Here is a 72,089-nt window from a genome sequence, read left to right on the forward strand (position 1 = left end):
TAGCATTTAGTCAGTGTCTAACGTGTGCAAGGAACAAAGGCCATAAAGTTGAGTGATTTGCAATTATCATCTCATTTGATTCTCACAACAACCCTGGGAGGTAGGTGCTATTATCAACCCCATTTCATGTTTGAGAATACTGAAAAGATTAAGTGACTTGCCTAAGATCACACCAAGAGCATCTGAGGCTATATCTGTAATCAGATCTTTCTCAGCCCAGGCTCAAGATTTTATCCATAATTGCTGCCCATCCCCTTCAAGTTGAGAAACATCTCATCATACAAAATTCTCTTTTTGATCACTTTGGCTTAGATTTCCCTTGCTTTACCACTTATGATGGGTACTAATTTGAAAATATGTTTGAGGAATGTCAGAAATATCCACTTCTATACTTTTTGGCAGGCATAATGATGAATAGCACACACAACTAGATATAAATATGGGAAAGCAAATGAAAAAGGAGAAAGGCACTTGACCTAATAATGGAAACCCGTTAGGGGAATTTGATTGTGTTGGTATTCTATGCGTAACCTCCCCTTCATTTTAATAATTTCTAATAATAATAACAACAATATTTTTTTTACTGAATTTATATGCGGCCATTGGAGGCTCTGGGAAACCGAAAATATATAAAAAACCAGAATAGACAAACTCAAGGTGCTTTCGTCCAAATATCACCTTGAGCCAATTTTCATTTTAACTCCATTTTCAACCTAGGCAAAGCCAAGAAATGAATATAGAGTTTTGTCCTTCTTGTTTTTCCACTAGTAATACTACTATTATTACCAGTACCACTACTACTTCTACTAGAAGTACTACTACCAAATCTATTACAACTACTACTACTACTTTTGCTACTACAATAATAACAATTACTCTACTGCCAACATCCTGGGAGAAGGAATTTCTATGGAAAATAAGGAAGCATGAATACTCCCTGTCCTCAAGGAACTCCATTATAATTGGGTAAAAAACAATGAGATAAAGCAATTGATAGTTTGATAAGAAATGCGATCACCATAGGACAATCTATCTGTAATTAAATACCAGATTTTGTGGTATCAGATGAAAAGTGGATTTGAGGAGATTCAGGAATCAACAGGGGTGAAAAGCCCAAAAAGCATTATGAGAAAAGAATCATACTTTTGTAATTCAAAAACATCTTGAATGTGAAGAGTAGAAAGGTTTTGAATAGGTAGCACAGATGAGGAAGTGAAACTAAACAAGAAGAGTAACTAAACAAGATGGAGGTATGGAGGTGGAAATCCACAGGGTGAGATCAGATTGATTAAGTTAGGGAATATTAATGAAAGCATCCATCTAATTACTTCAACTCCAATTTATCCTTTCCATGTACAATTTCTATATGTACAAAATGTGAAGAAATAACATTTTCTTGTTATTCAAGGAGGAGTTTGAACAGAAAGAAACAAAGAATTTGTACTTGACAGTGCTGTTTGGGGGATTAAATGAGAAAATGAAGGTCAAGGTGTTTCTAAAAATCGAGTATGATAGAAATGATTGAGCTATTATTGGTCCTGGGACAAACACCTCACTCTTTGCATAAGGACAGATAAACCAAATGGTCAACCACAGAAAGAGTGAATATAAGTATTAAAATTTACGTGTACAGATTGTGGAAGTTGGAGGAGTAATTCTAAGTCAACGGAAATTACAGACACAGTGTTCAGAAAATTGACAAAACTGGTAAAATGAGAAAGCAGCAATTCCCCAAACCACTTGGTAGTAGCTAAGAAAGAGAAGGGTAGAGAATTGGAATGGGCTAGGTACTCAAGAGATAGCAGGCAATGAATATAGCAGTCTCTGGGTTGATAAACTCAAGGACCCCTACCTTCTGGGATAAGAACTCACTGTTCGAGAAAATTGCGGGGAAAACTGGATAACAATGTGGTGGAAACTAAGCATAGACCAATTCATGACACCATGCACAAGAATGAATGGGTACATGATCTAGGGATATAGATTGATATCATGGACAAAGTGAAGGAGGAAGGAATAGTGTATTTATCAGATTTATGGAGAAGGGAAGAGTTTTTGACTAAAGGAAAGACAGTAAGCATTATGAAGGGAAAGGTGAATAATTGTGATTGCACTAAACTGAAAAGTTTTTGCACAACTAGACCCAATGCAATCAGGATTCAGAGGGATGTAGTACATTGGGAAAGAATTTTGACAGTTAATGTTGGGGACAAAGGCCTCATTTCTAGAGTATATAGAGAACTGAGTCAAATGTACCAGAATACAAGTCATTCCACAATTAATAAATGGTAAAAGGATATGAACAAACAATTTTCAGAGGAAAAAATTAAAGATACCTATAATCATAGAAGAAATGCTCTCAACCACTTTTGATTAGAGATGCAAATCAAAACAACTCTGAGGTACCACAACACACCTATTAGATTGGCAAACATGACAGAACAGGAAAATAATAAATGTTGGAGAGGATGTGGGAGAGTTGGAACACTAATTCATTGTTTGTGGAGCTGTGAGTTCATCCAACCGTTCTGGACAGCGCTTTGGAACTGTGCCGAAAGGGCTACAAAAATGTGCATACCCCTTCACCCAGCAATATACAGCAATATGCCTGTATCCCCAAGAGATAATAAAAATGAGAAAGGACCCTACATGTACAAAAATATTTACAGCATCACTCTTTGTAGTGGCCAAAAACTGGAAATCAAGGGGATGCCCATCAATTGAGGAATGGCTGAAGACATTATGGTATATGAATGTAATGGAATACTATTGCGCTATAAGAAATGATGAGCAAGATGACTTCAGAGAAGCCTGAAAATATTTACATGGTTTGATGCTGAGCAAGAGGAGCAGCACCAGGAGAACTTTGTGCACAGCAACCACCAAAGTGTGCAAGAGCTTTTTCTGGTAGACTTCGATATTCATAGAAAAAAAAAAAAATTCCCAATGGTGCCCTAAGGCAAAATGCTTTCCACATGCAGGGAAAGAACTATGGAATTCAATCGCAGAATTTAACAGATCATTTCTGTGTGTGTGTGAGTGTGTGTGTGTGTGTGTGTGTGTGTGTGTTATATTTTGGTTTGTTATATGATTTCTCCCATTTATTTTAGTTCCTCTACACAGCATGACTACAGTGAAAATGTACTCAGTAGGAATGTATATGTAGATTCTATATAGAATTGTATGGCTCTTGGGGAGGGAAAAAAATCTAAGTTTTGTCGTAGTGATTGGAGAATATTAAAACTAAATATATTGCTTAAAAATGTGAAATGTCACACTGAATATACTTTCCACTCCTTTGTTTCCAGAACAAATTACTGATCTTTTTGCATACGTACTTGACTTTTGGTTTCATCTACTTCCTTCTGTAGTTTTTCCTTATCTTCATAATCAATTTCATTAAATGATGTGACTTGTTGTGAAACTCCTGTCAGGGACTGATAATTGCAGGAAACAGGTGGCTCTCGCTGAAGATTTCTTACTCTAGCCTGATAGAAATATGTCCAAATTACTAATATTACAGATTTCATAAAGCAACATTAGCTCGTATAAAATAAATATAATTTTAAAATTCAAATCAAAAGTCTATATAATTTTGCATACAACTTAATTTCTTCAGTATGTTCATAATTATCAAAGATTGAAAGACAGAAATCTATTAGGGATTAAGAAAACAACCTCATTTTGCAGGTGAGAAAAACTAAACTCCAAAGAGGTTAAATGAGTAACCAAGGTCCTAAAGGTAGACGTTTAGAAAGAAAAAGATTGAAACTTGGCTCCTGAGACAGCAAAGTTGTTTAGATTATACCACTCAACTTCCATTTAGCATGGAGCAAATGAGATCTTTCTACTCCCTCAGAATACTCCTCAGAAATCAGTACAGTCAGCCTGCTTTCCCCATTACATCTTAATTGACAAGAATGAGACCACCTCCAAAGCTATCTAGGCACTAAAACATTTTACGTGAAATTCCCACGCAAAGTAAAGGAAAGAGGAGGGAAGAACGTACACTTTCTTATGCTTGGTAGAAAATGTAAAGGTTTCCCATTCCATTTTTCGGAAAAGTTGACTACCTTATTTCTGTGTGCCAGTCCGTAGAAGAAAGACATCTACAAGAAAAGGTTGTGCTTTCTTTCCTCTCATGGTTTACGCTGGAGAATGAACATCGGCACTGATATGCTTGTCAGGCTTGGTAAAAGCACTTAACATGCCCAAAGTCAAAATGTCAACAACAAATATGGGCGCTAGGTATTATTCACATCTTCAACAGTCTTTGCTAAGCCTTCAAGGAAGTTGCTTTCTCTGTTCAGATAAGAGTTACACTCCTGGTTTCAGTCAATGGAGAAGAAACAGGAAACTATGGAAAATATGCTAGTTCTACACGCTATGTGTACATAGCATGTTAGAAGTACAGAGTTTTGGACATACAGACGTATTCATCCGTTCACATATATGTATATGGAGATATCCACACAGAAAAACATAACTGTATGTGTATAGAATGATATACTGCAACAATTCTTCTCCTCTTTCACTACAGAGCAAGGGGAATTATTGCATAAATTATGAAAACCAAATGAAGCCAAAAATCAAAAGAAGCCAAATGTTTTTTCTAATTAGACAAGATGAAGTACTTTGTAAAAGTCAATTTTAGTAGAGTCACGCCAAATTTTTTGAAGAAAACATAAGGCTAAGAGAAGACAATGTAAAGTTCAGAAAGTAAAATTGGCTCAATTCACTGAATTTCTACAAGTAAACTGTACTCTATTATGGAATGACTAGATAAAATTTTAAATTTTTTAGATGAAATCATTACCCAGGACAATACGTGGTAGAATCGACCCTCACTGCATATATGAAAAATCACAGATAATGAGATCTGCTATTAGACTGTATAAATTATTCATATTAAGGAACTAAAAGGAGTGATTCCAGAACCGGCAACTTTGGAAACTGAGCAAGACTTGTTAGTCCAACCACAAAAAAAAAATAAAAAAAGAGATGAAAAAATAGTGGAGTACAATTAAAAAATAAGATTAGTAACTGAAAAATTAACGCTTAATGAAGAATCATAATGTTTCTGAATAGAAGCACTGTCCTAAATTTCAAAGAAAAGTAGTGGCTAGACTATGGAATTTCATTACAAATAGAATCCAATCGTTAATGTTTCAAAAATGAGTTCAAAAGTGTCTAAATTGAAACTAGTTAGACAGATGAGTATGTTTAAATTTTAATGAAACTCGTAAAGGGCATATTGCACAGTTATCTCAAAAGAGATTTTATACTTCAACTGTAATATTGTTCCTAGCATTATGTTGGAAGACTTTTCTTAAATTGCAGCATTTGAAAAAATTTGTGATATTTCAGTATTCAAATGGAATAATAGAAAAATTAATGAAATAAAAATTTATCTTTATTTGGATACTAGAGATTTCCTATACAAATATTTATTAAGCCAAATGTCATGGACTGCATGATTTCTTGAAGCAAAATGTGTCGTTACCTAAAAGAAGAATTTGTAAATTATTTTTATACTTTTATCTTTTATATTATTATTTTTATGTTTAAAATTGCTTTCGATTGTTTGCTTTATTACTTATATTGTATTACAGTACATTTTATTTTCATTTTTATATTCATTTGATCTTAAAAATTATTATATTACTTGTTCTATTTATCATATCATGGATTCTCACTCTCAATTCTTATATATCAGAATTTATACAATGAAAGATAATAGCATCACCAGCCTGTCGAATATTCAAATTCCTAAGATATCTTGATAAAAATTAAATTGAATTTCATTTCAAAACGACTAAAACTTATCCAAGCAAAATACTTCAAGAGCGAACCCTCTTGCGGCCTTCTCATTTTCATATTTCCACGTTTGCTCTCTGAAGTGGTTCCATTCACGCATTAACTAATACTTTATTGCTCTCTTCTACTATAAGAGCTTGTTTATCAATATCAGCATAAACTTTATTGAAGAGATCAATAAATTGCACCTGGGCATCACTCATTTGCTTTTCTTGAATTATGATTTTCTTCTGTGTGTCTTCAAGCTCTTGCTGCAGCACCATATTTTCACTCTGGATTTGGCCTAATCTTTCTTGGAGAGATTCATTTTCCAAACTATATCTCTTGATTTTTTCCTTTAACACTTGATTTGGTTCTTCAAGTTTCTCTGCCTTCTATTCAGCATGCTTCAGTTCTCTCTGTGTGTTTTCTAAAATGTATGTCTTCTCTCTGAGGGATTCATGGACATGGTCTAACTCATTTTCTAAACTCTTGGCTCTACTTGCAGTCTTAGAGAGTTTTTCAGAAAGGACACCGTTATCCTCTCTTAGACTACACAAGTCATGGTTTAGTTTGTCCTTTAAATGAAGCCACTCATCTCTTTTACCCTCAAAGGAATCCTCAATGGCTAATTTTGATAACTCATATTTGCCAACGATTTTAATCAACCTGGACGCGTATGATGCCCCATCGTCCTCTAGTTTCTCAATGTTTTGTTCTGCATTCTGCAGTTTAGAGTTCAGCATGGCATTCTGAGCTTTCAGAACGATTATTCGTCGACGGCACTGAAATCCGATTTTTCTTAACGCTTCTTTATTTAATTGTAATTTCTGTTGAAGCTCCTCAATCTTTTCTTTCAACGCTTCAGTTTCTTCTGTGTGGTGCTTTCTGGTGCGCTTATCCTTAATTTTTACTGCGTGTAATTCCATTTGGTGCATGGCAACTTCATACTGTATGATTTCCTTTTTTTTCTGCAGGTATTTTTCCTTTTCGTTCCTAAGAGGAACCTAAAGATAAGAAAAAGAAAAAAAATGTTATTCAAAATAAAATTATAAATTCTGATATTTCCATAAAAATTCAAAATAAACGCCAAAGGTCCAAGAAGCATAGTGTCTTCAGAGGAAAAGTTAACTGAGGGAGTTTCACCTATTTCCCATTCTGTTAATTTGCGCAAAGAACAGGACTTAAAACTGCATCATAAATCAAAGATTTGGAACGCGTTTTTGGATCGACAAAGCTGTCTGTCTTTCAGTATATTTGATTTCCTTTTCTCCATACATTTTATCTCACACTGCTGATTCTATTTCAGACATTTCAAGGTCTCTGGAAAGTACTTTCAATACATGATCTCACCTACAATTTGCACAACCTTTATGAGGGAAATACTTATATTTATTTATATTGCTAAGTGTGGAACAGAAGTGCAGTTCACGCATTTGAAACTATAGATTATTAGAGCAAAAGGGGACACTACTGATGAGTTAGTACATCATTTTATAATTCAAGAACCAGAAGCCTAACGACAGAAAACCATTTGCTGAAAGTCGTGTGGATGGCAATGGACTGAAGCAGAACACAAAATCTTGGAAAAGTCCCCCTTAGATTGACAGTTTTACCAGATTTCAGACATATAATTATATGAACACACACATGTGTGTGTAATTCCATATGTGCACATGTATAATTTTGTGTGTACATATACACATCCACACAGGAACAGATATATCAATATAAATAAATATATAAATGTACATATATATGTATAAATATATATACATATATATATATATATACATATATATGTATAATACGTAGGTATTCAGCAATTGTTCTTCCACTAGGGCTGCTAACTCATCCAATTTGCATCGAGTAATGTTCTCATTAATAAAAACATGAATGGATTAATACCATCTGCTCTAATTTCCACCTGTACTGATATCTTCTTTCATAAATACTTACAGGAATATCGTTCACTTAGTAGTTGTTTAAATTCTACTTTTTGCTACAAATGAACTTTCTCTCTTTTGTATTGACTTCCCAGAGAGAGTGAAAATTCTTCAAGAAGACAGTGCGTGTCTCACACACAGTCTTCGTATACTTCTCAGGGTCTATCACAGTGTTGTTCACATAATTATTATTCACTAATTGATGAAATAACATTTGAACAAGGGAGAAACTGTAATTTCACTGAAATCTTCCATAGTGAAAACTTGCGCGATCAGGGAAATTACACAAGACATAGTGCCAGTTTGGCCAGAATGCCAATTAATTGACCTACCTCTTCCTACCAAAGATGGATTCTAAATTACTGCTTCCTTGCTGTAACTTCCAGGAGTCAGTTCACACCTAGTTTCTTGACTGCATCCTGATGCAAAAAGCTTTTGACGGTTAATATTTTAATCCAGGTCTTCCAGAAAGAAGGTGAGGGAAAGGAAGACAAGGAGTGATAGGGGAGCTACTTGGGAAACAAAACTTATTTCATTCCAGTGCTGATTTCTGACACCTTGAAAAATTTCTCAAGAATACAAATTCAAAAGAAAAGTAATTTTCAGAAGAATGAGACTGGAACTCATAATAGTTTCTTAACTAAGCCAAGTCTACTGAAATTAGCCAGGTTAAGAAAAGTCTTTTGCAATATTTGGAGATGCTTATCAAAATTTGGGATGTAGTATTATTTGTATAAAATGGACAATGATCTTTATGTCCTTGGAGCAGGGAAACTAATATTTCTTAAGTATCTAATACGTGCCAAGAACAAAGGCCATAACCTTAAGAGATTTACAATCATTATCTCATTTGATTCTTCCAACAACACTGAGAAGTATGTGCTATTATAATCCCCATTTTGTGGCTAAGGAAAGGGAGAAGAATTAAGTGACTTGCCTAGGATCACACAGATAGAATCTGTGGACACATTTGAAGTCAAATCTTTCTAACCCCAGACGCAAATTTCTATCCCTAATTCCCCCAACATACGTCTAAGTGGAGAAATATCCCATCATCAAAAGTTCTTTTTTTGCCTGCTTTGGAAGAGATACGTACTTACTAAGCAATTTATGATGACGACTAGGGTGAAATTTGTTTTGAAGAGTATCCGAAATACCTCTTACTATAGATTGTGCCTTCTACAATGATGAATCCATACCTAAATACTTGGAAATGTGGGAAAGCAACTGACAATGGAGAAAGGTATTTGCTAGCATTAAAGGGAACAGGTTAGAAGAATTTGACTGTCGTGCTATTGTACGCTTAACTGTACCTTCATTTTAAAAATTTCTAAGAATAATACGAGCAAGTGAAAAATAATTTTGTTTTCAATTTCTACTTTGCTCTTTGTGGTCTGGAGAATTCAAAATTTATAAAAATCAGACTAGAACATCTTCAAGTATTTTAGTCCAACCACTTTCAACTGCTGGCAAAATCAACAAATAAACATTTAGTTTCCTTGTTCCTGTTTTCCTACTACTAGGACTACTACTACAAGTACTCCTATCACTAGAACTAATAGTACTGGAACTACAACTAGTACTACTTGTACTACAACAATCATAACAATTGCCTCTACTGACAGTGTGCTTTGAAAGCAAAGTTCTACCGAGAAAGAATGAAGTATCCATTGTTCTGTCCTCAAGAAACTTTATTACAGTTGGGCAAAAAACAGTTAGAAAAGGGAAGTGATAGTTTGTCAACAGATGTGAAAACCATAAAGCAATAAATGCTCACTTACATACCCAATTCGGTATTAGGTAATTAGGTGGTATCAGATGAAAAGCGGATTTCAGGAGATTCAGAAATCCTTAGGGGTGAAAAGTCCCAATGGCATTATGGCAAAAATATCGTGGGTTTGGAATGCACAAGCCTGTTGGAGATGAAGAGTAGATAGGTTTTTGATGGGGAGTGCAGATGAGAACGTGTAACTGAGCAAGAAGTGAAGAAGGTATGGAGCTAGAAATGCACATGGTGAGATCTGATTGCTGAAGTTAGAAGATATTAATGAAATCATCCATCTCATTACTTTAATTCTCAATTGTATTTTGCAGGTACAATTTACATATTTAGGAATTGTGAAGAAACAACCTTTTCCTGTTATTCAAGGAGAAGTTTCAATGGAAGTATACAAATAATTTTTACTTCACAGCATTGTTTGGGGATTAAATGAGAAAATGATGGTAAAGGTCTTTCTAAACATAAAGAATCATAGAAATGATTTAGGCATTATGGGTCCTTGGAAAAACACTCATTCTTTGTGTAAGGACAGATAAACCAAATTGTCAACGACATCATGAGTGAATATTAGTATTGAAATTCATGTGCACAAATTGTGGCGGTTGTAGGTCTAACTTTAATTCAACTTAAATGACAGACAGAGCGTTCAGAAAATTTATACTGTTGACGAGCAAAAGGGAAATGTCACACTGCACACAATTTCCATTCATCAGGAACAAATTATTGATCTTTTTGCATACATACTTTACTTTTGGTTTCGTCTACTTGCTTCAGTAGTTTTTCCTTCTCTTCATAATTCCTTCGATAAAATGATGTAACTTGTTGTGAAACTATTCTCATGGATTGATAGTTGCCGGAAACAGGAACTTCTCGCTGAAGATGTCTTTCTCTGGCCTGATAGATATGTGTTCAAATTATTTCTATTGCTGATTTCAGAAAGCAATATTAGCTCATATAAAATAAATATAGTTTCAAAATTCAAATCAAAAGTCATTATAGTTCTGCATGCAATTTAATTTCATCAACATATTCATAATTTTCATAGATTTGAGATATAAATATCTTAGATGGTATTTAACAAAATTCCCGCATGTGGCACATGAGAAAAACGAAACTCCAAAGAGGTTAGTTGAGTTACCCAAGGTCCTAACGTTAGTCGTTTCTAGGGAAAAAGATTGACACTTGGCTCCTGACACAAGAAAGCTCTTTTGATTATTCTACTCAACCTTCATTTAGCATGGATCAAATGCGCACTTTCCACTTGCTCAGTATAATCCTGAGATATCAGAACATTCAGCCTGGTGTCCCCATTGACTCCTTTTTGAGAATAATTACAGCCCCTCAAAAGCTATCTAGGGACTGAAATATTATAGGTGAAATTCACATGGAAAATACTGGAATGAGGGGGGAGGAATGTATACTTTTTTGTACTTGATAGACACATTAATCGTTTCCCATTCCTTTTTTCAGAGAAATTAACTGCCTCATTTCTATGCACCAACATTTAGAAAGAGGAGGACATCTACAAGAAACGTTTGAATTTTCCTTCCTCTCATTGTTTAACTGGGGAGAAGGAACGTAGGTACCGGTACGCATGTCAGGCTTGGTAAAAGCGTTTGACATGAATGATTTGTTTTGCTCAAAGCCAAAATGAAAACAACAAATATGGTCACTAGGCACTGTTCACATCTTCAAGAGTCTTTGCTAAGCCTTCAAAGAATTCCTGTTCCTGTTCAGATAGGAATTACACTCCTGGTTTCAGTCAATCGACAAAAAAAAGGAAACTATGAAAGAATATGCTAGTTCTCCCACTAATCTATACACAGCACGTTGCAAGTTCAGCGTTTTGTACATACAGACGTATTCATCCATTCTCATATGTGTATGTGTACATATACACGCAAGATGCAAAGTCATGTGTGTATAGACTGATACACTGCAAAAATTCATCTCTAATTTCATCATAGTGCAACGCAAATTATTGCATAAGTTATGAATACCAAATGAAGCCAAAAATCAAAAGAGATCAAAATTTTTTCTCTAATTAGGCACGATGAAGGAATTTGTGAAACTAACTGTAACTAAAGTCTGGGAAGCTATTTTGAAGAAAACATAAGGCTAAAAGGAGACAATGTAAAGTTGAGACAGTAAAATGGGCACAATGTACTGAATTCCCATAAGGTTACTAAATTCTGCTTTGGAAGGATAAGATAAAATTTTCAACTTTTTTAGATGAATTATTGCCCAGTACAATATATGGTATAATGGACACTCATTGTATATATGAAAAATCACAGAAAATGAGAGCTGGTATTAGACTGTGTAAAGTTATTCTTATTCAACAACTAAACGGCCGTGATTCCAGAACTTGCAATTTTGCACATCGAGCAAGAATTATTCGTAAAACAATAAAAAAATACTGACATTAAAATATTACTAGTGAAGCACAATTAAAAAATAAGATTAATAACCCAAAAAGTTAACGTTTAATGCAGAAAAATGATCTTTCGGAATAGAATTGCTGTCCTCACTTGGAAAGAAAAATAGTGTCTAGACTACGGAATTTCACTACAAATATAATCCAGTTGTTAATGCATCAAAAGGTAGTTGAGAGGAGTCTGAATTGAAACTAGTCATATTGTGGAATATGTTTAAATGCTAATGAGATGTCTAATGGGAATATTCCACAGAATCAAACAAGAAATTTTATCTTTCAACTGTTATATAATTCCTAGCATTTTTGTGTAAGATCTCTCTTCAACTTCAGCATTTGAAATAATTTATTCCATTTCAGAGTTCAAATGGGATATTAGGAAAATTATTAAAATGGAAAAAATTATCTGCATTTATGAGGCAGCGATTTCCCCTACAAATATTTATGAAACCAAAATGTCATGGACTCTGAGTCTTCTTAAGGTAAAAAGCATTTTTTTATTTTTATTTTTATTTCATTTTTATGTTATTATTTTTATGTATCACATTATTTTCATTTCTTAATTTCATTGCTTACTTTTTATTACAGTATGTTTAATTATTATTGCATTCATATTATCTTAAAAATCATGACATTACTTGTTCTATTTATCATATTATGGATTCTCATTCTCAATTCTTACATATCAGCATTTCCCCAATGAAAGTTGATAACCTCACCAGCCTGTTGAGAATTCAAATTCCTAAATTATCTTGATTAAAATTACTTTGACTTTCATTTCAAAAAGCTATATCGTTATCCAAGTATGACATTTAATGACCGAACCCTCTTTCAGCCTTCTCAATTTCATATTTACACATTTGTTCTCCTAAGTGGTTACATTCACTGACTAACACTTTCTTGCTGTCTTCTACTAGAAGAACTTGTTTTTCACTATCAGTATAAAGTTTGTTGAAGAGATCAATAAACTGTACCTGAGCATAACTCAGTTGCTTTTCTTTCATCGTGACTTTCTTCTGTGTGTCTTCAAGCGCTTGCTGAAGCACCATATTTTCACTCTGGATTTGCCCTAACCTTTCTTGGAGAGATTCATTTTCCAAACTACATCTGTTGAGTTTTTCCTTTAACACTCGATTTGTTTCTTCAAGTTCCTTTGCCTTCTCTTCAGCATGGTTCAGTTCTCTCTGTGTGTTTTCTACAATATATGTCTTTTCTCTGAGGGATTCATGAACATGGTCTAGCTCATTTTCTAAACTCTTGGCTCCACTTTCAGCCTGAGAGAGTTCTTCAGAAAGGAAAGCATGGTTCTCTCTTAAACTAGACAAGTCACTGTTTAACTTGTCCTGTACATGAAGCCACTCATCTCTTGCTTCCTGAAAGGAATGTTCAAGGGCTAGTTTGGACGCCTCACTTTGCTCATAATCGTCAATAACAGACATCAGACGAGACCTGTATGATTCAATTTCGCTCTCTAGTCTCTCTGTGTTTTCTTTTGCATTCTCCAATTGAGAGTTCAGCGCTGCATTCTCAGCTTTCAGAACCTTTACTTGGCCACTGTATTGAAATCGGATTTTTCTTAATGCTTCTCTATTCCACTGTAATTCCTGTTGAAGCTCCTCATTCTTCTCTTTCAAAGCTTCAGTTTCTTCTCTGTGGTGCTTTCTGGTTTGCTGATTCTTAATTTTTACTTTTTTTAATTCCACTTTGTGCATGGCAACTTCATACTGTATGATGTCCTTTTTCTCCTGCAAATATTTTTCCTTTACATTCCTAACAGGAACCAAAACATAAGGAAAAGAAAAGATAATGTTATTCAAAATAAAATGACTTATTCGGATATTTCCTTAAAAATTCAAAGGAAACGCCAAGGGGCCAAGAAGCATAGTGTATTTAAAGAAAAAGTTAACTGAGGGACTTTCACCTCTTTCCCATTTCTATCAATTTGCTGAAAGAATACGGCTGAAAACTGCTTCATCAACCAGAAGATTTGGGCACCATTTTTGAACTCACAAAGCTGTCTGTCTTTCAGTAGATTTGGTTTCCTTTTCTCCATACATTCTGTCTCACACTGATGATTCTATCTGAGACATGTCAAGGTTTTTGGAAAGGACTTTCAGTACATCATCTCACCTAAAATTTGCACCACCCTTGTGAGGGAAATATTTATATTCCTTCATATTGCTAACTGGGTAACAGAAGTGCACTTCACGCACGTAAAACTATAGATTGTTCGAGCAATAATAGACACTACTGATGAGTTAGTACATCATTTTACAAATCAAGAACCAGAAGCCTAAAGACAGAAAATCATTTGTCGAAAGCCAACTGGATGGCAATGACTGAAGCAGAACACAAAATCTTGGAAAAGTCACCCTTAGATGCAGAGTTTTAACAAACTTCAGACACATATTTGTAAAAACACACACATATATGTGCATGTATCAACGTATGTGTACATGTATATTTTTGTGTGTGCATATACACATGCACACAGGAACAAATATATCAATATAAATAAATATATAAATATAAATGTACATGTTAATATAGATAGATAGATATAAAGATAGATAGATAGATAGATACATGATAGATAGATAGATAGATAGATGATAGATAGATAGATAGATGATAGATAGATAGATAGATAGATAGATAGATAGACAGACAGACAAATAGACAGATAGATAGATAGATATAGATATACAATAGGTAGGTATTCAGCAATTGTTCTTCCAGTAGGGCTGCTAACTCAACCAAATTGCATCAAGTAATGTTTGCATTAGGAAAAACATGAATGGATTACTACCATCTGCTCTAACGTGCAACTTTAGTGATATCTCCCTTTTGTAAATGCTTACTGGAAAATCGCTCACTTCGTAGTTGTTTAAATTCTACCGTTTGTTATAAATGAAGTTTCTCTATTTTGTGTTAACTTCCACAGAGAGTGAAAATTCTTCAAGGAGACAGTGCACGTCTGACACACAGTCTTTTATCCTGCTCAGGATCTATCACAGTGTTGTTCACATAGACAGTATTCACTAGTTGATGAAATAACGTTTGAACAAGGAAGAAACTGTAATTTCACTAAATTCTTACATACTGAAAACTTACACGATCAGGGAAATTACACAAGAAATGGTGCCAGTTTGGCCAGAATGCCCATAAAATGACCTACTTCTTGCTGCCAACGATGGACTCTAAGTTACTGCTTGCTTGGTATACCTTCCAGGAGTCAGTTCACACCTCGTTTCTTGACTGCAACCTGAAGCCAAAAGCTTATGAAGGTTCATATTTTAATCCAAGTCTTTCAGAAAGAAGGTGAGAGAAATGAAGACAAGAAGTGATAGGGGCGTTACTTGGGAAACAGAACTTATTTCATTCCAGTGCTCATTTCTGACACCTTGAAAAATTTCTCAAGCATGGACATTGAAAAGAAAAGTCATTTTCAGAAGAATGAGATTGGAATTCATAATAGTTTCTTAACTAAGCTGAGTACACTGAAATTGGCCAGGTTAAGAAAACTCTTTTGCAATATTAGGAGATGATTATCCAAATGTGGGAAGCAGTATTATTTATATATAGTGGACGTTGGTCTTTATGCTTTTGGAGCAGGGAAACTAGCATTTCCTAAGTGTCCAATATGTGCCAACAATAAAGGCCATAAACATAAGAGATTTACAATAATGATCTCATTTGATTCTCACAACAACCCTGAGAAGTATGTACTAGTATTATCCCCATTTTGTGGCTGAGGAAACTGAGAAAAACTAAGTGACTTGCCTAGGATCACACAGACAGAATCTCCGGACACATTTGAAGTCAGATTTTTCTAACCCCAGACCCAAATTTCTATCGCTAATTCCCCCAACATACGTCTAAGTGGAGAAATATCTCATCATCCAAAGTTCTTTTTTAACCTGCTTTGGCAGAGTTACTTACTTACTTTTCAAGTTATGGTGACTACCAGGGTGAAATTGCGGTTGGAAGAATCTCAGAAATCTCCCTTACTATACGTTGTGCCTTCCACCATGATGAATAGCATGCAGAAATACATGGAAATGTGGGAAAGCAACTGACAATGGAGAAAGCTATTTGATAGTATTAAAGGGAAGGGGCTAGAAGAATTTAACTGTCATGCTATTGTACGCTTAACTGCACTTTCATTTTAATAATTTCGAAGAATGATCACAGAAACTACAATACTTTCGTATTGAATTTCTACTTTTGGAGTCTGGAAAATTGAAACTTTATATAAAATCATACTAGAGAAAATCAAAGTACTCTAGCCCAACCATTACCTTAGAACAAATTTAATTTTAGGTAAACTTGCAACTCCTGGCAAAATCAACAGAAAACATTGAGTTTCCTTGTTCCTGTTTTTCTACTGCTAGTGCTACCACTACAAGTACTACTATCACTAGAACTACTAGTACTAGAACTACTACTAGTACTACTTGTACTGAAAAAATAATAACAATTACTTCTCTTGACAGCATGCTTTGAAAACAACGTTCTATCAAAAATAACGAAGTCTAAATGATCACTGTCCTCAAGGAAATCTATGATAGTTGGGCAAACAAGAGGTAGAACACGGAAGTAATAGTTTGTTAACAGATGTGAACAGCATAAAGCAATAAATACCCAATGAGGTCATATCAAATGAAAAGTGGATTTCAGGAGATTCAGAAATCCATATGGGTGAAAAGTCCCAATGGCATTATGGCAAACGAATCATGCTTTTGGAAGGCACAAGCATGCTGGAGGTAAAGAGTCGATAGGTTTTTGACGGGTAGTGCAGATGAGGACGTGTAACTGTGTGTAAGCCAGAAGAAGAGTGTGAAGAAGGTATGGAGCCAGAAATCTACATGGTGAGATCAGATCGATGAAGTTAGAGGATATTAATGAAATCATCCATCTCATTACTTGAATTCTCAATTGCATTTTGCAGGTACAATTTACATATTTACAAATTGTGAAGAAACAACCTTTTCCTGTTGTTCAAGGAGAAGTTTCAACGTAAGTAAACAAGTAATTTCTACTTCACAGTATTGCTTCGGAATTAAAAGAGAAAATAATGGTAAAGGTCTTTCTAAACATAAGGAATCATAGAAATGATTTAGGCATTATGGGTCCTTGGGAAAACACCTCACTCTTTCTGTAAAGACAGATAAACCAAATTGTCAAGGACATCATGAGTGAATATTTGTATTGAAATTCGTGTGCACACATTGTGGAGTTTGTAGGTCTAATTTAATTCGACTTAATTGACAGACAGAGCGTTCAGAAAATTTATACTGTTGACGAGAAAAAGGGAAATGTCACACTGCACACAATTTCCATTCATCAGGAACAAATTATTGATCTTTTTGCATACATACTTTATTTTTGGTTTCATCTACTTGCTTCGGTAGTTTTTCCTTCTCTTCATAATTCCTTCGATAAAATGATGTAACTTGTTGCGAAACTATTCTCATGGCTTGGTAGTTGCCAGAAACAGGAACTTCTCGCTGAAGATTTCTTTCTCTGGCCTGAGAGATATATGTCCAAATTATTTCTATAGCTGATTTCAGAAAGCAGAATTAGCTCATGTGAAATAAATATCATGTCAAAATTCACATCAAAAGTCATTATAGTTCTGCATGCAATTTAATTTCATCAACATATTCATAATTTTCATAGATTTGCGGTATTAATATCTTAGATGTTATTTAACAAAATTCCCTCATGTTGCACATGAGAAAAACGAAACTCCAAAGAGGTTAATTGAGTTACCCAAGGTCCTAACGTTAGTCGTTTCTAGCGACAAAGATTGACACTTGGCTCCTGACACGAGAAAGCTCTTTTGATTATTCTACTCAACCTTCATTTAGCATGGGTCAAATGAAATCTTTCTACTTGCTCAAACATTCAGCCTGATTTCCCATTGCCTGTTTTTTGAGCATAATTGTATCACCTCAAAAGTTATCTAGGGACTAAAATATTATAGGTGAGACTCACATGGAAGGGAATGGAATGAGCGGGGAGGAATGTATACTTTTTTGTACTTGATAGCCACATTAATGGTTTCCCATTCCGTTTTTCAGAAAAGTTAACTGCCTCATTTCTATGCACCAACCTTTAGAATGAAGAGGACATCTACAAGAAACGTTTGAATTTTCCTTCCTCTCATTGTTTAACTCGGGGGAAGGAACGTAGGTACTGGTACGCATGTCAGGCTTGGTAAAAGCGCTTCACATGAATGATGTGCTTTGCTCAAAGCCACAATGAGAAGAACACATATGGTCACTAGCTGCTGTTCCCATCTTCAAGAGTCTTTGCTAAGCCTTCAAAGAATTCCTTTTCCTGTTCTGATAGGAATTACACGCCTGGTTTCAGTCCATCGGCAAAAAAAAAGGAAACTGCGGAAAACATGCTAGCTCTCCCGCTTATGCATATATAGCACATTACAAAATCAGAGTTTTGTACCTGCAGACGTATTCATTCATTCACATATGTGTATAAGCAAATATACACACAGAGATACAAAGTCGTGTGTTTATGGACTGTTATACTGCAGAAATTCATCTCTGCTTTCATCATAGTGCCAGGCAAGTTATTGCATAAATTATGAATACCAAATGAAGCCCCAAATCAAAAGAAATCAAAATGTTTTCTCCTATTAGACAAGTTGAAATACTTTGTGAAACTAAATTTAACTAAAGTCTGGTAAGTTGTTTTGAAGAAAACGTAAGGCTAAAAGAAGACAATGTAAAGTTGAGAAAGTAAAATGGGCGCAATTCACTGAATTCTTACATGTTAACTAAATTCTACCATTGAATGACAAGATAAAATTTTCATATTTTTTAGATGAAATTATTACCCAGTACAATATATGGTACAATGGACGCTCATTGTATATATGACAAATCACAGAAAATGAGAGCTGCTATTAGACTGTGTAAAGCTGTTCTTATTCAACAACTAAAAGGCAGTGATGCCAGAACTTGCAATTTTGCACACCGAGCAAGAATTATTAGTAAAACAATAAAAAGTACTGAGATTAAAAAAAAATTGGTAGTGAAGCACAATAAAAAATAATATTAGTAACCCCAAAATTAACCTCTTTTTGAATAGAATTACCGTCCTAAATTGAAAAGAAAAGGAGTGTCTAGACTCTGGATTTTCACTACAACTATCATCCTGTCGTTAGCGTTGCAAAGAGTAGTTCAGAGGAATCTGAATTGAAACTCGTCAGAATGTTGAGCATGTTTAAATGTTAATGAGATGTCTAATGGGAATATTCCAGAGTATCTCAAAAGAAATGTTATCTTTCAACTGTTACATTATTCCTAGCATTTTTTGGTAAGACTTCTCTTAAACTTCAGCGTTGGAATTAATTTATTCCATTTCAATATTCAAATAGAATATTAGGAAAATTAATAATATAAAAAATTATTTGTGTTTATACACTAGCGATTTCCCTTACAAATATTTATGAAACCAAAATGTCATGGCCTCTAGAATTTCTTCAATCAAAATGAGTCATCTTATCTACAAAAGCATTTTTTAATTTTAGTTTTATTTGGTTTTTAAATTATTATTTTATATGTCACATTATTTTCATTTAAGTTAATTACTTATATTTTATTACAGGATATTTACTTATTATTGCAATCATATTATCTTCAAAATCATGATATTACTTGTTCTATTTATCATATTATGGATTCTCATTCTCAATTCTTACATATCAGCATTTCCACAATGAAAGTTGATAACCTCACCAGCCTGTTGAAAATTCAAATTCCTAAATTATTTTGATTACAATTACTTTGACTTTCATTTCAAAAAGCTTTATCTTTGTCCACGTATGACATTTAATGACCCAATCCTCTTTCAGCCTTCTCAATTTCATATTTACACATTTCTTCTCCAAAGTGGTTACATTCACTGACTAACACTTTCTTGCTCTCCTCTACTAGAAGAACTTGTTTTTCACTATCAGCATAAAGTTTTTTGAAGAGATCAATAAACTGTACCTGGGCATCACGCAGTTGCTTTTCTTTCATCGTGACTTTCTTCTGTGTGTCTTCAAGCGCTTGCTGAAGCACCATATTTTCACTCTGGATTTGCCCTAATCTTTCTTGGAGAGATTCATTTTCCAAACTACATCTGTTGAGTTTTTCCTTCAACACTCGATTTGTTTCTTCAAGTTCCTTTGCCTTCTCTTCAGCATGGTTCAGTTCTCTCTGTGTGTTTTCTACAATATATGTCTTTTCTCTGAGGGATTCATGGACATGGCCTAGCTCATTTTCTAAACTCTTGGCTCCACTTTCAGCCTGAGAGAGTTCTTCAGAAAGGAAAGCATGGTTCTCTCTTAAACTAGACAAGTCACTGTTTAACTTGTCCTGTACATGAAGCCACTCATCTCTTGCTTCCTGAAAGGAATGTTCAAGGGCTAGTTTGGACGCCTCACTTTGCTCATAATCGTCAATAACAGACATCAGACGAGACCTGTATGATTCAATTTCGCTCTCTAGTCTCTCTGTGTTTTCTTTTGCATTCTCCAATTGAGAGTTCAGCGCTGCATTCTCAGCTTTCAGAACCTTTACTTGGCCACTGTATTGAAATCGGATTTTTCTTAATGCTTCTCTATTCCATTTTAATTCCTGTTGAAGCTCCTCATTCTTCTCTTTCAAAGCTTCAGTTTCTTCTCTGTGGTGCTTTCTGGTTCGCTGATCCTTAATTTTTACTGTTTTTAATTCCACTTTGTGCATGGCAACTTCATACTGGATGATTTCCTTTTTCTCCTGCAAGTATTTTTCCTTTACATTCCCAATAGGAACCTAAACATAAGAAAAAGAAAAGAAAGTGTTATTCAAAATAAAATGACTTATTCTGATATTTCCTTCAAAATTCAAAGGAAACGCCAAGGGGCCAAGAAGCATAGTGTATTTAGAGAAAAAGTTCACTGAGGGACTTTCACCTCTTTCCCATTTCTATCAATTTGCTGAAAGAATACGACTGAAAACTGCTTCATCAACCAGAAGATTTGGGCACCATTTTTGAACTCACAAAGCTGTCTGTCTTTCAGTAGATTTGGTTTCCTTTTCTCCATACATTCTGTCTCACACTGATGATTCTATCTGAGACATGTCAAGGTTTTTGGAAAGGACTTTCAGTACATTATCTCACCTAAAATTTGCACCACCCTTGTGAGGGAAATATTTATATTCCTTCATATTGCTAATTGTGTAACAGAAGTGCACTTCACGCACGTAAAACTATAGACTGTTCGAGCAATAATGGACACTACTGATGAGTTAGTACTTCATTTTACAAATCAAGAACCAGAAGCCTAAAGACAGAAAATCATTTGTCGAAAGCCATCTGGATGGCAATGGACTGAAGCAGAACACAAAATCTTGGAAAAGTCATCCTTAGATGCAGAGTTTTAACAAACTTCAGACACATATTTGTAAAAACACACACATATATGTGCATGTATCAACGTATGTGTACATGTATATTTTTGTGTGTGCATATACACATGCACACAGGAACAAATATATCAATATAAATAAATATATAAATATAAATGTACATGTTAATATAGATAAATAGATAGATAGACAGACAGACAGATAGACAGATAGATAGATAGATATAGATATACAATAGGTAGGTATTCAGCAATTGTTCTTCCAGTAGGGCTGCTAACTCAACCAAATTGCATCAAGTAATGTTTGCATTAGGAAAAACATGAATGGATTACTACCATCTGCTCTAACGTGCAACTTTAGTGATATCTCCTTTATAAATGCTTACTGGAAAATCCTTCACTTCGTAGTTGTTTAAATTCTACCGTTTGTTATAAATGAAGTTTCTCTATTTTGTGTTAACTTCCACAGAGAGTGAAAATTCTTCAAGGAGACAGTGCACGTCTGACACACAGTCTTTTATCCTGCTCAGGATCTATCACAGTGTTGTTCACATAGACAATATTCACTAGTTGATGAAATAACGTTTGAACAAGGAAGAAACTGTAATTTCACTAAATTCTTACATACTGAAAACTTACACGATCAGGGAAATTACACAAGAAATGGTGCCAGTTTGGCCAGAATGCCCATAAAATGACCTACTTCTTGCTGCCAACGATGGACTCTAAGTTACTGCTTGCTTGGTATACCTTCCAGGAGTCAGTTCACACCTCGTTTCTTGACTGCAACCTGAAGCCAAAAGCTTATGAAGGTTCATATTTTAATCCAAGTCTTTCAGAAAGAAGGTGAGAGAAATGAAGACAAGAAGTGATAGGGGCGTTACTTAGGAAACAGAACTTATTTCATTCCAGTGCTCATTTCTGACACCTTGAAAAATTTCTCAAGCATGGACATTGAAAAGAAAAGTCATTTTCAGAAGAATGAGATTGGAATTCATAATAGTTTCTTAACTAAGCTGAGTACACTGAAATTGGCCAGGTTAAGAAAACTCTTTTGCAATATTAGGAGATGATTATCCAAATGTGGGAAGCAGTATTATTTATATATAGTGGACGTTGGTCTTTATGCTTTTGGAGCAGGGAAACTAGCATTTCCTAAGTGTCCAATATGTGCCAACAATAAAGGCCATAAACATAAGAGATTTACAATAATGATCTCATTTGATTCTCACAACAACCCTGAGAAGTATGTACTAGTATTATCCCCATTTTGTGGCTGAGGAAACTGAGAAAAACTAAGTGACTTGCCTAGGATCACACAGACAGAATCTCCGGACACATTTGAAGTCAGATTTTTCTAACCCCAGACCCAAATTTCTATCGCTAATTCCCCCAACATACGTCTAAGTGGAGAAATATCTCATCATCCAAAGTTCTTTTTTAACCTGCTTTGGCAGAGTTACTTACTTACTTTTCAAGTTATGGTGACTACCAGGGTGAAATTGCGGTTGGAAGAATCTCAGAAATCTCCCTTACTATACGTTGTGCCTTCCACCATGATGAATAGCATGCAGAAATACATGGAAATGTGGGAAAGCAACTGACAATGGAGAAAGCTATTTGATAGTATTAAAGGGAAGGGGCTAGAAGAATTTAACTGTCATGCTATTGTACGCTTAACTGCACTTTCATTTTAATAATTTCGAAGAATGATCACAGAAACTACAATACTTTCGTATTGAATTTCTACTTTTGGAGTCTGGAAAATTGAAACTTTATATAAAATCATACTAGAGAAAATCAAAGTACTCTAGCCCAACCATTACCTTAGAACAAATTTAATTTTAGGTAAACTTGCAACTCCTGGCAAAATCAACAGAAAACATTGAGTTTCCTTGTTCCTGTTTTTCTACTGCTAGTGCTACCACTACAAGTACTACTATCACTAGAACTACTAGTACTAGAACTACTACTAGTACTACTTGTACTGAAAAAATAATAACAATTACTTCTCTTGACAGCATGCTTTGAAAACAACGTTCTATCAAAAATAACGAAGTCTAAATGATCACTGTCCTCAAGGAAATCTATGATAGTTGGGCAAACAAGAGGTAGAACACGGAAGTAATAGTTTGTTAACAGATGTGAACAGCATAAAGCAATAAATACCCAATGAGGTCATATCAAATGAAAAGTGGATTTCAGGAGATTCAGAAATCCATATGGGTGATAAGTCCCAATGGCCTTATGGCAAACGAATCATGCTTTTGGAAGGCACAAGCATGCTGGAGGTAAAGAGTCGATAGGTTTTTGACGGGTAGTGCAGATGAGGACGTGTAACTGTGTGTAAGCCAGAAGAAGAGTGTGAAGAAGGTATGGAGCCAGAAATCTACATGGTGAGATCAGATCGATGAAGTTAGAGGATATTAATGAAATCATCCATCTCATTACTTGAATTCTCAATTGCATTTTGCAGGTACAATTTACATATTTACAAATTGTGAAGAAACAACCTTTTCCTGTTGTTCAAGGAGAAGTTTCAACGTAAGTAAACAAGTAATTTCTACTTCACAGTATTGCTTCGGGATTAAAAGAGAAAATAATGGTAAAGGTCTTTCTAAACATAAGGAATCATAGAAATGATTTAGGCATTATGGGTCCTTGGGAAAACACCTCACTCTTTCTGTAAAGACAGATAAACCAAATTGTCAAGGACATCATGAGTGAATATTTGTATTGAAATTCGTGTGCACACATTGTGGAGTTTGTAGGTCTAATTTAATTCGACTTAATTGACAGAGCGTTCAGAAAATTTATACTGTTGACGAGAAAAAGGGAAATGTCACACTGCACACAATTTCCATTCATCAGGAACAAATTATTGATCTTTTTGCATACATACTTTACTTTTGGTTTCATCTACTTGCTTCGGTAGTTTTTCCTTCTCTTCATAATTCCTTCGATAAAATGATGTAACTTGTTGCGAAACTATTCTCATGGCTTGGTAGTTGCCAGAAACAGGAACTTCTCGCTGAAGATTTCTTTCTCTGGCCTGAGAGATATATGTCCAAATTATTTCTATTGCTGATTTCAGAAAGCAGAATTAACTCATGTGAAATAAATATCATGTCAAAATTCACATCAAAAGTCATTATAGTTCTGCATGCAATTTAATTTCATCAACATATTCATAATTTTCATAGATTTGCGGTATTATTATCTTAGATGTTATTTAACAAAATTCCCACATGTTGCACATGAGAAAAACCAAACTCCAAAGAGGTTAGTTGAGTTACCCAAGCTCCTAACGTTAGTCGTTTCTAGGGACAAAGATTGACACTTGGCTCCTGACACGAGAAAGCTCTTTTGATTATTCTACTCAACCTTCATTTAGCATGGGTCAAATGAGATCTTTCTACTTGCTCAAACATTCAGCCTGATTTCCCATTGCCTGTTTTTTGAGCATAATTGTATCACCTCAAAAGTTATCTAGGGACTAAAATATTATAGGTGAGACTCACATGGAAGGGAATGGAATGAGCGGGGAGGAATGTATACTTTTTTGTACTTGATAGCCACATTAATGGTTTCCCATTCCGTTTTTCAGAAAAGTTAACTGCCTCATTTCTATGCACCAACCTTTAGAATGAAGAGGACATCTACAAGAAACGTTTGAATTTTCCTTCCTCTCATTGTTTAACTCGGGGGAAGGAACGTAGGTACTGGTACGCATGTCAGGCTTGGTAAAAGCGCTTCACATGAATGATGTGCTTTGCTCAAAGCCACAATGAGAAGAACACATATGGTCACTAGCTGCTGTTCCCATCTTCAAGAGTCTTTGCTAAGCCTTCAAAGAATTCCTTTTCCTGTTCTGATAGGAATTACACGCCTGGTTTCAGTCCATCGGCAAAAAAAAATCAAACTGCGGAAAATATGCTAGCTCTCCCGCTTATGCATATATAGCACATTACAAAATCAGAGTTTTGTACCTGCAGACGTATTCATTCATTCACATATGTGTATAAGCAAATATACACACAGAGATACAAAGTCGTGTGTTTATGGACTGTTATACTGCAGAAATTCATCTCTGCTTTCATCATAGTGCCAGGCAAGTTATTGCATAAATTATGAATACCAAATGAAGCCCCAAATCAAAAGAAATCAAAATGTTTTCTCCTATTAGACAAGTTGAAATACTTTGTGAAACTAAATTTAACTAAAGTCTGGTAAGTTGTTTTGAAGAAAACGTAAGGCTAAAAGAAGACAATGTAAAGTTGAGAAAGTAAAATGGGCGCAATTCACTGAATTCTTACATGTTAACTAAATTCTACCATTGAATGACAAGATAAAATTTTCATATTTTTTAGATGAAATTATTACCCAGTACAATATATGGTACAATGGACGCTCATTGTATATATGACAAATCACAGAAAATGAGAGCTGCTATTAGACTGTGTAAAGCTCTTCTTACTCAACAACTAAAAGGCAGTGATACCAGAACTTGCAATTTTGCACACCGAGCAAGAATTATTAGTAAAACAATAAAAAGTACTGAGATTAAAAAAAAATTGGTAGTGAAGCACAATAAAAAATAATATTAGTAACCCCAAAATTAACCTCTTTTTGAATAGAATTACCGTCCTAAATTGAAAAGAAAAGGAGTGTCTAGACTCTGGATTTTCACTACAACTATCATCCTGTCGTTAGCGTTGCAAAGAGTAGTTCAGAGGAATCTGAATTGAAACTCGTCAGAATGTTGAGCATGTTTAAATGTTAATGAGATGTCTAATGGGAATATTCCAGAGTATCTCAAAAGAAATGTTATCTTTCAACTGTTACATTATTCCTAGCATTTTTTGGTAAGACTTCTCTTAAACTTCAGCGTTGGAATTAATTTATTCCATTTCAATATTCAAATAGAATATTAGGAAAATTAATAATATAAAAAATTATTTGTGTTTATACACTAGCGATTTCCCTTACAAATATTTATGAAACCAAAATGTCATGGCCTCTAGAATTTCGTCAATCAAAATGAGTCATCTTATCTACAAAAGCGTTTTCTAATTTTAGTTTTATATTGTTTTTAAATTATTATTTTATATGTCACATTACTTTCATTTAAGTTAATTACTTATATTTTATTACAGGATATTTACTTATTATTGCAATCATATTATCTTCAAAATCACGATATTACTTGTTCTATTTATCATATTATGGATTCTCATTCTCAATTCTTACATATCAGCATTTTCCCAGTGAAAGTTGATAACCTCACCAGCCTGTTGAGAATTCAAATTCCTAAATTATCTTGATTAAAATTACTTTGACTTTCATTTCAAAAAGCTTTATCTTTATCCAAGACATTTAATGACCGAACCCTCTTTCAGCCTTCTCAATTTCATATTTACACATTTGTTCTCCTAAGTGGTTACATTCACTGACTAACACTTTCTTGCTGTCTTCTACTAGAAGAAGTTGTTTTTCACTATCAGCATAAATTTTGTTGAAGAGATCAATAAACTGTACCTGGGCATCACGCAGTTGCTTTTCTTTCATCGTGACTTTCTTCTGTGTGTCTTCAAGCGCTTGCTGAAGCACCATATTTTCACTCTGGATTTGCCCTAATCTTTCTTGGAGAGATTCATTTTCCAAACTACATCTGCTGAGTTTTTCCTTTAACACTCGATTTGTTTCTTCAAGTTCCTTTGCCTTCTCTTCAGCATGGTTCAGTTCTCTCTGTGTGTTTTCTACAATATATGTCTTTTGTCTGAGGGATTCATAGACATGGCCTAGCTCATTTTCTAAACTCTTGGCTCCACTTTCAGCCTGAGAGAGTTCTTCAGAAAGCAAAGCATGGTTCTCTCTTAAACTAGACAAGTCACTGTATAACTTGTCCTGTACATGAAGCCACTCATCTCTTGCTTCCTGAAAGGAATGTTCAAGGGCTAGCTTGGACGCCTCACTTTGCTCATAATCGTCAATAACAGACATCAGACGAGACCTGTATGATTCAATTTCGCCCTCTAGTCTCTCTGTGTTTTGTTTTGCAGTGTCCAATTTAGAATTCAGCACTGCATTCTCAGCTGTCACAACATTTACTTCTTCACTGTACTGTACTCTGATTGCTGTTAGTATTTCTGCATTCAACTGTAATTTCTGATGAAGATAATCATTCTTTTCCTTTAAAATTTCTATATGGTTTTCTTTGTCTCGATTCTTAATTTTTAGTGTATCTACTTCGAGTTTGAGCATGGCATTTTCATCCTCTAAGATTTGATTTTTGTCGAACAGATATTTTTCTTTCTCATGGCTGTCAGGAATCTAAACATAATAAACAGAAAAAAAGTGCTACTCAAAATAAAGTTATGGATGCTGATTATTCCCTAGCAATTCCAAATAAACGCCAAGGTACCAAGAAGCATACTTTAGTAAAACAAAATTAAAATGAGGGAGTTTGCCCTATTTCACATTTCTCTCAGAGTCAGTTTTCACAAAGAACACATTTTAAAAGTGCTTCATTAATCAAAAGACATGGAGTGTACTTTTAGGCCTAGAAAGCTTATATTTTATTTCCTTTGCTCTGTCCATTCTATTCCACGCTGATAAGTCATATTGTTAATAGAATTAAAATACTTAATATTTTCAAACTGCCTCTTCTATGTTGAGTCATTTTACTCATTTTCAGTGTTGTGCAATCTCTTCTGTATATCTTAGATTCTTTTCCCTTTCCCCCACCTCCTTTCTTCTTCTCTCTCCACTTACTGCCTTACACGGTGTACGATCTTATAGAGCATCAATATCTTGTCTTATATCTTATCTAGTATCTTGTATCTATACATACATTCCTATTAAGTGCATTTTTACCTTAGTTATACTCCCTAGAAGAATTAAAATGAACGGGGGAAACCATAAAACAAAATGTAACAGAAAAGACAATGCTGTGCTACATTCTGCGATCAAATTTCATAGTTGTTTCTCAGCATGTGGAAGGCATTTTGCTTCAAGAAGCCAAAGGGAATTTTTTAAGTCCTTGCAATGCAACGAGGTACTACATCTACAAGAATATTTCCTCACACACTCTGGTTGTTCCTGCATACAATATTTTCCTGGTGCTGCTCCTGTCACTCATCATCAGTTCACATAAGTCCTTCCAGCCCTCTCTAAAGTCTTCGTGATACATTGCCTTTGGTGGTATTCAGCAAAGTACTTCCCATACATTGTCTCACCTAAGCCTTGCCACACCCTGATGCGGGAAATATTGATATTCTTCTCCCCGTTTTACAGATTAGAACTTAGGTTAGGATACATTATTGAACAACCTGTCCATTATCACACTCAGTAAGTATCAGCAGCAATATCTCAATCCAGGTCTCTTCAGACTCCAAATCTAGCACACTTTTTTCAATAGCTTATTTCCTTTCAGCAGTTGATATTAAGAATTTGTCCTAAATGGAGACTCCTTGCCCTGGTACAATGAACTTCACTCCAGAACAATGAACTCATAAGTCTTATGTTTCTTAGTAGAAGTCTTACGAATAATCGATTTTCTCATGGATGTGTCGCATTTTCATAGCATCATTGATTTAAAACTTTTAGAAGTTATCAAGTTGAAATCTCTCATTTTAGGGAAGGGAAAAGTCAGGCCTAGAATGTGGTCCCCTACTGATGGTAACCTAGTCTTAACCATGACATGTTAAAGAAATGATGAAAGAATTATTGGGGCCAAATAATAAAATATGAGTATTGCACTCCCATCACAACCAAACTCCTCCAGGAGCGTTGGATCCCGTTCAGGACCAGAGAACAGAGTTTTGTCCAATAGCTTAGAAGCTGCATTCTATGATATCTTTTCTAAAAAGCCAGAAGGAGAGCATGAATTGGTCACAGGTGAGTTCAATGAAGCACTCCAGTGTGCAAGCACCAAAGGACTACTAAGGGCCAACAACCCAAATGGTTTACTTCAAACAACTGTTGAAAAACAGAAGAAAATGAAAATTTCTAATTTTGGCATTTGAGAAACTTGTGTTTCTATCATGCTGAGCAATGATGAATGTGAGCGAATGGAGGAATTCATGGCCCGGATAGAGCCTTATGTCAGAAACCTAAGTGAAATTTATTTCTGTGGCAAATACTTTTATTCCTTTTCTTTAATGAAAGATGAGGGAGACAAGAAGGTGAAATAGAGCAATCTATTAACATATATTTCAGAACCCTCACTCTCTTCCCTGAAAAGTACAAGCAGATGATATCCCTTAATCAAGGAAGAAAAATGGTTTGTGTTTGAGGTGTCACCTTCTACCTAGTTGCATTCCTTTCTCTCTCTAAGCTAGGAGTTAGTGACACTGATGTGCTGCCCCTTTCCTATGTCCAGAAAGGAAGAGGCACTGTTGTGCACCAGGAACTTTTTTCAGTAGTCGTAAAGTTTGGTCTCGGGAGAGATCATTCAATTAAAAGAAAAAGAAACGGTCAAGCAAGACAAACAGTATTGTGCTGATTTTAGTCACTAGCTGTGTCCTGAACTATCTGTTGCAGACAGATGGACGGGACTGAGGATAACAAAGATGTCCCAAAATGAAGAACCGAAATCTGAACTTTCAAAATATGTAGTTAGATTTGAAAATGACCAAAGTAAATACCTCAGAAGTCTGAGTGATTTTGGAAGCAGTTGTTTTGTTTTCTTTCTGCTTCGAAAGAGGATTGTTCAGAATCCCACTTTGCAAAGCTATAACATTTAGCTCCGGAAAAAGTGGTCCTTGAGTTTCCTTTAGCTCTTCTTCGTCCTGCGGACAAGAAGTTCATAAAATTTTCATCACCATTTTCCTTCAACAGTCAGCAACAACATTTTACCTTTAAATGGAATACAGAATCGGACAAAGCACGGAAACTAACTTTAAAAACTCAAAGAAAAACAGGCTACTGAAAAGGAAAAGCAACAAGAAGGAAAGCATTTCAAAGTTGGAAAGGAACCTCAATCACTCCTCAGGGCGATCCACACCCAGGGTTAAGTCCTTAACTCTTACAAGCCTCAGCTTGAAGTCTTCACAGGTGAGGATAGATACCATATCTCAAGTGAACTCATTCGATTTGTGGATGGTTCTCTTTGTTGGCAAGTTTTTTCTCATTAATCTTAAAAATGTACATTTGTGCAACTCTTATCCATGGCTCTTAGCTCTTATCCTTACACTGAAGCAGAGCAAGCTTCGTCCTTCTTCCACATGACTCTCCTTCAAAAACTTGAGCATAAAAGGATCAATAGCTCTATTTTCTTGAACAGATCCTCAAAAGTCATGGTCCCCAAGGGCCTTCCTCATCCTGTTTGCCATTCTGCTTATTAGCGAGCATAATTCTGAGGAAGCCACAAATGAGTTAAACAACATAAGCCTATCTACTTATTCACTTCAGAGTAGAGAGTGCTTTTCACCTTCTCTATTTTGGTAGCTATACTTTTCTGAATAAGATGCAAAATTACGCTAGCTTTTGGGTTCTCAAATAACATCAATAAATCAACTTTAGTTTAGAACTGGCCACGATTCTTATATCTTTTCAGGCAAAATGCTATCTAAACCTATTTCCCCCAATTCATACGTATGAACCTAATTTTGTAACTAATTGTATAATTTGACAGTATCCTCACTAAATATCATGTTATGAATAGGCTCAGTCCAGTACTCTGACTTCTTGAGAGTTTGCATTTCCTCCATGTAGAAAGTCTGCAATAATTTTAAGTAAATCAACACGTAAATAAGTAAAACATAAAGACCCTAGAGACCAATAAACTCTTCTGAAAGCCTGAAGGATGTGTGCTAAAGTGCAGTGAAAGGAAGAGAAAAAGAGAACGAACTTGCACTTGCATTGCCCAAAGTATTTTCAGATAAGGAGACTCTCTCTAAAAATGGAGAGGAATCCTCTGGAACTTATGTTGCTATCAAAGTTGAGGATAGAGCAGTGGTGTCAAACAGATCCTCCAGTACTGAGTTCTATGGACAGGTCTGGGGGACTTTGAAACCTTTGGCTCAGGGGTAGGTGAGATGAACTCCGTGGCAACATTTGAACCCAGGTTTCTCTGGATATCAGGTTAGTTCTATTCACTACGCCATAGTGATCCTCTACTGTGAGACATACTTTAAAAAGTACTAATTTCACTTTACTCTTTCATGGCTCTTTAGACTGCAATTTTACATTCTAATGCTACTGCATGGGATATATATTTTTTTATATTCATGAGTACATATCTACAAATGATTAGACCCAACTTACTTACACTAGACATAAAAATCCTAGTCCTTTCTCAAGATTAAAAAGAGTATGATGTTCACTTCCCCACTCCCAGGGAACCCACAAGTTTTCTTACCAAGAACAGATGGAAATAGTGACTTTAAAATTCCAATTTACCTGTTTCGAATGATTTGTTTCTGTTCTCAATTCCAGGTCCAGAGTTCTGAGAGGGTATTGAAATTCCTGTCTTAGCTCCACTTTTTCACCACATCGTTCTTTTTTTCTGAACTGGTGACTCATTTTTAGAACTAGCTTTTCTTCAGCGTCTTGCTCAATTTCTTCTTGCTTCCCGGGAACCCTAGAAGAAAATTGTCCTTTTTCAATGACAATGCAGTAGAAATAAGGAAGAAATACCATTGAATATACTCATCTGGATTTCTAAAGGAAAAGAAGATTAATTTATTGGGAACTCGATCTATGTAGAGAACTCCCTGTCAAGGAACTCCCTCTGTTCATGCAGAGTGGTCCGTGCTCTACACTTTTGAGTTGACCTGTTTCTGTTCTCTATTACACTGAGAATAAACGTAACTTGCACAGGCTCACAAAGTCAGGATGTGTCAGAAACTGATGGAGTTCTTGGGTGCCTGTGCTTGGACACAATTCTAAAATCACGTTTCTCTTTCAAAATCGCATTTCTCCCTAGCCTCAAAACATTATCTCAGGCAGTTTCTCCCCAGTGCAAGAAAACAGCCTGTCACAGCAACAACTATTATCTCCTTACCTGATACAATAGCCAGTTACAACCATAGAATTCAGAAGTTTGAACAGCTGTGTGCTGGCTGAACAGTCTGTGAACATGGCCAGAACGACATTGACTACTCATTGACCCATCATATGTTTCCTCGATTTAGATATAGGAACACTCCCTTACATTTTTCTTGTCCAACAAGATATTCGTGAGACCAATCTGGCATCCGTTAGTCTGTCCTGACCACTAGTGGACTTAGGGATGTTTCAGTCCTAAAACCGCATCTCTATGCAGTTGCCACTCCTCCTTATGCTATTTCCCTGTGAACTCTGCGTATAATACCTGCCAGGTAGATACCAAAATTGCATGTTCCTTTAACAAATAACCTCTGCTTAACCATTGCCTAGTCTCACCTTGAGTCATCTGCTTAGCATATTTGGCACATGTTTTCCTATAGACTATCGTATATAAACTTTACCTGTACCCAGCTAGGGTTGCAGTTTCCCTAAGAACCCTTGCTGCTGAAAAGTGTCAGAAAGCTTTACCTTGATGTCAAAAATGTTTGAGTTTGTGAATTCATTCCAGGTGACCTGCCCGTGGTACTCTGGTCTTTGCGTGGCACTTATTGCCCCTCTGCCAGTTGTCATCAAAATCAGAGGGGAACCCATTTTTTTTATCCAGGCTGCTCCAGGGCATTTTAATTCTATCAAAACTGTATCATATATTCACTTGGATGCTTTTGTTTCTTGTATTCAATGAAGAGAAATTCCATAAATTGTATGGAGCTGGAACAAAAGATTATTTCCAAATTCCCGAGTTCTGATACATTTCAAATTCGCCGGTGAAAAGTGTAGAGGGGGATGCATATGAAATTACATCCATTTTTCCATTACTATTGATTAGTGAAGTGATTTTTTACTTCATGTTGAAAAAAATGAAACACAGCTACTTGTGTTACAGTTTTCAAAATTCACTACAAATGCATCTCTACCTGATATCCACAGAGTAAAAATGAGTAAGTAGGGCTCATTCATAATACTGTTTGAATGAGGTGGTATTTTGACCTTCCTAACCTCAAATCCTCTATCACATTTCTTCAACGGTAAGAGAAAAGCTTCCAAGGATTTGTTTAAAATCATGAGTTCCATACCTGGTGCTAAGGAGTTCTCTTTTCCATTCTGCTTTTTGTTGCTCTAAGTCAGACACCATTTGCCTTGTTTCTGATAATTCTTCCCGCAGTCCACAAATCTTGTTTTCTAAACTCTTCACTTTCCTGGTGAGTAATGGACAATGTCCTTTTTTACGTACCACTGATCGATCATATCTAAGTATTGCATCTTCATTTTTCACAAGTTTAATAAAATCTGTACAGAGAAAAACGCAAGTCAATAAAAACATGAGTATTTTAAAATCCGCTGAACCGTAGCAGTATACTTAGAATTCAAATACTCTGGCAATGACAAAATCATATCCACGTATAAATCCTCACATATTGCAAAATAATGCGTTGTCAAAAATTTACATTGAAGATGACAATAACCTATTTCTATGTGTGCACTGTAGGCAATGAAACACAATCTCTAAGTGACAAATTAATTGATATAAAAAAATCTGAAAGCTCAGAATTCTTCACAATGAAAGAAAAATATTTGTGAAAAGGAAGTATTTTGAGGTGTATTCTGGGTGGGACAAATAAGATTCATCCAAGGGATTATATACTTAATATCTACATAATGAAAATATAGTGAATTATTTTAGAAATATAAACATGTTTTGCTTTACATAATTGTATGGAAACACTGTTTCCTCTTTAGAGATTTATAATATCAACAAGTATGTAATATTCACACATTGAAATATCCATCCTCATTTATTCATTGGCGAAACCTCTGGTAACTTGAAACACCAGAGGAAGGTCAAAAATGGTTCTGAGCACTAAAGAAAATAGCTGCCCCTTTATTCTTGAGAGACATATGGAGTCAAATTGAGACCTAATCCAGAGTTAGAAATGTTCGTTATGTCGTTACAGTTTCAACGAACTTGATTATTGGGTTTTCCTTGGGAACTTCCAATTCTTCATATATTCATTCACTGTTGAACTGAAGTGAGGCAACAAGAGAGAACCCAATTGCTGGATGTAGACATACTGGAGTAGAAGCGAAGCTGACACTGAGGGAACTGGTTAGCTCACCGATTCAAAGAAAAGAAGGTACTGAGGCACCGAGAAGTTAAAAGACTTGTTAAGATTCGCACAACTGGAACGTGTTAAAGGCAGAATCTGAACCTAGCTATTCACGGCATCGTGTCCAGTGCACTATCCTATATGCCATGCTGAGAGAAGAATTATAAAAACTAGGCAGAATATTTACAAGATGTTTGATATTTGGGGCCATTTTATGAAAGATTATCATATTTTGACTATTCTTTTCATGAAAGAGTTCACTCCTTGAGATCTTTATACTCGTAGTCAGTTCAGTCTCTTCAATGGTTCTCCTATTACCAACCAATATTACTAACACAGATTATATAATATAGCACTTAGAGGCTTACAAAATACACCTCCTCCAACAACAATCCTGTGAAGTATGACATTTTATACGTTATGAAACTGAAGTTCCACGTTTAAGTGTGTGCACTACAGACAAAATCAAGGCCCTGTGCAAATGTGTAATATCCTAACTTTCCATATTTAATTCTTACAGGTATATATTGTCCAGAAAAACTGGATTTTTCAGTGTCACTTTTTTACCTTTCTACTCAGAGTTTCCATGGTTGAAAATGTTCATTTCATCTCATTATTTTCCCATGATCTCTACCTACTGAATTCATACTCATTCTTTAAAAGTCAACTCAAATGCTACCTTCACACACAGGTTATTTATTTTGTAATGTTGATAGTCTTTCCCCCACTGAACCTCAAACAGCAATATGACTGTGCTTCTCAAACATACATATATATATATATATGCATATATATGCACACATATATAGTACATATATACGTATATGTACATATACATATATATATGAATATACATATTAATTTTTGAGTTATCTATGTAGGCTATATTCCGTACTAGATTGCACATTGAATGAGGAAACTTATCTAAACTTTGAATATTTAGCACACAATAGGTACTTAGTGATTCTTTGGTGAAGGCCTGCCAGAGATTAAGCTGACCTCTACTTTGCTATGAGAAAATGGGTTAGGACTTCAGTGGTATCTTCTTGCATACACACACATCTTTGGTTTCTGTTGAACATTGTTATTTTCTTAGGAAATTGTAAAACGTTCGTACCATCACAACCAACACTAAGTTGTTCCATCACTAACAAAACATTCTTATAGTTTAAGGCAGGTAAATCATCACCCTCTGTAGCTGTGTCAGAAGACTGAGTGAGGTCATCACAATTGTTTGCATCCATCTGTACTGTGTCCTGTAAAATACATGACAGCAGGGGAAAATTAAAAAAACAAATATTTAAAGAACAACAATGGCTAACATTTCTGTCGCACTTTCAGATTTTCACAAAACTTCGTGGCATTCTCACAACCATTTTGTGAGACAAGCAATATTCATAATCATTTTACAAATGTAAGGTGGCTTGTCCAGTATCATAGACTTAGCTAGGAATCCAAGGATGGATTCAAAATTAGGTCTTATTGACCCTACCTAGTATGCCACCTAACCCAATTAGAAGCTACATTATTTAGGAATCTTGTGAAAATTATCATATATATATATGATATCATGTATGATATCATATAACGTATATAAAATAACGATATATAATCATATATTATTATATCATATGTATAATATATATAATCACGTCTTCCTGATTATAAACATTCTTCTTTAATATATAGGGAGAAATGAAGTAAATTCCAGCTTTATCATCAAATTTCTAGCATTCACAATGGACATATTTGACTAGGAGACAATTTCTAAAATTATTCATTTTCAGATTAACTATTCCTATTCGTTGTCACTGAAACATGCATTATTTTCTAAAGTTATTGCAAAAAGCATTGAAAAGTAAACCAAGTTATGAAAGTCTTGCAAGCAAACTAGCATGAAAGGCACTTTGCATAATACAAAATATCAGAAATTGGAATATTATTATTACATACCTGTTCCAGGTCACTTTTATCAAAACTTTCTTGACTTTCCTCTGATGATCCTTTAAATTCCAATTATTGGGTTAAATGGGCATTAATGTTTAAGTAACAGGTGATTTTATTCAGAAGCATTTTTCTCATAGAAATGAAACCTCCCCCTCTTATCAGCAGTGGCAATCAGGACAGCTCTAAGTTATCCATTGTATTCTCTTTTCAAGAAAGGAATGAATATAAGAAAATTCGATTTCACTAATCATGCATTCATCAAATTATTCTGTAATCTCAATCAACTGCTGCATTTTAAGTAGCTTGTGAGATGTTCATTTTATACCAAATCACAGGAAGCTGTGAGGATTGATTTATGTATTCATTCCAGATGAAATTGTAAAATTTGAAAATTAAAGGTAAACTAATGAACAATGGTCATGTGTGATCATTTTGGTAGTTAGGCCAGGAGTAATCAATCCATTGGGTTACTTGTTTTTCTCAATGATGAAAGAGCAGGAGAGAGGCTTGCTAGCCTTCACGGAATGTTGGGAATATATTATCTGATATCTGCCCTCCTTTTCACTGTCCAAGTAGTAGAGTTATTTATATTCATTTGTCAAACCTTTTTGTCTGCCCTGGATCTAACCTTCTACAGAAACTGCTGATTCCAAGATTAGCAATGGTCTCTAAAGGCTAAATCTGATAGCCTTTATCCTCGTTCTTACTCTTTCTTGACCTTACATGGTCTTGATCACATACTGTTCAAGTTTTATGCTTCATGGATAACCTCTTCTGATGCTATTTGTTAGCAACTCTCATGATTTCTTGAGATAGGGTCAGAACACGTCATAGCAGACTATATTCACATTTTGACAATCTTACTAGACTGACGGAACAGGGTATTATTGTCATTATACTTTGCCTCCCTTTCAGAAAAGCATTTGACAAATTCCTACAAGTCATCTTTCTGGACAGAATAACAAACGCAAGTACAAGAACAGGATAGAGAATTACATAGAAATGGTTGTCAGAATTTCTTGGGAGTTTTTTGGATGATGTGCTTTCTCTGAATCAATATAATAGCCGTGAGAGACAAAGCAATTTTAGATTTCATCAAAATAGAAATCACGTTCAGAGGAAGGGAGATATAAATCCAGCTGACCCCTGCCTTCGTCAGACCACACCTAAATACTGTTCTGTGTTTTGGGCACCATCTTTTGGGACTGGCTCCTGGATCTCTCAGCCTGTATGTCCTCCTGGAGCTTCAAATTCAACATGAACAAGTCTGAACTCATCATTTTCTTTTCTCTCCATTCCAGCTCTTAAATCTACAGTCTTTAATACTTTTTATCTTTGGTAAACGCATGCCATCTTCTCAGGAATATGGGCCCGTATCTTTGATACTCCTCTCATCCATATATGTATGTGTGTGTATGAAGAAACATACACATGCAAAAGCTGCTAAGTCCCTGTTGGTTCTACCTCCATCACATCTGTCATCCTCTCCCTTTTCATCAGTATCAAAGAACCCCCATTTCACGAACTCCTCAACTTTTACCTGGATTTTTGCCATAGCTTACTAAGCAGTCTTCATATTTCTGAATTCTACCTTCTCTGCTTCCTTCTACACAAAGTCATCAAGTAATCTCTTTAAGACCCTGAACTGGCCATTCTCTTGCTCTCTATCCTTCTGTGGTACCTTATTGCTGCAGTTCTCGGGGCTATGAAACCTTTCTTCCACAACCAATACCCTTTCTCCTGATCTCTCACCCCTCAATTTTCCTGGAGCAGTGTAATTCTTCTCCCTTACCTTCCATACTGCTGACATTTTAACACAGTTTGTACGTTGTACCCCTTCAGAGAAAGTAAATTTCTTGAGGCAAAAAAACTGTTTGTTTTTATCTTTCCATCGTCCAATAAAGCAGCAAGAATGTGATATTCACATGATAAATAATCGTTCCTTAATAAATACTAACTTGAATTGCGATAATACATACATAACTGAATTTATGTGGCTTTGGGAAATGTAGAAAGGAGGCAGCAAGTACAAAAATGCCACTTGAAATACGGTACTCATAACACAATAGCAAAAACCTGAAAACTGCAGGGCACATCTCCTATTAGGTGTGATTTTTTGAAAATAAAAATCATTTAATCTCCTACTTGTAAAAAAGGGGAAAATGAGACAATACCGTCAATATCATCTGAGTCATCTAAGTTCCTTTCTTCCACTAAATCTGTAAGATAAGTAGGGAGAAAGGGAAGGAAAAAAGGATATGAATATTTACGTTTTTAAAAATATACTTTCTTTCTTCCTAAATTATAGAATTAGGACACTTACATGACTTTCGTTTTTCCTGAACTCCATTTCCCAGGTTATCATTCGTGTAATAAACATGCGTTTCTGTAGTGGGTTGAATGGACTATGAAACCAATAAGAAGAAGATAGTTATATTGAAAGCTTTGAATAAATATCAGATGTAAATTAACAGTATCATTTTTATTACCTTCACATTTTGATGTCTCTCAAGAGAATCTGAAAGAAAAAGAATGAAAGGTTTATCAACAAGTGTATTTCAGCAATATAATACCATCACAACTTCCCACAAAACGAATAGGCTTGTTGGATCCCAGTATGTGAATTAAAGAATGAAAGCCATAATTTGGTGTACTTCCGGTTATGGCGTTTGCATCACAGCAATTAGAATCAATTATCAGTTCTTGAAATAAAACAAGAATATAGTGTTAACACAACATGCAACGCACATTTCAAATAGACCCTACTTCAAGGGTTTTACATATTTGTATATGGAGCAGTACATAACATGCTCCACAGTGACACATGTAAAGGTGATTCTTTTGAAGGGATGGATACTCAAGATTCCCAGGGGGCTCTTATGAAGTTGATGCTGCAACACAGCATCATATCTTCCAAACAATGGCAGTGATTGATGCAATTATATCACAAGGGACCCCAGTGTGGATGATTCCTTAATTAGTTGTATAATTTGGAAATTCGCGTAATATGTAAGCAGTCACAATAAGGTACTTTCAAACAACGTATAAATGATATTCTTATCTCAGAAATAAAGAGCTAGAATTATGTTTTGAATACATCCACTTCGATGCACACTTGTAGAATAACAGTTAATAATACAGTTTCATTTCTTTCCTTACCAGTGCTGCCTACTGGCATCTCTACACCTCTGGTATCCATTAATTTATCAGTCTTAAAAGGTTTTTCTTTACTCATGACGGAAAGTGCCGTCCACAGCCAGAGAAAGTACTAAGGAGTGTGAATTCAGAGTCAAGCAGACAATTTTCCTTTCGTTTTATTTTCTTTGTCATGGCTCTTCCCATTCACTCCAGTTCTTCTATATAACATGACTAATGTGAAAAAACGTTTGATAGGAAAATACATGTACAGCCTATATCTGATTGCAGAATGTCTTGAGGAGGGGGAAAGGGAAGGAGGGGGAGAAAATGTAAAATTAATGGAAGTGTATGTTCAAAACTATAAAAATATAAAAGCTACTTTTTAAGTTTAGTTTATCCATATAGGAAAGAACGTATATAAAATATTTTTAAGACATGATGGAAAAACTTTTGCCATTTGGAGAGTTATTTCAAGAAAGAAAAATGGTTTTAGTCATCTCCTTTAGTAATTCAAAGTTATTAATATATAAACACCCTTTCCACATATGTATTTTACCATTAATGAAAAAGAAAGCTATGTACATGTTGGAGATATATCTCAGAAATCAAAATTTGAAGCTTTGAAACTATTGTATACTTTTAAAATATCATTTGTTTTCAGTATTCAACAGTCATTTCCATATATCTTAGATTCCCCCCTCCCTGTAACCCCGTATCTCCCCATGTCCATGCTGAGACAGCATACCGTTTGTTATAGATTCTACACTTACATTCCAATTCAATATATTTTCACCTTGGTCATGTTACATAGAAGAGTTAAAACGAATGAGAGAAATCCTAAAACAAATCAAAACAGAATATAAAAGAAAATGATCTGCTTCATTATGTGATGAAATTTCGTAGTTCTTTCCCTGCATGTGGAAGGCATTTTGCCTTAAGAGACCACTGGAAATTATGTAAATCCCTGCATTGCAATGAAGTGCTACGCCTAGCAGAAAAATTCCTCCCATATAGTGGTTGTTGCTGTGTACAAAGGTCTCCTGGTTCTGTTCCTTTCACTCACAATCTTTTCACATTACTATTTCCAGGCCTCTCATTAATCTTCCTGTTCATCATTTCTTATAGCAAAACAGTATTCCATTACATTCCTGTGCCACACTTTATTCAGCTATTCCTTAAATGATATGCATCCCGTAGAGTTTCAGGTTTTGGCCACCCAAAGGAGAGCTGCTATAAATATTTTTGTACATTTGGGACTCTTTCTCATTTTTGTGATCTCTTGGGGATACAGTGTTAGAAGCGGTAGTTCTAGGTCAAGGGCTGTGCACATTTTTTAGCTCTCTGGACATAGTTCCAAAATGTTCTCCAGAATGGTTGGATCAGGTCCCAGCTCCACCCACAAGAGATTAGTGTTCCAACTCTCCCACATCTTCTCCAACATGCATCATCTTCCTATTTTGTCATGTTACCCAACCTGATGGCTGTGATGTGGTATCTCAGAGTTGGTTTGAATTGCATCTCTCTAATCAAAAGTTCTTGAGAGCTTTTTTTATATCACTCTAGACAGCTTTTATTTCTTCCTCTGAAAACTGCCTATTCATAACCTTTGACCGGTAATGGGCTGGGGATTGACTTCTATTCTTGTACATTTGACTCACTTCTCCATCTATTTTAGAAATGAGGCCTTTATCACAGACGCTAATTGCAAAAATTGTTTCCCAGGTTTCTGCTTTCCTCCTAATCTTCGTTGCATTGGGTTTGGTTGTAGAAAGCTTTTCAGTTTAACGGAATCAACATTTTCCATTTTGAATTTCATAATGCTTTCCACCTCCTGTTTAGTCAAAAATTCTTCCCTTCTTCATAAATCTGAAAAATAGACTATTCCTTGCTCCATTAATTTATTTATAGTATCAATCTTTATTCCTATAGCATGTATCCATTTGGAATTTATTCCTGTGTACGGTTTTGGGCAATGCTCTAACCCTAGTTTCCACCACAATGTTATCCAGTTGTCACAGCAATTATTGTCCAGTAGTGAGTCCTTATCCCAGAAACTGGGTTCCTTGGCTTTCTCGAAGTGTAGATTGCTATATTCTTTGACCACTGCGTCGGAAGGACGTAAGCTATACGACCGGTCTGCCCTTCTGTTTCTTGGCCCGTATCAAGAGGTTTTAATGATTGTTGCTTTATAATGAAATTTGGGATCTGGTAGATCAAGGTCACCTTCCCTGGTATTTCTCTTCATTAGTTCGCTTGATATTCTGGGCCTTTTTCTCTTCCCGACGAATTTTGATCTTATTTTGTCTAGCTATAGAAAATAATTATCTGATAATCTGATTGTTATGGCACTGAATAAGTAAATTAACTTAGGTAGAATTGTCATGTTTTTTTAACATTGGCTTGGCCTAGCCATGAGCAACTAGTGTTTTTCCGCTTACTTAGACCTGTCTTTATTTGTGCAAAAACGGTTTTGTAATTGTATTCAGATAATCCCTGGATTTCTCTTGGCAGGTAGACTCCTAAATATTTTATAGTGTCTAACCTAGCTTTACAAGGAATTGTTCTTTCTATCTCTTGCTCTTGAGCTTTGTTAATAATATATAGAAATGCAGAAGATCTGTTCATTTTGCAACCTGAAACTTTGCCAAGTTGTTTATGATTTATCATTTCAAGTAGTTTTTTACTAGAGCCTCTGGCATTCTCTAAGTATATCATCATATCATTTGCAAAGTGAGATAGCTTAGTTTCTTCTTTGCCTATTCTAATTCCATCCTTTTCTTTTTCTTCTCCTATTGCTACCACTAATATTTCTAGTACCATATTGTATAACATGGGTGATAATGGACATCCTTGTTTCACCCCTGGTCTTCTTGCAAGTACATCTAGCTTATCTCCCTTGCATATGATGCTTGCTGAAGGTTTTCGGTAGATACTACTTATTGTTTTATTATTTTATGGGAAGTTCCATCTACTCCTATGCTCTCCAGTCTTTTCAATAGGAATGGGTGTTGTATATTGTCCAAGGATTTTCTGCATCTTTTGAGATAATCATTAGTTTTTGACATGATCAATAATGTTAATAGTTTTCCTAATAATGAACCATTCTTTTCAAGGTAAGTTGCTGTATTTTTTTTTTTGCTAAAATCTTTTTTAAAATTTTTGCACCAATATTCATTAGAGAAATTGGTCCAGGATTTCCTTTTTCTGTTTTGGCCCTTCCTGGTTTAGGTATCACAACGATATTTGCATCATAAAACGACTTTGAGAGGACTCCTTTGCCAATTTTCCCAAATACTCGATATAATATTGGAAGTAACTGTTCCTTAAATGTGTGATAGAATTCACTTGTTAATCCATCCAACCTTGGAGATTTTTTCCTAGGGAGTTCATGGATGGCTTGTTCAATTTCTTTTTTCCGAGACAGGGTTATGTAACTACTCAACTTCCTCTTTTGTTAATCTGGGCAATTCACATTTTTTAAAATAGTCATCCATCTCCTTTAGATTGTCGAATTTATGGGCATACAGTTGGGCAAAGTAATTTCTAGTTAATGTTTTAATTTCCGGCTCATTGTAGGTGACTTCAACCCTTTTCATCTTTGATAGTGTAATTTGCTTTTCTTCTTTGGTTTTTTTTTTTTTTTATCAAATGGCTCAAAGGTTTCTCAATTTTGTGGTTTTTCATAAAACCAACTTTGAGTTTCATTTATGACTTCAATAGTTTTCTTAATTTCCATTTTATTAATCTCTCTTCTGGTTTTCAGTCTTTCTGATTGGGGATTTACTTGGGGATTTTCAATTTTTTCTTGTTCTGGCTTTTTCACCTGCATGCCCAATTCGTTCATGTCCTTAGAGGAAGAAATTTTACATCTTTAAATTCCTACATCAGCCATTGTCTATTTTGAAATATTAAATGACTTTACTATATATCAGTCCAAAAACGTCTTAAGATGTTGTTTAATATACAAAACTATATAATTACCTTTACTATTCATCAGTCCACAATATATTACTAAATTCAAAGCTTTTTTTTAGCAGGGGTTTCTTGTTTATTAAGTATTTACAATTAGTTTGACAAGAGGAATTGGTTGCATCAATGAACATATGCAAAACTTTTTATTAACTTTGGGAATTTTCAATTATTGATATATATGTATATGTACACGTATACATAGATACACACACATACATAAATATGTATGTATGTATAGTCAAAGTCAGGTCCTCTGGTACGCTGAAATATGGGGCCGTGCTCTAGAGCCCTTCTGGAGGGGAGCACAAAGGTAAATGCATCAAGAAACAGGTACTACTGTGCAAGTTTTTGTATATAGGATTATTGTTGCACCTTTGATTGTGATATTGCCTACGTGAAAATTAATATATCCCTTCACCTTTCAGTGCTCAAGTCAATTCTCTGCCACCCGAAGTTTCACAGAAGGTGCTAACCTGCACTTGCAGAAGGAGATAATTCATGCCAACGGAAATACAAGTCTTGTCTTTATCACCAAAAAGAATTGTGTGATATGGGCTTGTATCCTGAGGCAGACATTTATATAACCCACTCATTAAACTGAAATTCATCTCATTGTTTCCTAAAGCTAAGGACAAGAAGAGAAAAGTAATTAACAAGAGCACTGGATTTCTTAATTCAACACAATACCTGGCAGAGCCAGGACTAGATCACTTAGTCCTAAATCCTGCCTGTCTTATCTAGCTACACTACAGCACTGTCTGACTTGGGAAGGACAACTTTTACTTGTCAGCATTTCCAATTTGTATTACCCATGAAGAGTTGTGCAACAAGATGACATTACTCAATTAAAGTAATGGCTTCATGAAAACAAAACTGAATATCAATCATCAGGGAGAGAGAGAAAAAAGACTTTTGGATTGCAATGTTTTGGGATAATTTGTGACTTTGCTACCATAACCCTGAATTAAAATATCAAAGAAATGAGAATTATTGATTAGGGAATGCTCCACCCCAGAATACAATAATTTGTCAAAATGCCAGAAAACCAGAAAATTTCGAATTTCTCTGACAAATAATTTGGGCTTATTCTCAATTAATGTGAACAAAAGAAAACAAGAAATAATTACAAGGAAGGAAGATGTTGCTTCAGGGAACGAAAAATGACTACCAGGCCCCAGGATCGGAACTCTATCACACTCATACTTCATGATAAGAGCCTGGTTTCCTTTGCCAATATGATTTATAAGAAAATGTGTACGCAAAGGGTTCACTACTAATAAAACTCAAGAAAATATGTCCTCACTTTATTACTACTCTCATCTTCCCCTCAAAACAATGAAGATTTGAGGTTCATGGTCACAGCTCAGTGACTCCTCAAGTTCAAAAAAGTCATCACCAATTTTGTCTAATGCTGCATGAAGCTATGCTGTACTGCCACACTCGTGTATCAGATAACAAATTTTACTAATTCTTTGATGAACATAAATGAGATAGAACAAATAAATGTCTTATGGTACAGAATTTCAAGGAAAGCATACATATTTAATAAAAATATATTTAAAAAAAGAAATTTTTTTCTTCCTATTCCTATCCCTAGTTGTTTGAAGCTTTTAAAATTCTAACCTTACTATGGTTGCGCTTACACTCTGATTTGGGTTTCTATAGAAAATGATTCTGGTTATTATATATTTCATAAAGTCAGTGTCTGCATTCAGATATCTGTCACAAACCTACTTATGAATAGTTCTATCAGTAACAATCCTTTCAGTTTTCCCTATATTTATTTCCGTCTTGTAGACTATAAATTTTCTTGTTTGATGAAATTCATAGACATTCCACCTTCATTGAGTTTCCTAAGTACAATTATTTTTATTACAATTTGATTTGGAATTTCAAAAAATTTGATTAAATTTCTTTCTCTAGATAACATAATAGAAATTGAGGAATACAACTTGACATTTTTAATCTTAAAAGTTCATTCTATTTGCATGTATGTAGCTAGAGATATACTATTTTACAAACGAAGAAAACGAAGAAAAATGAAGTTCATTCATCACCTGACAAGCTATAAGCAAGGAATGTTTTCTGAAAAGGATGTGATTTTAGACTGTACTAGATATACTTAAAATTAAATACTGTTTCTTGTGCCATTGTGATTTCTTATTTCTTTTAAGGAACGATTTACATAGCTCATCTCTTTCAGATCTGTAGTGTAATATGCGCATGATCACACTTTCTTTTGAGCTCTGTTGGCATGAGCAAGGCATCTAAGCTAACTGCTCCTTAGTTTCATCACCATTCAAATGGAAGTAAACAGAATACCCACACTGCTTTTCTCACAAGGTAAAGGGTAAATTGATTTGAAACAGAAAACTCATAAATACGGGATGAAGTTATTATTGCAAGCCCAGGTCATTGAGATTCCCAATGGCCCAGCTGGCAGGATTCAATATTAGGCAACCACTCAGAAAAATCTCTTCTCTTTGAAAGTTTAACGGCCTGAATCAGGAGATTGGAAGTGTTCCTAGGATGATGTTGGAAGTGGGCACATGTGCAAATATCTACCAAAAATCTAGGAACATATATGTATTACCTTTCAAACCTTTGTCCCCTGTTCCCCCTAACTTCTGTGTCTTTTGCATCCTCTTTGGTATCTCTGAACTGAAAGCTTTATGAACATTTAGAAATGTTGGAAACGTTTAAAATGTATCCATTTCCAAAGCTTGGATAAGTGATTTTCATAGACTTCCAAAAAGGAAGAAGGCTTTGCTCTCCAGCTGTTTTACCGTTCTGCCTTTATATGTCCAAATATTAGATGAGCCCATCTGTGTCGGTGTGCCTCTGTGTGTGAACATGCTACAGTTACAGGAGACGTTTACGTACTTATTTTTCCCATGTTTTAGCATCAAAAATAACTAATATCACTACATATAATACATGTGAAATATGTTCAAAATTTTTCACATGATTTCATTAATTACATTTAGAACAATGGAGAAATCTGATAATTGTTATTGTAACTTGCTTAAAGAAATTTTTGGAGAAAGCAGACATTAATAACACAAAATACCTTGAGGCTGTTTTGTTCAGGATAATCAACCTACAAGGATAATTAAGTAAATAACCAAAAATAGACCAATTCCTACCCTTTAAAAGTATAAAATGGAAATAGAACATATATACATATATTTATATACATAAATATTTAATATATATGAAATTAAAGATTGCTCTTTCATTATTTTTTAAAATTAGCTATTTTTTTTAATTTGTCACTCTTACCTTCCTGATCGTTGGCAGGTCCAGTCACGGTAAATCTGGAATCAGCAGCCCTTTCCAAACTGCTGATTTGGAGTGAAAGGGGCTGATTAAGTGCCTTCTGTTGTCCATATTGATAAATTAGTTCGTAATGACTATGTACAAAGTAAAAGATAAAACAAAATATTTCTACATCAACCAAGATAAAATTATACGTACCGGGTCTCTGCATACCTTAGACTTTAATAATCAGATTATCAGCAAAATTGTTGTTATTCTTTTGATAAAGTCTGTAGGGTATAGCTAATTATTCAGCCTAAACCTAGTATACATGTACTCAGAGTCACAGTAATAGAGAAGTATAGATTCAGAGCTTTAGATCATCTACTCCAAACACTTTATTTTCTAGATTAAGTAACTGAGTTCCAGAAAAGGTTAACAGTTCTCCAGGGTGATCCATAAAGTGAGAGGCATCATTTTTCCTCAGGTCCTCTGATTCCAATTAGAGCACTCTTTCCCCTGACCAAACTGCCTCATTGTAAATTTTGATGTTGATTATTATATTTATTACTTATTCTCTTTAGCTGTCACTCACTTTCAGGTGTCCAACATATCATGTGGCTTTTCCTAAAACTAACTTTAAATCTACTATAACTGGAGGTATCAGCAAAGATTAAGAAACAAACAGGAAAAAAAAACCGTGTCTTTAAAGCAGACTTTATAAATAAATTTTTGTGAAGTGAACTTTTGGGATGATCAAATACTAAAATGTATGGAAAACATTGGAAAACCTTATAGAACTATAAAAATGGCACCTATCATCCTCGTTATCCTTACTTCTGAAAAATCTGATCTCACATACCCTGACTCTACTTTGTAACTCGTCTCATGCTTATGTCCTCCTGAACTTGGATAACCGAAATTGGCCTTTGGACCAACTTCTTCACAGTGCCTTGAAGTATGCTTGCCAGATGCTTGCCATATTATGCAACTATGAAAGTCCCAGACAGTCTCCTTTGTATAGAGGAGAAATGATTTTAAATGCAATTCCATACAAATTATTAGAATTAAAACGTTGATACTTACATGGAATGACCACTGAAAGCAGCATGTTCCTCAGCTGTCTGTCCAAATGCATCTCGGCAAGAGAGATCAATATCATATTGAAGAAGAAGACTGACTACACCTGTTGGTTTACAACGGGCAGCAATCATCAGGGCTGTTCTAGAATAACAAAGAAACCATCGACATTTCAGAATTTAAAGGAGTCACACGTAATTAGATTTCTCTCGATATGTTGCAACAAGAGGATATCTCATATATGAGGTTATACGCATGTGCAACATGAATACTTCGTGAGGGATGAGTACTTTTTGTGCTTATATGCAGCATGAAAAATGGCAGTTAGGAAAAGAAGGAAAGACAGGATTGAGAGGGGTATTTTTTGTCCTCTTAGAGTTCTAGCAGGAACTGTCCAATTCAAGATTTTCATGACAACAAGAAGGTAGTGCATCAGAGTAACTTGTGTACAAAAGTGAAGAACTTTCAAGGGAGCCTACACCAAGTTTCCACTTGTTTACTAGCCTTGAAAGGAAAGTGGAGGCTCTTTGAAAGTAATGTTTATGGACAAGCTCATGTAACTGAAGAAAGGTTCATCACCAGATAGCTAGGACCATTGGATTTCAGGAAGGCCCATTAACCCATGAAGGCAGTTGATAAAGAGTTAGTGTGATTACAAGCTGCACTAGTAGAGAAAATATCCAAAATCGTGAAAACAGAGATCTTTTGAAGTTCCGAGTTTGTGTTATGTTGAATAATTCACTGTCTTTCTGCCTAAGGCAGTATTGTAGGTATATCAGTAATGTCACGTAGAGGTGTGCTGTTCCTTGATTACTTCGTGATAACTCATGGGGCAGCGAGGTGGTGCAGTGCATAGAGCACGAGTGCAGGAGTCAGGAGGACCTGAGCTCAAATCTCACCTCAGATACTTGACACTCACTAGGTGTGTGACCTTGGCCTAGTCACTTAACCCTAATTGTCTCATCCTGGGTCATCTCCAGTCATCCTGATGAATATCTGGTCACTGGATTCAGATGGTTCTGGAGGAGATGTGAGGCTGGCAACCTGCACAGCCCTCCCTCGCTCAAAATAAAGTCAATTGCAAGTCATGGCAGTATTGCCCTGATGGCATGGTCTTCCTCTGCAAGGAAGGGTGAACACTCACGCAGTGATAACCGATATAATAGGCTAACTCTGTGGAAGGTGGAAGTAGTGTCAAAAATATCCATGTAATGTAAATATATTATATGGGGAAATTATGGATATTTTAAGGTATATTCAAGTGTTAATAAACTCTTTATGGCAGGTAGAAATGTTGATTCTGTTTAAATGTTTTTCTCTGATCCAAAATCTCAATACCAAACATAGCAAAAGGAACGAGTACAATATATTTGGGGGTGGCGCGGAATAAAGGATTATGGGAAAGATTGAAACTGATGGAGTTATGAAATATAGTATTAGCTCTTAATATTATCCTATCTTTTAAAATATTAGGTTTGTTTTTTAAAAGATTATTTTTAGTTTTGCGATCCAAGATGATGGAGTAAGCAGTAAATCGCCATAACTCTCCAATATTCACCTCGAAACAACCATAAAATACTGCCCTCAAACAAATCCTGCCACAGCAGAACCATCAAAGGTATAGGGTGAAACAATCTTAGAGCCCCCAAACCTTGGAAGATTGACAGGGAAGTTCTTTCTCACTTAGGTAAAAGGGAGCATACTCCAGGACAGGAAGTATCCCAACAGGGCAGCAGCAAGCCTCATCTCAACAAAGCAATGGTAGATTCGGAGTCCCAGTATAGGGAGTGGGCAGACTCCAGTTCTAAGAACTGACATGCCTCAGAATAGACTCAGCCAAACAGGTAGGGTCTATCCCTACAGGTGATTAAGGAAACAGGCAGCCACCAATGGTTACAATGCCAAGAACTTCAGGGTACATCTAGGGAAACTCAAGAACACTCCACCAGTCGTAGCACATGACAAACATCAGCAGTAGAACTCCGGGACAGCATCAGGTAAGCTGCCAGAACCCTACTATCTGCAGCAGTGCCTTTCATTCCCACTCCCATCCCCCGAGCAAACCACCGTAAAAGAGGGCTCCCACACGAGTCAGCAAAACATTGCAGCACCAGGTAAACAGCCAGGACCTGGAGACCCTGCTACAAAATTCTGAAACAGTGCCCTTTCCACATTGTGAGCAGAGCTCAAATTGAAAAGAAAGGGGAAAAAAAGACGAGCAAAAAGTCATTGGAAAAAATGACCATAGGAAGTTATTGTGGCCACAAAGAATGTGGAGGAAAAAAATTCAGAGAAGGAGAATGACGCCAAAACACGTATAGGCAAAATCGCAAAGCAAAAAGAGAAGTGAGCTCAATCCCAGAGAGAGCTCATGGAAGAGCTCAGAAAGGAAATTAAAATCATATAAGAGAGGTAGAAGGAAAAGTGTGCAAAGAATTGAGCGATGAAAGAGAATTGTGACAATATAAAATACTTGGGAATCTCTCTTCCAATACAAACCAACCAACAATGAACACAATTACAAAACGTTTTTCACTCAAATCAAGTCAGATCTGAATAATCTAAAAAATATCAGTTATTCATTGGTAGGCCAAGTTAATATGATACAAATGACAATTCTACCAAAAGTAATATCTTACTCAGTGCCATACCAATCAAACTACCAAAATTATTGTATAGAAATTAAAAAATAAAATTCATCGGGATGAACAAAAGGTCCAGAATACCAAGGGAATTAATCAAAAATAATACAAGTGAAGGTGATCTATCTCTACCATATATAAAATTCTATTGTATAAATCGACAATCATCAAAGCCACTTGGGACAGGCTGAGAAACAGAGTGTAGGATTAGTGGAATATGTTTGGTATCAAAGAACCAGGGTCAATGACTACAGTAATCTTCTATATGAGAAATCCAAAGATTCCAGCTTCTGAATTCACTAGTTGACAAAAAATGCTGAGAAAACCGGGGGAAAAAGTCTCATGACAGAAAATGTTATTCACATCCAGAGAAACAATTATGGAGTCTGAATGGAGGTGGAAGCATACTATTTTCTCTCCCTTTTGGTTTTTTGTTTTTTCTGTCTTCAGATTTTCCTCTTTTATTCTGCTACTTCTGTCAAACATGAGCAGTGTAGAAATAGGTTGAATATGATTGTACATGTACAGCCTATATCAGTTTGCATAACATCCTGGGAAAGGGGGAGGCCCAGGAAGAAGAGCAATTTGAACTCAAAATTTGAAAACTGCAAAAAATTGAAAAGTAAAAATAAATAAATTTTAAAAGAATAAAAGAGAGAAAATGTGACAATGTAAGTGCTTCCATCGTCCTCAAATATTAAAAGAACCAGGAGAAGGCTTCAATGCCTTTCTTGGATCCTCTATGTGGAATTTCTGGTATTAGGACAAAAATCCTGTAGCATAAGAAAGTATGGAAGGACTAAAATCTCAGCCAGTGGCATAAATATTCACAGTGATAAGGTCACAGGATCATGAAAGTCAGTCATCTTATTATTGTATTGATTTGTATTTGTCAGTGCACATATCCTTAAGAACAATGAAAGGAAGAAGAAGGAAAAATTACACACATCAATTCTCATGATTGACATGAAGATTATTTCATGTAGAGAATCAATTGCATCACGAGTACACAAAACAGCTATGTGATGATCTTAAGTCATTGAAAATCAAACAATGAAACCTGAGAAAATAAATCACTAATTGATGGTGGATGGCATGCCCACATGAATGGCTTTCTCTGCTGCAGAAGCATAAATAGTAGCCCTTTTCATAATTGATGTTTGTGCACATTGTCACCCTTTCTCAGTGATGAACAATTTCAATTATTGTTGCTCACTAAGAGTTCCCTGATTGAAGTTGTTCTTATTCCTCTAATAACAGTTACCTCTTTTTTTCTTGGAAGCTTTAATTACCGTACCTGTCAAGCCTATCCGATGTATTCACATTTGCTCCATTCTTTAAGAAAAGATCTACCATATCTCGGTTATTTTCTTTAACTGCAAGCAAAAGTGGTGTGCAGCCTTCCTGCAAAATCATATTAAAGATCAAGTTAAGGTATGCAAGAATTGTTTATATGATAGAATTCAGTTGAAGGCATGTTGTGAACATCCTGTGAACTTGCTAATGACATGCTAAGGAAGTAGGCTACAATGGAACTCTGGAATGAGAAGAGCAGGGCATAAATCCAGCTTCTGTTAGTTAATTTCCATGTGACCGTAAGTAAATTATTTCACTTCTTTGGGCCTTAATTTCCTCACATGTAAAATGAGGGAATGAAGTTAGATAGCCTCTGGGATTGCTTCCAGTTATTAATTTGTGATCAGGACGTAGAAAACCAGGATGTGTAAGAGATTTTCCTAATCTTTTAGGGGTACCTTCCTTTCCTCTGTCTTCATGTCATGATCAATGATCGTCTGCGTGCAGTCACCCTTATTTCCCCAGTACTTGGCCAAGCTACAACTAAGTTCTGGTCAGTTTTCAAGTTGCCTAGTTCTCTTCATCCTTTCCCCTGAAGTGTGTTACAACCAGCCTCAAAACTCAAGAAAATCTTGCCTTAAGGTGGCTGAACCTTGAAGAAAGTCATTCTCTTGATATTTTCCCTCCCTTCACAACCCTCCTAATGTATATTTTGATTTTTATTTTCTTTCTTGAGCAGCAGTGACGAAGAGTCAAACCTTTTCTTAAAAATCAGGAGATACTCAATAAGTCTAGAAAGGAAACGGCATAGCGTGTAGGAAATAGAAAAAAAAAAACACACCTACATACACTTAAGAATTTGTTCTTGTAAAATGTCTGTCTGCAGTTTTATGCTGAACAAATTTTTAACAGAATATTTTTTAAAACATTATGACATTTCTTCTTGACCAATTAACATTGTACTATCATAGGTAAAGGTTTATATGTAAAGTATTGCAGACAGATATTTGATGGAACCTTTGAATTCTGGGTACCAGACCTAATATAGCATGCAAAGAAAATTCTAGAGAGATAGATGTGGTGGACTGAATGGAGAGCCAAACTCAAAATCAGTGAAACAGAGATTCAAGGCCTGCTGCTGAGACACTTAGAGTGGCTAGGTGAGCCTGGGAAGTCACTTCACATTTCACCATTACAAACCATTCCCTAAGTCACGTTTTCATAACTTTTTGTGTGTGTGTGTCATGCACCCCTTTCCAGAATAATGCTTTTAAATACCTAAAATACAGAGAATGCAAAGGAAGCCAATAACATTGAAAGAACTATAAAATAAATGGTGATTTTTTTTTGAAATTAATGGATCCCAGGTTAACAACCCTACTCGAAGATTAAATCTTAGAACAGGCCCTGGTCCAAAGCAGTCGAGGGAAGTTCCTCATTAAGAGTTCCGTTGTGAATGGAGTCTCCTCCCCGTTTTGCCTGGCCATCAGAAAATTCCCAAGGCCAATGAACTTTGACTAGAGATGGATTTTAAGATACTTGCATTAAAGAAATGCTTCCAAGAATATAATGTGCATTGGAAAATACCTGATTTACACATTTGATCTCAGAAAATATTTTCTCACACAAGAGGTAGACTTCTACCTTGTTTTTTGCTTCCATGTCTATTGTATGTCTAAGCAGCTTTGCTGCTATGGCTGTGTTAAGTCCAGAGGCAGCATAGTGAAGTGCAGTGTTGTCATGGGTATCCATCAGAGCAGGGTCTGCACCATAATCCAGCAGGATCCTTGCACACTCCTCCTGCTGACACTGTACTGCCTGTGAATGGAATGTAGAGAAAGAGACAATCAATACTCTAAAAAGTATTTAGTATACTAAAACATCATTAGTGATATTTAAATAATTTAGTAAAGCACATTTTCTTACTCCAAACGCATTCTATAGACCAGCAAGGTTAACTAGGGCATACCTTCATTAAAGATGTCTGATAGTTCTTGTCACGCAGGTTTATTTTGCATTTTCTCTCTACTAAGAGAGACACAACATCTGGATGGCCATTTGCAGAAGCCAGGTGTAGAGGTGTGCTATGAAAATGAGAGCTAAGTCAATGCTTGGTAATTACGAAAATCAAAATTGTACTCTTATTAGGTACTATACTTGTAACATAAAATGCATTATTGTTACTCCGCCTGAAATCGAAATCGCTGCCCAAATAAATATAAGTGGCCACCCTTCTCACCCGAGGACATCTACAATGTGCATTAGTTCTTCTGACCGGATATGATGAACAAAAACGTCTGGGAAATAAATAGCAGACTCAGAAGAACATTTCACTGGAAGAGAGCAGCATTTGCTCCCACCACGTCACTGAGAAAGAGTAAGTCAGCTGGAAGCAGACTACAAGTAAAAGGAAGGAGTTTCCCCTCCATTAAAAATGGGCAGGCAGGAGGGTCAGGGGTCACCAGCACTCAGAACTTGGGATCCAATCTCCAGGAGGCAGAGCCTGCGCCTGCTCTGGCCCAGGTGCTCAAAGGACAAGTTTTCCAAGGATTAGCCAAGGCACATGCAGACTCGTGGAGGGAGGGTGGAGGAGGGGGTGTCTTACACTGTTCCTGGGGGGGGCCATCCCTTCTCTCACCCCCAGCGCCCTCTCACCGCTTCTCTTTATCCAGATCGTCCACGTGTGCCTGGCCCAGCAGCAGCAGGTGCTGCACCCTGGCCACATCCCCGAAGGAGGCAGCTTTATGGATCTTCCCGAGGTCCTTCATTCTGATGACATAACCGGCACCTGGGACCAAGGGTCGGACCTCGCTGTCTCTCCTGGGAGAGGAGGAGCCAGATGGAGACCGCTCTCTCCTTCTCAAGATTTTGAAAATCTTCCTCATCCTGAGGGCGGGCTTCAGAGATGGTCTGGAGAACTCACTTGGAGACCCTCAGCCTTCTCCGGGAGCTCGCTTACTCTCCAAAACACTTCGATAGTCAGAGACTCCAAGGAAACTGCGTCCAAACAGGGCAACAGTTAGAAAGGAATCGATCCTGGAGATGCTTGGAGCCCTAGCAACGCCTCGAGGGAGACCGAAGTGCGCGTGAGCTTGACAGACGCTCAAGGCATGCGCACGCGCCCAACGGGAAAGATTAAGCCTGCACGAGTGCTCACGTGCCAGGTCCATTAACTCTCTGCTGGAAGGCTCCAAAGGTCATGATCGCGAGGGTGGCTGGGCCCAAGGCTGGCTGCTTCCCCTGCTAGAGGTTCTGCCGGGTCTCGCGCTGGGACAGGATGCATAGGGGCGGGGCTGTGAAGGGGTGGAGGAGACCTAATGGGAAAGCTGGAGCAGCTGGATTCAGAGGACTTGGATTCGAATGTCGAACTCCGGACTGGCTCTGTTGTTTCACTTGGGAAAGCACCTCCTCTCCCAGCCTCAGTTTCTGCGTCTGTAAAAGGAAGAGGTGATTCTCCATAGCCCGCCAAGGGTCTACAAGGCTTTAAGAATTCGTTGACGCCCCGACTGAAAACGAGTAGCATGTTACTACTCTGATGTCTGGTAGCCTAGGTTCCTCTTTGCTCTCATTCTTCCTTTTCCCTTCTGACCTTCAGGAGAGGAGGGCAATGATTCCTCAGGGACAGGCTGCCTGGCACGGGGAGGGTGGAGCTGGCCTTAGACAGGAAGCCCTGGGTTCAAGCCTAGCTTCTGCAAAATTATCATTGCCCTAGATATGTCCTAAGTAAGGGTAGGGGAAGAGTGGGTTGCAGCAGTTTCTTGGAAAAAGTGATGTTCGTTTTAGCTGATCATAAGAAAGGCTACGGTAATAGAATAATACAGTTTAAATCTCGCAAGTTAACAGTTCCATTCACCTCTGGGCTGCAGGGTCCCCGTCCACAAGACTATGATAATAATGGGGGCTACATATTAAGAGGAATATTGATAAGTTAAGAGTTGTGATTATGGTTTGTCCTTCCTTCTGATAGAGGACCTTGACCTCAGTAAGAAGACAACATGACTTATACTTCAACTGGATTGGAGGGAGGGCTGTGCAAAGCCACCAGCTTGATTTTCTCCTCTGGAGCCATCTGAGTCCACTGGCTACATATCGATCAGCATGACTGGAGATGACCCAGCGTGTGCCGAGGAAACTTGTTCGTTTGAAATAAATGTCTTTTCAAATTCTCACTTTGAGTGAGGCAATGCCAGTTCAGTGAAGAAGCCTGTTTAAAAGGTAAATCAAAGGATATCTCCTTTAATGGAAATTTAAAAAAAAAAAATTCAACTCTCTTCTCTCCTGAAGAGAAACAATTATTATTTACATTCACTCTGAAGCCAGGATGGCCAAAAAATACTCATTAAGTGGTACTTCGTCAGCGACCTATAGTTCACTTAATCAGAGGCAGAGTGAATTGAGTTGAAGGCATTATCGTTAAGAAGCGAATCCAACCAGTAAATGTCCGGTAACTATGTAGGTTTGAGTCATGAAATCTCACCTTTCTTTGGGCAGAACCCCCTACAGGAAAGAGGTGATACCCTATGTCGGGGAGAAAAAGAGGAGAGAGGACAGGACGAGCTGAGTAGCCCAACTAGAACTGCTCAGCTGGGTCCCTATTGAGCTAAAGTGAGCTACTCACAGGCTTTGGTATCTCCTTTATTCTTGAGGAGCAATAGAACTTGAAGAAGATGATGACACGGCTTACCACTGAATTGGATTTCAATAAGGAATGGCTGTGCAAAGTCACCAGCTTCACTTTCTCCTCCAGAACCACCAGGGTTCTTTGGCCATATATGAATCAGGATGACTGGAGAAGGCTGAACTCAATTCAGAGACAAGTGATATGGATGAACTAAGAATGAATAAGACAGTTGAGGGACGGTATGATGTCTAATTTCAGATCCGTGAAGAGCTGCTGTGCTGACTTGGGTATCTCTAGAACAGATTGGTCAAATCAGTGATGAAAGGTGCCTAGTTGTGACTTTTATAAGAAAAATGAAAATTTATGGCAATGGAATGGATTGGTTGTGAGACAAGTTCCTTCAGGAGACACTGTCTGACTATGGGTGACTACTACAGACACAATTCTTACATTGACTGCAAGGTTGGACTCTGGAATTTATAATGTCTCTTCCGACAGGGATATTTTCATTCTCTGTATTTGTTTGTATCGTCCTGTTGCAGACTTCCATTAGAATAGATCATGAAAGCTGCCTTGGTTTTGAAGGTACATATAATGCAGAGCAGATTGGCGATCTTTATTGATGTTACCTCAGGAAGTACTTGCAAAGGGGAATACAAACAGCTATGACCACATGGTCTTTGGCTTTTCCCCTTTTTTTCCTCTGCAGCTTTCCATTCATGATGTGAAATTTGTACTCTGCACTACTAACATTCATTCTGTTCATTCAGGTCCATGATCACTGGACTTCTGAATACAACAATAACGGATACTCACAAGATGATGTCCTTTTCTCCTCCTCCTCCTCCTCTCCCTTCTACTTTGCCTCCTTCTACTCCTCCTCCTCCTCCTTTTTCTCCTTTTTGTTCTTCTTCTTCTTCTTCTTCTTCTTCTTCTTCTTCTTCTTCTTCTTCTACTTCTTCATCATCAACATCATCATCATCTTCTTCTACTTCTTCTTCTTCTTCTTCTTCTTCTTCTTCTGTTTCTTCTACTTCTTTTCCCCTTTTCTTATCCCTCTCCCTCTTCCTTTACCTTTAACTTTTTCGCTCACTTTCCCTTTCCCTCTCTCTCTCTCCTCCCCCTCCTTCTTCTCTTTGCTCTCCTCCTTTTTATTCTCCTCCTTCGGTAATGGTAATTTAAATGTAAACATCTTTCCCATTCCTTAATATGATCTGCTGAGGTCACATTCTTCTTTGTCTCCTCCTCCTCCTCCACCTCCTCTTCCACTTCCTTCTCCTAGTCATCAAAAATATCCACCCATCACTTCCTAAAAGAGATCTCAAATTTGAAACTGCAAGGAACATTGTAGTCAAATTCCAGAATTATCAGGTGAATGAGAACATACTGCATGCATTCAGAAAGAAGCAGTTCAAATACCATGGAATTACAGTCAGGATCACGAAGGTCCTTGGAACTTCTACATTAAAAGGTCAGAGGCTTTGGGATATGCTATTCTGTAAGGCAAAGAAGGTTGGACTATATCCAAGGGTCAGGTACCCAGCAAAAATGAGGGTGATCTTTCAGTAAAGGAGATGGATATTAAATGAAAGAAGGGACTTCCAGATCTTCCTGATGAAAGGGCAGAGATTGATGGGAAATTTGACCTTCAAATACAAGACTCAAGGGAAGTATGAAAAAATAAACAAGAAAAACACATTTTAAAAAAATATCAGCTTATTCAATAAGAGAAAACTGTTGACATACCTATGTGGGACAACAATACTCTTCACAATCTTGACCATTTTATCTTTATTCTGACATTTAAAAATCTTGAAAATTTTATCTTTATAATGACATAGACAGAGGCTGTGGGTATAAACTAACAGATGTGACAAAAAAAGGAATTAAGTATCACAAAAAGATTGCAATGGGAGAAGGGCAAAGGAGGACGCAGAAAACTGTAAATTACTCCACTTAAGGAGACACAAAAATATATGACTGTAAAGGGAAAGAAGGGAGGGAGATGAGCATTGTTTTTACTTTGCTCTCATTAGATATGATTCAAGAAAGGAAGAACATACTCAGTTAAGTATGGAACCTAACTAGGCTCAGAAGCAGTAAGAAGAGGAAGGGGAAAGAAAAAGGACGGGGTCTTTAGAAGGGAAGGAAGACAAAGGGAGCACCTCTGCCCTTTCTGAGAATCAGAAAGGGGCAGCTCATCAGTGTCACTAATACCTACAGGGAGGAAGGAATGCAACCAATAGAAGGTGATATCTCAAACAAATTTCTTTCCTTCCTTCATTAATTGATTTCATCCGTTTCTGCTTTCATAGGCAGAGGGAAAGAGTGATAAAATGCATGATAATAATTTGATCGATTTCACGATGTTGTCTCACACATGTTCCATGAAAGAGAAGGAACATAAGGATTTGTAACAGGAATAACTTTCAGTTAGATTTCTAAAATAAGGCTCCTTCCATTACAATGATTCAGTAATTGACATTCATCATTGCTCTGTATGATAAAAAATCAAGTTCCTCAAATGCCAGATTTAGGATTTTGCATTTCTTTTATCCAAAATCGATTGGAAGTAAATCATTTAGCAAGTAAATCATTTAGCCCTTAGTAGTCCTTTGCCGCCTGGGTACTGGAGTGCTCCCTATTCATGCTCTCCTCGTGACTTTATAGAAGGAATCTCATAGAATGGATCTTCTAAGCATTTTGAGATAGCTTTTCCACCTATCCTGAATGGGGCCCAGTTTGCTTGAACTGATGGCACTGCAACATCAAACTTTTATACTTTGAACTCAATAATTCTTCCACTATTCTTTTGAAATTTGATGGTAAAGGAAGTTTAGGTTACAATCTACTGACCACACTCCGGGTCTCACTTTTCCCATCCTTAAAAGAGATGTTCAGACTAGAAAACTTCTAAAAGTTTTAAATCAATGATAAAATGAAAATGCTACAGTTCTCCCAGAAAAGAGCTGTTTCTCAAGACGTGTATTAGGAAAGTTTAAGACAGTCATCATTTCATTGGTTTGCAGCTAAGATGATTGTACCAGAATAATGACTCTAAATATAGGACAAATTCTTATCTTCAACACCTAAGAGGAAAATAACTTTTGCAAAAGAGTGTTAGACTTCGAGTATGAAGAGCCCTAGATTGAAATACTGCTACTAAAACCTACTGAGTGTGATGATATGGGCGGGGGGGGGGGGGGAACATTTAACAAGTTCTCCTCACCTAAGTTCGATTCTGTAAAATGAATTGAACAATATGAATATTGCCCTCATAAGTGTGTTGCCAGTCTGAAGTGAGATAATGCAATGAAAGTCATTTGCACAGAACCCTACTATGCCTGTGCAAATAGTAGGTATTGTTACCTTTGTCATTACTGTAGGATGAATCAGTGTGGTGTCCCATCGATAGAGCAAAGGAAATGAAATATGCTGAAAGGCAGACAGTTTTACAGGCCTAAAAATCCAACCCACATCTTCAGATTGATGAAGCACCTTGAAGACCTATTCTTTGGGAAACCTGAGTCTGACCGAAATGTGAAATACGTGCAACTCCCTCGATTTACTTTTTCTCCGTATGCTTCTTGGCCCCTTGGAGTTTGTTTTGAATTACTAAGGAAAACTCAGAATATACAATTTAATCTTGAATAGCATTTTTTCCCCTTTTAATTGTATTCAGGTCCCGAATGATAGTAATGAAAAAGAAAAATATCTGCTGGACAAAATTGGAACCCTACAGTACAAAGTTGCTATGCTCAAACTGGAGCTAAATACAGTAAAAATTAAAGATCATGCAAAAGAAAATCAAGATCCAGAAGAAACTGAGGTTTGAAAAGAAAAGAAATATGGGCTTCAAGAGGAATTACAACTGAATGAAGGAGCAGTAACAAAAATCATATCCCAGTAGAGTGGACAAGTAAATGTTCGGACAGCTGAGAATGTAGTGTTGAACACTAAGGTAGAGAATGCAACAAAGAAAAATAGGAAAGGCTTGAGACAGAAACGAAATCATACCACCCCTTCTACTATTGAGGTCATGAACAAAGTGAGACATCGAAACTAGCCTTTGGACATACCTTTCAGGGAGAAAGAGATGAGTGACTTCATTTACAGGACAAACTAAACCATAACTTGTCTAGGTTAGGGAAAGGCAATTGTGTCCTTTGTCAAGAGCTCTCTACACCTAAAAGTAAAGCCAACAGTGTAAAAAAATGAGCTGTACCATGTACATGACTACCTTAGAGAAACGATAGCCATTTTGGAAAGCACACAGAGAGAAGTAAAACAGGCCCAACATAACGCAAAGAAACTTGAACACACAAAGCAAGTGTAAAAAGAAAAACTGAACAAATATATTGTCAAACATAAATCTATCCAAGAAAGATTAGCTTACATCTGGAGTGAAAATATATTACTTCAACAACAGCTTGAAGATACGCAAAACAAAGGCATCATTCAAGAACAGGTATGGAGTGATGACCAGGTAGAATGTATTGATGTCTTCAGCAAAGTTCGTGTTGATACTGAAAAACAAATTTTTAAGGTAGAAGAGAGAAATAAAGAGGTAATCAGTGAATATAATCCCTTAAGAGAACAAATGTGCAAATATGAAAATGGGAAAGCAGAAAAAGAGATAGCTCCTTATTTGTCATAGTTTGATAAGCATTTTCTTTTTAAAATGAAAATCAAAGTAATTTTAATCAAGATAAAAGAAGATTTGAATTTTCAGCCTGCAGATGATACAACCTTTCATTGAAAAAATACTGATATGTAGGAAAGGAGAATGAGAAACAATAATACGATGAATATGCTACTAAAATAATAATGTAGCACTGTGTAATAAAATATGAACCGAATCATTATAAGAAAAAAATAATTAAACAGAATGTAATAGAATATAGATATTTAAATAACTAAATGGAAATAATTTCAAATATGAAACTGATAGAATAAAAATAAAATTAAAAAGAAAAGTATGAAAATAAAATTTAAAAATCATTATTCAAATAAGATGACTCTTTTTGATAATGAAATTATGTAGCCCATGAAATGTGGCTTTCATAAATACACGTAGGGTTAATCCCTTGTGCATAAATACTGATGAATTGATGTCTCTAATAATATGCCTACTTTTCCATTTTAATTCTGCCATGGAATAAATTACATGAAATGCTATACCTGAAGAAAATCCTGAAAAATTATGCTAGCAATTATGGAATAATTGAAATGGTACATCTGAATTTTGATTGTGTGGAATAATATAGTTACACTTTTCATAATTACTTGAAAATATTTATCAGTCGATCTATGTTCAATTCAAAACACTTGGAAATAATTTTAGAAATATTAATCCCTGGATCATATTTTTAATGTTATTCCAAATGCTGTCCACTATGTCCCTTTAAAATTTAGGACGGTGATGCTGTTCAAAGATATTATGATTCTGCATTAAGGATAAGTATTTTTTCTACATTAATATTTCCAATTAAAAAATGTTCTTTGCATTGCCACTCCATATTTTTATCTCACTATTTTTTCTCTGTTTTACTAACACTTCTTGCTAAATGCACACAATTGTAGTTTCTTGAATGATTGCCTTTTATTTTTTGAAGATGGTTAGTCTTTTGTGGTATGATAGCAGTTCTTATTATTTGAGATTTCTTCGCACATGCAGTGGGAGGCCAGACTACAACAAATTGTGCTGGGTAAAAAAAATTTCGTATAATAATATATATATTTAATTTTAATATATACGATCATGTGATTGAATCTCATGATTTCATGCTAGAACTTAATTTGTTTTTAGGCATTCAATTCATTATGCCAATTTTTCCTTTCACAATTTTATATTGGCTTCCTTTAGTTTATGTTTCCTTTCTAAAACTTCCTAGACTTTAGTTAAATTTTTTTTTACATGATACTTAATTTTATCTAATGATGGAAAAATATTAATTTCTTTTGCTTTTCAGTTTTATTTGCTATTAATAATATGTACAATAATTTATTCTATAGTGAAATAAATAGGATTTTATAGCATATCTGTATATATCTATAAAAATACAACTGTGTATTGGTGTTGTGTGTAAATACACACACGTATGTATGCAGTTTTGCTACATTAGGGCATGAAATGAAATGAAATGATTTCCCTTTACTTAAGTGGTGGAATTAACATATTTTCCCCTTTTTCTGCCTATTGACTGCAGCCAAGAGCGTACTTCCTATTCTAGCAGAAAAAGGAATTGAATTGTATGTTTGCCAAGGACAGTTCAAGATGTGAATGATAGCGAATGATCTTTTTTTCTGTTTTTCTTTTCTTTTTTCTTTTTTTTTTCTTTTGGCTTCCAGAAATCCAAATCAATCTGTTCATGTGTTTTTACCAAGCTTGACTAGCGTATCAGTGCACATGTTCATCCTTCAGGGAAAACTATGGGAGTAAAGAAAACGCAATTTTTACAATAGATGTCTTTATTCAAATAAAGTACTCTACTTTTTTGAAAAATGGAAAGAGGAAACCCTAAAGTTTCTATGTAGAATAGGAACCTATAAATTCTTCCTTTCCATTGCGCCATCTTCCTTGTGAATTGCACTAAAACAAATTTTAGCCCCTAGGTGGCCCTGGAGGTGTTGTAAATCTCAGAAAGTGGTAATGGGGAAATAGGGCTGAATGCATGACTTTATGAGGAGTATACCGAGAATGTAGGAAGATAGCCTTTGATCCATGCTGAATGAAGGATGGGTGGTATAGTCAAAAGAGCTTTGTAATCTCAGGAGCCAAATTGCACTTCATTTCTCTATTAATTGCAACCGTTATGGCCGTGCGTAACTCATTTGGCCTCTGTGGTGCAGCTTTTCTCATCTGCAAAATGAGGTGGTTGTATTCACTAGTCCCTGAGAATATTTCTAGTTCTAAATCTACCAAAAGTGTGAATACATTAATGAAATTATGTTGCATGTCATAATATTTATATCTGTTAATTTTTAAGGTTTATTCTTCTTATATAAGCTGATATGAATTTATGAACTAATTAATAGAAACAATGCGAACATATTTCTATTAGGTTACAGTAAGAAAGCTTCAACTAGAACTTACTCATTCAAAAAAACATCCAGGACAGAAGCTTAACTAGAGGGTAAATCACTTTTTGGAAATAATTTGGGAGATATGAAACAAAACTGCAGAAGGAAATACATCAAAATAAATGCAACGTATGTATTCAAAAAGTCAATAGTTGCTCATTGATTAATGGAAAGTGTTTTCAATGTAACTTCAGTTTTTACCATTATTATCTGAACACTGCGTCTGTCGTTCAAATGGACATAAAACAAGATTGATAAACTCCACCATTTCTACTCTTCAATTGGGATAATTATATTCACTCTTTAGGTGTTTGACAGTTTTGTTTTTCTATCCTTATGCAAAGAATGAGGTGGTTTTCCAAGTAACAGTACTGACTAAGTCATTTCCATCACTTTATATTTGGAAATTCCTTAATCTTTATTTTCTCATTTAATCCCCATAACAGTTCTGTGAAGTGGAAGTTGCTTACTTCTAATCAAACCACTTGAATAAGAGAAAAATGATATTTCTTCATAATTTGTAAATATATAACTTGTGCATGCCAACGGACATTGAGAATTAAATTAATTAGATGAATAATCTTATTAATATTCTCTAATTTATTCGTAATGATCTCACCGTGTTGCTTTGCATCTCCACAACTTCAGTCATGCTCTTCTTCTTGCTTAATTATACTTCCCCATTTCTGCTACCTATCCATAATCTATCTGTTCCTCAGCACCCTGATGCACGAATACCTCTTTCACCTCCAAGATCCTTTTGAATTCCAAAAGAATGATTCTTTTGCTACATGTCTTTTTGGACTTTTCAGTCCTATTGATTTCACAGTCTTCTGAATTCCACTTTTCATCTCATACCACATGATTTCCTATTTAACTGTGTACTGATAGCCTTATGTTGTTCCTGTTATCAACCTACCATTCTGTGTGCCTAAGGCTTGTTTCCTCAACTAGACTGTAATTCCTTCAGGACATGGATTGTTTATAAAACGTCATCTTCCATAGAATTTGTTTTTCACAGCTTGTTGGAAACAAAAGTCATGGTCATTATTGTAGTAGTAGTGGTGGTAGTGGCATTAGCAGTAGTAGTCATCTTCATAGTGGTAGAAGAAGAAGAAGCTAAGTAAATGTTTATTTCTTGATTTTACCCTGAGTTGAAAGTTTAGCTAACATTAAAATTGTTCCAAGGTCATATGTGGACTGTATTTGGAATAGTCCACTTTGAGTCTTTCTAGTCTCATTTTTTATTAGTTCCCAATTCCCTAGAGTCTCCCAGTGGCAAAATAGAAATTCAATAAAAGATGTTTTACTGTTACTATTAATAGCACTACTACAAGTACTACTACTACAACCACCACCAATACTACCACTACTACTTCTACTACTACTACTAAAACTACTAGTACTAGTACTGCTACTACTACTACTACTACTACTACTACTACTACTACTACTACTACTACTACTACTACTACTACTAAAATTATTATAATAAAGGCTAAGGAAAGCATAGAAGAGTTTGACAGTCAAGTTCCCTAAAATGTTCCCTTTGTTATTGCAAAATACATTTCTCTGTTATCAGTTGTGTTTCACATTTATGTGCTTTTAAATGTAATATATTCATCATTACACCAGCCAAAAATTACAGAAATATATATACTTGGTATCCTTCAAAACCTATTTTCAGTCTTGTACGCATTTTCAATGGTAAAGTAATAGAAATCTCTGCCAGCACACTGAAAAATAAAATTTTCGACGACGAGGTTGTTCTCTGCTTGGAGGTACGTTGCTGGATTTATGGATAGAATGTTGGCCTGGGGTTAAAATGACCTGAAAAATATTTCTAAGTCTCAGAAATCAATACTGGAATAAAATATGTTTTGTTTCCCAATTAACTCCCCTACCACCCATTCCTTTTATTACCGTCGCATTCTTTTTGGGACACATTGATTAAAATATTAGCCTTCCAAAACTTTTGTCCTTAGGCTACAATTGGGAAGGTACGTGTGAACTGAGCAGTAGAAGGTATAGCAAGGAAGCACTAAGTTAGAGTCCATCTTTGGCATTATGACTTAACTCACATGATTGCCTTCCAGGGAAAACTGGCATCATTTCTTCCCTGTCTAATTTCCCTGACTATGCTGGCAACTAAGTTTTTACTACATAAGAATTAATCCAAATTACTGTTTCCTCCTTTTTCAACACTTCATCAAATAGTGAATGCCGGTTATGTGAATTAAACTATGGTTAATTCTGACCAGGTTACAAATACTATGTGTAAGACATGTCCTCTTTCCTTGTAGAATATGCACTTTCACTGGGAAGCCAATGCAGAATAGTGGAAGTTCATTTATAATACAAGGTAAGATATAAAGAACTACTCACTGAATGGTATATATGTAAATATTTATAAAAAGGAGAGACCACTATAGTCGGGGGTTAGAGGAGGTGGTAGTTAAGCCAGTCCTGTTCTTCCCTACACAAAAAATGGTCAATGAAAATTTGCAAAGTTAGCAATTCTACTGCAAGAACAGTTGCCAAATAGCTACATTTACTGTGTAGTATATATTTGCATGCATAATATCTATTGATATGATACATATATACTAAGAAATACCTGCACTTGAAGGTGACTTTTCCAACATCCCCAGGCTTGGCTCAGCCCCTTGCTGTCCATATGAGTTTTCACAAAGGGTTTTCTGTCTTCAGGCCTTGGTTTCCTCATTTTCAAAATGTTCTAATTGACTTTTCATGTTAGGGACTGTCTATATTTACATCCACTAAAGGAACATTATAAATGCAGCTTTGCAGTCTAATAACATTAAATGATATCATTTGTATTGTGTGGAGTAGGACCTTTAAATACTTCGCTAGCTCCTTTATCCAGATCTGCAACTAAAATTACAAAGACACAAAAACACATCAGTGTAAAACGTTTTTCAAAAGAAATTTACTTACGTTTTAGATTTTGGATTATATTGGTGGAAGCTATCCGGCTTTCTACAAATATTAAAACATAACCAAAACTCATTTGGGGAATATTGTACAATGAAGTTATATTGATGAAGAGCTGATCTTGAATATGCATCTCTTGCAATAGGGATGAAAAGATAAGTTAGGCTACTGTTTCTCTGGTTTTGTTTTTTAAGAAAATGTTGTTGGATGACATCAAGAATTCTTTTTAGATTTATTTCCTTCTCTGTGATTCAAAATAGTTTAAGGCACTTGGTCAAAATTAATACTTTTTAATTATATAATATTTGAGCTATAAAGAGTTTGACTCAACTATCCTGTTCATTCACACAGATTAAAAAAAAAAACTTTTGGAAACAAGTAAAAAGAAATCTGGAGAATCTGAAAAAGGAGATTTTCTTGACCAGGGGGAAGTGGAGCAAGTATAATCTGAAAGGGATAGACAAATTAATAGGTTGAAAAATAAGGTAATCCATAACATAGAAGAATGTGAAATATCTTCTCTTTATATTCCTCTTGAAGTAGTTAGAACATGTAGCAGGTCATTGGAGAGCTACATCCTTGAGATTTACATCTTCCCCATGACTGTAAAGCAATACTTTCTGTTTAAGTCCTAGTCACATGTTTCTTGCTCCTCTTAGGAACTCAGTAGATAAGTTGGGGAATTTATATTTACATGAATCTTCTAGGCTCCAGTGACTTTCTATCTAGATTTGTATGTTAGAAATTTTTCACCTTCTGCCATTATAAAATTCATGTCCAATAAAATGTATCTAAATATAGTGTGTTAAAAGCACCTATCAAGGATTTTCAAATTGTCACGTGTGAGAAATATCAAGCTTGTTTTGCTCATCAGTGGAAACTGCAAAGACACAAATATTGATTTCACGTATACACAAATTTTCTAAGAATTGGAGTCTTCCCAAAAGGAGATAGACTGTTTGAAGAAAGCAAATGATGGAAAGCCTTTCATGTGCAGTCTTTCCAGGGCTCTTAGAAATTCTGAGCTCCCTCTCATTCTCCGCTTCTCTAATCCTGAAGATAAAAAAATATCCCCGACAAGGAGGACTGAATCATAAAGTATTCGGAAACTATTTGAAAAGAGATTTGAAAATTACCAAAAATAGGTGAAACAAAATTTGATTGCAAGATGATTACCGCTAATATTAAGAAACTTCATAATACAACATAGAGTTAAAAGTGAAGGACTTTCTCTATGAAAAAAGGGCTCGTGTTGGTTTAAGGGAAGGAAAGACTCTAGTAGTCTAAAGATTTTCATTTCATTCCTCCAGTAAGTGGGTGAAAACCTTTTTAGTGCACTATGTCCTCTGCATCGCTTTTCTATTTTAGGGAATCAAAGACCTTCCCCCAGCATGAAGAATAAGAAATTGACTCATTCATCTTAAACTCTTTCTTTTCTTCTTCTTCTTTTTCTAATTTTCTTTGTTTACAGTGTTGTACAGTCATATACATATAACTTAGATTTTTTTTTCCTCTTCCCTCCTGCTCCTTTCCCCATGGGTTTATCAAGCAATAGATTGCTACAATCCTTGACTTTGTGACTTGTGTGTCTAACGTATTCCCCTGATCTAAGATTCTGTTTCTTAGCCACGTGGTTTTCATAGTTATTGCTTTATTATATAATTTGAGATCTGGCAGAGATAGGCCACCTTCCCGAGCATTTATTTCATTACCTCCCTTGATATTCTGGACCATTTGTGCTTCCAAATGAATTTGGATATTATTTATTCTATTTCTAGAAGTTATTTATCTTGTGTTTGGTATGCCACTTAATAAGGAAATTAATTTAGGTTGAATTGTCATTTTTTAAATATTTTATCTGATTTAAACTTGATCTGATTATTTGGTGTCATGGGCAGAAGGGAGGAAAATCAAGGAGGGAGAAAAGTTTGGAACATAAAATTTTACAATAGTGAATTGCCAGGCCTAGAGGCCTGTGTGGGCTACCCGAGTCTTCTTACCTTACCTCCGAGGTCTTCGGTTGGCCAAAACCGGATGCTCATATGAGACAAAGGACGTTCCAGAGTCGAACAAGGGTTGAGCTTTATTTCAGGGTCTAGTTACAAGTGCAGGGGAGTCTTCCTTAGGAGGAAGAGCGGGAGATTTCCTAAGGAGGCTAGGATCTTAAGGGATTGGAAGTAGAAGTACAAGCGGGGAGAGAGGGGGATGGGAGAGAGGAAAGAAGAAAAGCGGAACCTACTGTCCTCTTGGCTCCTCACGTGCTAAGAGAGCTTTCAGGCTTCCTCAATCCTACTTAACCTTCAGCCGCACAGTTTGCATCTGAATACCGTGCTGTTAGGTAACTAGGTGTGCCCAGATCCGGGACAATCTCGAGGGCGGGGAGATCTCTCTCCCATCACGTTTCTCACGGAAAGAGGCGGAATTACTCGAGATACTTCGGTTCACCTCGATTCCCTGCCGTTCCCTGGGGGGGTCTCGTGAGAGCTCTAAGATTTAGAAGTCCCACTTTTACCCACCCGAGACCGTCCACAGGGATTTGAACTTCCAATCCCAACCGTGAATGTTGAGAACTATACATGTAATTGAAAAGAATACTACTAAGAGTATTAATGAAAACATTAGAAGACTATTTGAATGTGAGTTACTAGTTTTATTAAAAAAGAGAATGAAATACCAGAGAATTAATAATTAAACAACTAAAATGTGACTACATTTTGTTCATTTGTACATTTGTTCAACATCAAATCATCTTAACCACATATGTAGAAATATGCCACTTGCATTTTGTTGAGTATTCTTTTGCTGTGGTCAATCAAATATTAGAATCATAAAGCTTGAGGTATAAGAGATTTCAGAGGACATCTCAACCAACGCCATTATTTGAGATATGAGAAAAATGCAGGTGAGGAATGTCAACTGACTATCCACATTCATACTAGAAATATGAGGCATGGGATTTGAATCCAAATGATCTGACTTCAATCTGTGTTTTTTTTCCCCATTAAAGAGTGCCTGCTTCTCTTAATTTAAAGCATTAAGTATAATAGAATATTTTCCAACTCCTGGACATGTAGGCCTCGGTCTTCAGCCTTTCTCTGAATAGAATGTGTTATTAGTGGTCATGTGGCTCTCAGATTCAGAGTAGAAGCCGAATGCTCAGGTTTTTTAGCAGCTTTTCCATTTTTCATAGACTGATTTTCCATGTGTGTAAAGAATATTTTCAAAGAATTGTCAGAAAGAAAACAAAAGAATGCACCTTTCCTCCTTACGTAATACAGAAAGCTTTCAATGGTCCTGGAAAGCTTTGGTAACAGGATAGGGGTGCTGGGGAAGGGATTTTACATCTTCTGAAAAATTGATCAAAAAATCATTCTTTAGACAGGGTGGGAAGGTACATATATGGGAAGAGATTGTAAAGTCAAACGACTTATTTAAAAACATCTAGGTCAGCCTAATGTCTGCTTTATTATTAATTGTTATATGTCCCTTTAGCTTGCATAGATTATTATTTCAAATAGGGTAGATATATTTTCAATGTTTCTGCAGTGGAGGAAAGTGGCATTTATGATCTAACGATTAACAAATTATGAGATAAAATTTTGCATGTCCTTAAGGAGACAAGTGATTGAAGTGTTTAAAAAGATAAAATGAACAATTAAAGAGCATTTGTTTGTCATGCTGTAGACTCGTATTTCTGTGATATAAAATCGTGATGAGGAATAGGGACAATATCTGTAAGGGTAAGAAGTGTACGGAGAAGTGTAACACAACTGAAAACACAGGAAGGAGGCAGCTTATGAAGTTATTGAAAAACCAAGCAGAGGATTTTGTATTTGATCTCAGAGCTAAAAACGAGCCAGTGGAATTTAATGTGTAGAGAAATGAAATGATTAGAAGATTTAGCATTTAGGAAGACCACTTTGTCTGCAGAATAGGATATGGACTTTAAGAAGGTAGTGACTGGAGGCCAGCAGATCCACTAAGAAGGTTCCCGAATAGTCCAAGAGCCAGTCGATGAGGGTCTGTATGAAGATGATGGGATATATACAAGAGAGGATGTTTAAGGTAGAAACAAGACTCGGTAAGAGATCTGATATGTGGTATAAATGCAAAGAAACAGTCCAAGTGATGCCAAGGTTATAAGCCTCAGTGACCGGAAAACTTTACCTAGTGTAATATAGTTCCTACAATAAGGTCCAAAAAAGAAAAGAAACTGCCTCAACCAGTAAAAGTTTCTCCTCCTTGACGAAGGTAATATAAGTTTGGAATGCACGATCCTTTTAAGGTTATTAGTACAACGAACTCATAGATAGTACAAAATAATTCATGACAAATGCTTGAGAAATTTGAATGAATCCCTTCGTGAAGTCAGAAAGGGGAAAAATAACTCTGATGCAGGATAGATCTTTTATGTCCAAGGAATTTCAAAGTGTTTTTTTTTAAGTAACGCATTAGCTTTTTAAGAAAAACAGATATTGCACTTTGGATATGAAGAATTACTTTAGAACTGTTGAAATTTTTATTACAACTCAAAGGTTCTTAATCTGTATTTTAAGAGTCTATGTGAATGTTCAAAAGGCTAACAATGTGCTATATTTCAAAAGGCATTGGTTATGAAGGTCACAATGGAATCTTCAGAGCTAATCAAGTATAAGTCATTTACAAAGACATCCAGAGAAACGAAGTGACTAAAGTTACATATCTGATCAAAGTTCCAATTTCCTATGCAATCATTTTTCTCTTACACCTATACCTCTTGCTCATCAAAATGTTTAAGGTGTGTCATCCTATTATGATTAATCATAGAGAGCAACAAAAATAAAGAAATGAGACAGGAGTTTTAGTAATTCCTGAATATTTTAAAGTAAATCGCAGATTCTTCAATGTAACAACTTCTGAATTCCTAACATTCCTATTAATCTGAACCTGCTCTCCCACAGCTACTCTTTCCCCTCCACCCTTACCCTTGTTGTAAGCTTAAGGAGAAAAACGGTTAGGAGCTTTTTTTTTTCCATTGGAGCAGCGATGCAAAGAGTGGTATTAGATATTGCAGTCTGCTGAGATGAGGATATAGACTTCTCTTTTCATTTTCTGTTTTTCCCCATACTTCCCATCACTAGTTCCATTATGGGTACAAAATTAGAAAGTTCATTTGATTTGGGCATTGATCGTCTAATAGTCTCAGTGAGTGGATCAAACATTGCTCAGAAAAGAGTTACAAGACACTAGCGTACATATATTCTGTTAGGTTGTATTGCATTACATTGCAATATATTATAGTTATTTTTATATTTTGTTATGTTACATCACGTTACATCACATCACATCAAATGACATCACATTACATCATCACATGATGTATTCTGTCATATTTTATGATATCTTTTTATTATATCATATATTATAATTGTATTATGCCATATTATATAGCATCATATTAAATCATATGGAACTTATCATATCTCATTAACTTATTATATTTACTATATCCTCCCATTTATTCAGCACCTCAAAATGCTATTATTTACAAAGTTCACTCCTCAGAACAACTCAGTGAGAT

General features: G+C 35.8%; 2 protein-coding genes across 2 annotated transcripts; both read right to left on the bottom strand.

Annotated features, from left to right (window-relative positions):
* Window positions 1–3,354: 3,354 nt before the first annotated feature.
* LOC140524307 (ankyrin repeat domain-containing protein 26-like) lies at window positions 3,355–10,617 on the bottom strand. Its single transcript, XM_072638728.1, has 3 exons — window positions 10,267–10,617; window positions 6,006–6,803; window positions 3,355–3,488 (listed from the first exon to the last, which is right to left on the bottom strand). The coding sequence occupies exons 1-2, from the start codon at window positions 10,360–10,362 to the stop codon at window positions 6,192–6,194; spliced, it is 708 nt and encodes a 235-aa protein (XP_072494829.1). The 5' UTR covers window positions 10,363–10,617; the 3' UTR covers window positions 3,355–3,488; window positions 6,006–6,191.
* A 9,165-nt stretch (window positions 10,618–19,782) lies between these two features.
* Window positions 19,783–54,755, bottom strand: LOC140522089 (uncharacterized). The gene is made up of 18 exons (XM_072637124.1): window positions 54,526–54,755; window positions 53,840–53,954; window positions 53,458–53,688; window positions 51,872–51,978; window positions 47,939–48,076; window positions 46,877–47,007; window positions 39,058–39,186; window positions 38,974–39,002; window positions 38,808–38,889; window positions 38,659–38,703; window positions 36,491–36,540; window positions 35,655–35,793; window positions 33,506–33,719; window positions 31,785–31,965; window positions 30,029–30,172; window positions 27,492–27,713; window positions 24,283–24,432; window positions 19,783–20,784 (listed from the first exon to the last, which is right to left on the bottom strand). The coding sequence occupies exons 1-18, from the start codon at window positions 54,753–54,755 to the stop codon at window positions 19,816–19,818; spliced, it is 3,306 nt and encodes a 1,101-aa protein (XP_072493225.1). The 3' UTR covers window positions 19,783–19,815.
* Window positions 54,756–72,089: the final 17,334 nt, after the last annotated feature.

The sequence above is a fragment of the Notamacropus eugenii genome, chromosome 2 (assembly GCF_028372415.1).
Source record: "Notamacropus eugenii isolate mMacEug1 chromosome 2, mMacEug1.pri_v2, whole genome shotgun sequence".
Classification (NCBI taxonomy): domain Eukaryota; kingdom Metazoa; phylum Chordata; class Mammalia; order Diprotodontia; family Macropodidae; genus Notamacropus; species Notamacropus eugenii.

Coding starts and splice junctions, on each gene's coding strand:
- LOC140524307 (XM_072638728.1), bottom strand. CDS start 10,362: ATGAGAATAGTTTCACAACAAGTTACATCATTTTATCGAAGGAATTAT. Junction 6,804..10,266: donor TAGACGAAACCAAAAGTAAA/GTATGTATGCAA, acceptor TCTTATCTTTAG/GTTCCTCTTAGGAACGAAAA.
- LOC140522089 (XM_072637124.1), bottom strand. CDS start 54,755: ATGAGGAAGATTTTCAAAATCTTGAGAAGGAGAGAGCGGTCTCCATCT. Junction 38,890..38,973: donor AGAGACATCAAAATGTGAAG/GTAATAAAAATG, acceptor TTGGTTTCATAG/TCCATTCAACCCACTACAGA. Junction 31,966..33,505: donor AGAGAACTCCTTAGCACCAG/GTATGGAACTCA, acceptor ATTTTCTTCTAG/GGTTCCCGGGAAGCAAGAAG.